Source organism: Lygodium microphyllum, chromosome 26 (genome assembly GCF_053477565.2).
Source record: "Lygodium microphyllum isolate KBCC chromosome 26, Lygodium_microphyllum_v1.1.10, whole genome shotgun sequence".
Taxonomy (NCBI): domain Eukaryota; kingdom Viridiplantae; phylum Streptophyta; class Polypodiopsida; order Schizaeales; family Lygodiaceae; genus Lygodium; species Lygodium microphyllum.
Genome location: NC_141160.1, coordinates 55,081,039 through 55,153,127, shown reverse-complemented (window position 1 = coordinate 55,153,127; position 72,089 = coordinate 55,081,039). Strand labels below are relative to the sequence as shown.

The 72,089-nt window shown below is 40.0% G+C and overlaps 1 protein-coding gene across 1 annotated transcript; it reads right to left on the bottom strand.

Moving 5' to 3' along the window:
* Nucleotides 1-26,293: 26,293 nt before the first annotated feature.
* PPAN (PETER PAN-like protein) lies at nt 26,294-65,149 on the bottom strand. Its single transcript, XM_087668326.1, has 9 exons — nt 64,942-65,149; nt 64,701-64,859; nt 29,175-29,405; nt 29,011-29,103; nt 28,717-28,904; nt 28,115-28,308; nt 27,460-27,568; nt 27,228-27,376; nt 26,294-27,117 (listed from the first exon to the last, which is right to left on the bottom strand). Exons 1-9 carry the CDS (start codon nt 64,957-64,959, stop codon nt 26,786-26,788), a joined length of 1,473 nt encoding a protein of 490 aa, XP_087524452.1. The 5' UTR covers nt 64,960-65,149; the 3' UTR covers nt 26,294-26,785.
* Between the last annotated feature and the right edge of the window lie 6,940 nt (nt 65,150-72,089).

Sequence of the window (72,089 nt, the reverse complement as noted above, 5' to 3'; positions counted from 1 at the left end):
GTATATCGATGCTTCTAAGTTTGCCATGGGGGCAGTGTTGTGCCAGCCTGGCGAACACAATTTAGACTATCCAGTGAGCTTTGCTAGCAGACAGCTCACTGAGACAGAAATGAATTACTCGACGACAGAAAGAGAGGGATTAGCCATGGTATTCGCAGTGAAGAAATTTCGGCATTACCTTTTGGCCATGCCCTTCACCTTCTTTGTGGACCATCAAGCCTTGCTCTATCTAGTAAACAAACCTTGTGCTACAGGACGCATAGCTCGATGGCTCCTTCTGCTTTTAGAGTTTGACTTCTCCGTAGTGTTATGGAAGGGAAAACAACATTACATGGCTGATCACATGTCGCGGATTTCCATCGGAGAAGCCACTGGACAAGGTGTTATTGATGAACTGCCCGACGCCCATCTGTTTAACCTTTCCAGCAAGAGAGATCTATTTAAGGTTGATCTAATGCCGTATTGGGCAGATGATATAGTCCAAGTGCTTGAGCACGGGTTGCCTGATCAACCAATAGAAAAAACCCGACTTAGGCGATTAATCCTTAAGATCCAACCATATCAGCTAATTGCATGCCAACTCTATAGGCTGGGGCAAGACGGATTGTTGCGCAGATGCGTGTGCGAATATGAGATGCACGATGTGCTCTCAGAAGCGCATCGCGGCATTGCCGAAGGGCACTTTAGCGGAGATAGGATAGCACGAAAAGTGTTGCATTCTCAACTATGGTAGCCCAAGCTTTTTCGCGACGCAACACGATTCGTCAAGCACTGTGACGAGTGCCAGCGGGACGAAGGTCCCAATTCGCAAAGATCAAATGGAATTAACCCCAGTTATTGCTCGACAACCCTTCAAAAAATGAGGAATTGATTTCATTGGACCCATCAATCCTGCGGCACAGTATTCGTAGGCCAAGTACAACATTGTGGCCATAGATTACCTCACTAAATGGATAGAAGCGCGAGTGACACGAAAAAATGATGCTAGAACGACAACTAAGTTCTTATGGGAGCAAGTGATTTTACGATTCGGCTGCCCCATCGAATTGGTTAATGACCAAGGCACGCACTTCATCAATGAAGTGATCGCGCATCTGCTGTCCACCTTTCTCATCATCCATCGCAAATCCTGGCCATACTACCCTTAGGCAAACATCCAGGCCGAATCAACGAATAAGATTCTTGTCAATGTCCTAACCAAGGTTGTCTCTGCTTCATGCAGTGACTGGGACAACAAGTTGATGGCAGCTCTGTGGGCTTATCGAACCGCTTATAAACGGCTATCGGTCAAACACCCTTTAGACTGATATATGGAATAGAAGCGATTCTACCATTAGAGTTCTTCGTTCCTAGCCTGAGAATAGCGCTTCAAGAGCAATGGGAAGGGAAGGAGGCATGGATGCAATGCCTAGTTGAGCTCGAACGCCTCTCGGAGACTCATCTTCTCACCACCCATGCACTAATCTGTGAGAAAACGCGATGCAAGAGCTGGTTTGACCAGCACGTCAAGCAGCGCGAGTTTGAGCAGGGTGACCTAGTGCTCCTCTACTCAGTTAAGGGGCATAAGCAAAAAATGAAATTTAGAGGTCTTAGACTCTTCAAAGTTCGTGTGATTAGCCAAACGGGCAATGTCTAACTTGAGACCCTAAACGGTGAAGGGATAGGCTTCTTCAATGGCAGTTGCGTCAAGAAATACTACCCCCCTACGCATCCTTTGCATGAGCCACCGATGTTAGAACTGCCTGTCAAAGTATGAGTAGCCACAATCACTGAAACCGACGACAAGGATGAGGAGGCCGTAGAACCCCCATACCTCCGTATCACGGTCATGGAAAAACAAACATGTGCTTTCAACGCCTTGATCGACGAGGGAACACACTTTAATGTCTTAACCCACGATCATTGGGCTCAACTTGGCAAACCACAACTTCAACCCACCACTGCCAAATTAAGCCCATATGGGGCCCATTCCTACGCACTACTCGACAAGTGCAAGGAAACTGTTTCTATCGAGTTTGAGACTGTTCCAATGATTTTTTACATGTTGCCAAATGCTAAAAATGCAGGCACAGAGTCACTGCTGGGGCGCACCTTCAAAAAGTAAAACCACCGCAATGTTGACTACACATCACAGCGCATCCACCTCGCAATAGGCAACGCTCGCATTGTTACAACTTTCAGCAACAAGGGCTACGCAACCTTATCATGGGCCACCAAGCCACCGATAGAAACACCTGTAGGCAAGTCTAAGGAGGGGGGTAGTGCGCGGCTGCCACTCCCTAAGCTTCATAAACCACAACCCATAGCAGCCAAAGCTAAGGCCCCACAGCCTCACCTTCAATGGATGCCCTAAACAACTGCAACAACTGCCTAGGAGTCGACGCTCCTACCCTCATAAGACCAAAAACTCTAAACCTAGGAGGCCCAAACGCAGTTACATGAATAGACGTGTAATCAGTCAAAGATGGGTCCCCAAGGCCCTCTTGCGCGCACAAGGCTACTATGAGGGCAATGCTTGGCTATGGATACCTAAGGCCCACATGGCCAAAGGCACCACTCGTACACCAGCCTCAAGCTTGATCATTTCAAAAACCGTAGAACCTCAAAACAACAAGCCGCAAAGCTTCCCCGACCCGCAACCATCAAGTTCATCCACTTGCGAACCCATGTGAGTCGCCCAAGCCTGTTGACCCAAGCAACAATCGCCATCTCAAGAATCATCACCCACCGGAGACAATTTGACTTTCCACATCCATCCTGAAAGCAACAGGCCGTCACTCGAGGCCGTTGCTAATACGGCCTCCGTCCCAGTGACCCAATCACAAGCTCAAGAACACTCATCACCGCAACTTTCCATTGCCAATGGCTCAAGACCTACCAAACCCCAACCACCCGCAAGCCTTAGGCCCTCTTACGAGAGAAAATCCTTTCTCTCACTAGCAGCTGATTTAGCTAAGGAAACAGGGGATGATGTGGTGGATTGCATTAAGCGACTGGACGCCACTTTTGTGTCACTAGATCTAAGCTACAATCGCCTCGACTTAGGCCTATTGGATGAATCATTCGCAGCCGAAGTTCAAATGATGCCTTGTTCTTGGTAAATGTTTGAATTCACATTTGCAAAAGCTGCTACCTCTGCTGCTAAGTTGCTCAGTAGTGAGATCTCAAAAGAGCAAGCAATCAAACAATGCCTCATCACGTCGTATGATCAGTGAATCATTTCTGCCATCACTGGCCAAGAAGTGGCAGAGCTGTCAAAGCTTGCTAAGACAAAATCCCAGTTCTTAAGGCATTAGTATGCTCTTAGGCTGCAATGGGAAGTTCAAGGATGCCAAATAATGACCAATGCTGAGCAACGACGTGCTATCATAACAGCAGAGTACGATCCCACATACATTGCGCCAACCTCATATCGAGTGTTAACCACGCTGCGGGGCTGTCCTATAGAAGAACACATCAAGGGACACCCCTACCTCGATAGCTTTTTGACCGAGGAGGACCGAGGAGGAGTTACACATTGATAGCCGAGTCAAGTCGAGCGACTTCCTAACTGATGTCCTTCATACATCACCCAAGTGGGGATTAAACCCTATGACCTAGACCGCAAAGCCCATTTGGAATACAACCCCAATTTCTATACTTGGCTCCTTCACAAGTAGCCCCTACACCTCCATGCCGAAAGCCCTTTACCTTCTAACCCTCAATCCTAGGAAGGATTCTTCTCAAACTGGAAGGGGAGGGGGTAAGGTGAATTAGATCAGAATCAGTAAATCAAATCAAAGTCAGTGAAGCACGTAGACATACATTGTGAAAAACGGATGGGTTAGGAAAAGGGCATGAAAATTTGAATTAAAGGGCAAAAAGTCAAAGTCTGAAAAAGGGAATCTGCATTAGACCTTAATGAATTCATTCAAAAGCAAAGAGTTTTTTCTTTTTCAACAATTATTATGTCGCAAGCACTAATGAAAATTACAGTTTATGACAGGAAAAAAAAATGTCACAGCAGGACTAAGCCCACCGACTCCCCGTCACGGAGGAGGAGAGAACCCGGTACATCATCAACCTAGAGAGCCGTGCCTACAATCAATTGAAATTCCAAACTATTCACAATTCGGAAGAATTAGTGGCCAAGGAAGAGGCGGCCAGGAGCGTTGTGGAAAGCTGCAACCTCAAGAAGTACCTAGAAAGTTTCTCACAAGAACCTGACCACACGAGCTGTGTGGAATTTCTCAGGTCCTACAACCCCGACAGCTAATGCGGCACTGTCACAGTGGGAAGAGGACACAATGCTAAGCAAGTATTGGTTCGTCTAACCCCAGCCTTCGTGGAGAAGGCACTGGGACTAGAACCAAAGGTGGAAAAGAAGCAGAAGAGGGACGTATACGCCATGCTGGGGATGAGAAAGGAGGATGCGCTGACAAACGACAGCATCAGTATCCAGGACATCCCCAATGTAGAGACCAGGCTATAGGCAAAACTTATACATGCGCTCTTTTCCAGCCAACGCTACAATGTGTTGATGCACCGAATCAGCGTACCAAAACTGGAAAATGCAATGGCCCATACCCTGCACGAAGTGGACTGGAATGACTACGTGTGCAAGACTATTGACCAGTAGCTCGAGTGCTAGCCTTAGGAAGCATGCCAGCAGGAGAAGAATCCCTGATGTCAAAGGCCGTAGAAAGAAAGAGGGCCTCCTCCAAAGCCTCGTTCATCACATATAGGGGCATCTTAACGGCGCTTATCCAAGAGACTCTGAAGGAAGCAGAAGAGGGGAGGGGAAAACACTTGATAGATCACCTCCTCATCAACACCAGGAGAGATCGAGTGATAGAACGGAGACTAAGGAAGAAGGGGAAGAACAGAAGAGCAAAAAGTAGGTCCAGGAGACTAAGAAAAAAGCAGCGCAAAAGAAAAAGAAACAGGATGAAGGCCGTAGGAAGGAGAAGGAAGACTTGGAGAAAGTGAAAAGGCAATCCCTCAAGGAGGCCGAGGAGAGAGAAATGAAGAGGAAGCAGGAAGAAGAAGAAACAACAGAGCAAGTCAAGCAGGCTAAAAAGGCGTCAAAGCAAGAGGCTGAAAGGAGAAGAAGAGAAGAGCAGGAGGAAAAAGAAAAACTAGAGGAAGAATGCAAAAAGGCCGAAGAGGAAAGGAAAAGAAGAGCCGTGAAGGAGGAAGAGGAGTTAAGAAGAAAGGAGGAGGAGGACCTCGCCGAGGCTACACGCCGGTCCATCGAGCAGCAGTGCAGGGCAGATGACCCAGAAGCCTGGAATCAGCCAAGGGAAAAAAGGCCTAGCTCCAGCATGTAGGCACTAGAACCCGCACCCCCCGCAGTTCCAGAAGGAAAAGGCAAAGCACCCCTCCATCCTATCCCCACCCTTATGGCACCCCCCACTGAACCCATTACGCTCACCCCTAGCATCTCCACTAGCTTGGAAGTGTCCAACTTGGTGGCCTGGATGCAATACTTCATCAGTAAGGAAATGGCCCAAGGGAAGAGCACGGAAACCATGACCACGGGACCAAAAAGGCTAGCTACAGATGCAGAATCGAGGCAGGACCAAAAGTGTCCACGCATGGAGCCCACACAACAATGACGCCACCAGCTAGTTACGATGAATACATCGCTGAGCTGCTCTCCCAACTGGAGAGAGCGAAGGAGGAAAAAAGAATGGCGGGTGGCTGAGTTGGTGACAGAAAAAGAGTCAGTGGTGGCTTTCCAATTGGAGAAAACCCGCATCATCGCCATGCAGTAATGCCAAATATTCCAACTCAGGCAACAGTTGAAAGCCAAAGAGGACAGGGAAGAAAGCTACAAGTAGGTTGGAGGACGAGAATCAAGAACTTGTGCAGATGCAGCCAGAATACAAGCTCCTCCTGATGCAATATAAGAAACTGGAGTCAAAGACCACCACCATTGAGCAGATAATGGAGGAGGTGAGCGCCAAAGAAGAGGAGAGAAGACAAGAGAGGGAGAAACAATGAAAGGATATCGAGTCCATGACCGATCAGCTATGCCTCGAGAAGAAAGAGCAAGACAACATGAGCAAAGAGATCAGGGCCCAGGAGCAGAAGCTCATAACCCTAGCTCAAAAGCAGGGGGAGAGCATGGAAGAAATGAGCAAAAGGACTGAGGAATGGGCTACGCAGAACGAGACATAGGTGAAGGCACTAGCGCGGCACCTCGCCTTGGTGGAAAAAGAAAAAATCTTGGCAGAAAGCAAAGCGGACGCCGCCCACATAGCCTTCACTGCCCAGCAATAGGCCTTCCTCAATACACTACTAGACACAACTCAACCAGAGGGAAAGGAGCCGTTGGAGGTGGTGAAGAAGAAATTAAGCATCTCACGCAGAGCCTGCATGCAAGGCTACAGATGCCACCCCAACCTACGGAGGTTATGCTGGGCTTAGAAGAGCAGCGAAAGTATTTACTACTAGTCGGCCTAACCCCCCAGGAGGTAGATGCCCTAGACTTTGAAGAAAGAGCACCACAAGATAACCGGCAGGGGGAGGAAGTCGAACTCAAAGTCGACATGAATAGATTCAGAGAAGATGTAATCCCGCAGCCCCCTCACCGCACGATCAGGATCAGCAACAACTCGACCCGGCCATGGACAGACAAGCCACCCTCAAGGAGCAACAAAAAAAGCTGGTGGAAGAAGCTAGAAAAGGGCTGCAAGCCAAGCCAGTCGTGTGGCCATCTGCATCCCTCCCATCATGCCCCGAAGACCTCCCAATGCAATTCCATGCAGAACTAGTGGCCTGGGAACGGCAGGAAATCAAAAAGAACCCTTTCTCTTTCAGCTTCCTTATGCCTGACACCGTCCTACCGATCAAAGTGATGGAGGAGGTGATCGCGACTGGCAGCCGACTAGGCCAAAGATGGGTGGCTGGATGACAGGGCAAGGACCCCCACTTTGTGGGGCATGGAGGAGGCCAAATTTTGGCAAGACAAAGTATACGAAGTGCCACACACAGTAAGGGGCTATGACTGCCAACTCCTTTGGAGAAGGCAAATATGCAATACCAACATGCTTGCCTGGATGGCATTTTGTAACACCCTCCCCTACGAGTGAAACGACCCCACATTCATGGCGTATCCTCGTAGGGTAGGCGTGGATTTTGTCACCACCCTCCATGGGAGGCATGACTTCCCCGTCATCTACAATTCCAATGCCACCTCCTTTGAGGATGCTCTACTTTTTGATCTAGGAAGCCTACCCGCCTCCATGATGCGCTTCCTTGCTGAGTTCTCCTCCTGTCCAGATTTCGCTTTCATAACCACCTGTAATTACCTTAGGCTCCTTAAGCTCCTACTTAAGCAAGATTTGGCACCGCAAGAAAACGACTTGCCTCCCCTCTTTTTTGATCCTAATGCTATTGATAGTTGCGTTATGACCCGCTTAATGATGAGAGCTAGCCTACTACCTTCCTTTTGCCTAGCTCTCCTAGAGGATATGAGCGACAACCAATTCACTAGGTGCAATCACCCCTTCCTATCCACCACCTCTCTCCACGTCTGCATGAACCGGAAAGGGTACATGCAAAGCCACCAATTTTTACACAAATCCATCTGCCCTCCCTCCCCCCTCATTCCGAGGATGAGAATTAGACTTGGTTGTCATACTCCTGATGTAATACTATCCCTAAATGTATCCAAAAAAAAAAGAAAAAAAATAAATAAAAGAAAAGAAACGAAGCAAAGAAACGCACAATCACTGCACCTAGGGGTCCTTAAGTTAGGCGTGTCTAGTGGCTTCGATCGGCCGTCTCCGCTCCTAACCCCCTAGCCCTTTTTGATCCCCCACGTCACGATTAGGGCACATCAAGGGCAGGACACACCTAGGGAGGTAACACTCACCTATGGTTAGACCTGTCATCCTAAGCCACTGGCACCACACCCCCTTGGCACAAATGGGGTCCTCAAGTGTGGGACATCACCCGGGCTCGCCTGCGACCCACCTCCCCATTCCACTAGCATGAGCTTACTGCACCAACACGCTGAGGACAGTACTCCCCTTAGGTAGAGCACTGCACCTTCCTCTTCAGGTACACCAAAAGCACCCAACCACCAACTTCGGAGGCCCTCGTCCACCCATGCAATCTAGTGAGCTGCTCTGACAAACATCATTCTTGAGCTTCCACAAGCACCTGAGTCTACATGTGTCCCTCACCCTTACACCAATGCTGAAGTGCCAAGGGACTGGCACCCGTCTAGGAGGGGGTAATGTTAACCCCAAGTCGAGATGGCGGAAAAATGGAGGAAAAAGCAAAAGGAAGATGGGAAAAGAGCAAAGACACGCAAGCGGCCTCTAAAGATGAACCGGGGCAAAAAGTGCAACCTTAAAAGAAAAGGCGCCTCAAAAAACTCGAAAAATTCTTGTAAAAGAGCGCTAGGCTCCCTCTTGTGCCAATTGTAAAATATTAGATGGGTGTAAGCTAGAGTCACAAGGCTAGAAGAGGGAAACGGAAAAAGGACCTTGCCACAATGGCCGATCATGTAAAAAAGGGATGGGTGCCCATGGGATTTTAGGGTTTGTATATATAAAGTTCAAAAAGTGAATAAGAGATCATTCTTTGGTGTGTGGCAAAAGGAGTCTTCTTCCTCTTCTCTCCTTCTCACCTTCTTGCTTGTGTGTGCTCTTGAGAGAGGGAGTGTGAGAGTGTGAGGGAGTGAGTGTGTATGAGAGTGAGAGATCAAGAGGGTGAAGCTCTTCACCATCTCCTCTTCTCTTCTTCTCTTCCCTTCTCTCTTCTTGTGCGCACGGCTATGGAGGATGGAGCTTGGAGGTAGAGGAGGCTTGAGGATGCTTGAGCTAGCATCTAGGATCATGGAGCTATCGGCACTAAGGTAAGCTCACTACACTCGTAGGATCGACGGTGCATCGGCTAGGTGAGAGATAGCCATTAGAGCTCGCTTGGAACACTTGAAATAATAAGTGGTCCGTGGGTCTTGGCGGTTGAGCGAAAGCTCCCACAATCATCAACATTGTCCAAAGGTAATTTAACCTTAATGTCAATTGTCTTATATTGTCACTGTACTCTGGCTTCTTTGCTACAACCTGCAAATTTCAGCTCTTGCTACAAATACCCTGGAAAATACAAATTTGGTTGTGTATAAATAGCACCCAACTCTTTTTGCTAAAATATTTCAGCAAAAAATACTTTTTGCTGATAATTCTCAACACCCAAATTTTCTTGTTGCATAAGATCAACAATCTCACAATTCATCGCGAGAAAATTGACCTATAAGACATATGATATCTCTTGATTTTCAATTTTCAGCAATGTTGAAATATCCTCAATAATATCCAAGCACAATAGCCCATCATCACTAATCTTCTCATTAGAATTATTCTCCTCAATCTTCTTCAAGTCAGTGTCGGGAAGCAGCTTAAATCCAGGTTATTGTTCTGGCTTCGGGTCTTTTATTTTCGAGGCTTTTTGATCCTCTTGTACTTTCAGTTTCTGAACTTCAACCATACACTGCTCTAGTTCTAAATAAGAAGGCTGGGAATCTGGATCATCATCATGTAATTGTCGGGATTTCATGGACCATGCTGCAAAAGGAAAAGCGTATTTGGCATGCAAGTATCTATACTATGTGTACCTTCGAGTGTTTGGGATGGATGAAAATGCCAACATGTTTATACACCAACCTACACTATACTGAAGAAAACTTGCACATTGTATTTAGAAGCAGAAGAGCTTTTCTAACACCACCTATACAATGACCGGCAATGCAATGCCAACACTACCTCTTAGCACAACCACATTTTATTTTGCCGAGAAAGTCATCGTTATACAATCTAGTTCGATGGCAAGCCTTTAGTGACCTTGTCTATATTAATTTGACAAGAAAAAGCACCTTTTCTAGAGTTAACACAATATAAATGTACATTTGGATTGCTTATATGAATTGTCTTGTATCATATTTGTTGGGGAGAGGGGGGAAGGGAGAGAGGGAGGGAGGGAGGGGAGGGGAGGGAGCTATCAATCCATTGAAATTCAAGTTCTATAAACTCTGAGTGGTTGCCCAAGCATTCACATATATATATATATATATATATATATATATATATATATATATATATATATATATATATATATATATATATATATATATATATATATATATATATATATATATATATAAGATTTAAGAGAAGTTTTTGTTACAACACATGCCATAATCTTATGTGAGGCATTATTATACAATGTGGATTGATCACATGCATGAGAGAGAGTGTGTGAGTGACTAATATATATATATATATATATATATATATATATATATATATAGGTGAGATGGAGAGAGAGAGAGATAATCTACAGTGAGAGGGAGAAATTTCATGTACAATCCTAAATTGAGAGAGAGTAAAGAGATAGAGTAATTTGAGAGAGAGAGAGAGAGAGATGTGTGGAATGGGGTGTTCCATTCTTTCAGAGTGATCACATGAATGAATCTATGTTACATGCTAGAGAGAGAGAAATTGTTGAACGAGATGGAGTGCTATTTGATTGATTGTGCTAGAGAGAGAAAAAGAGAATATACACCTAGAGGGAGAAACACAGAGAGAGAGAGAGAGAGAGGTACATAGAGTGAAGGTAGTGGTGGCAATCGTGGGGGTGGTGGGGATAATGGTGGTGGTGGTGGTGGTGGCAACAAAGATGGTGGTACTGGTGGAGGAGGTAGTCGTGGTGGTGGTGGCAATAGTGGCAATAACGGTGGCGGTGGTAGTGGTGGTGGTGGAGGTCAAAAAAATAAAGGGGTGGAATTAGTGGACAATGTGGAACAAGAAATGGAGGTTTCCTAGAAAAGCTCGTTCAAAAAGCTCGCTTCTCATTGATGAGGGGGTGCTAGAAATATATGTGCTACTCTACAAAGTGTATTGTAGTTTCTCTCATGAGGGTCCTCATTTATGTTATTTATGTATCTTTACATTTTCTTGTTACCAACTAAGTGCATGATCTTGTGATATTATAAGTAGACACTATTTTCTCAAGAGAAGAGCAAGCTAAGAGCTGCTAACCACTAGGGAAAATAGTGGAGCAACTCTGAGAAAACCCAAAAGAGTGATTTGACCTATTGTGGAAGCTCCTTAAAGGGTATTTTTCCATGAAAAAAAGGAAAACTAATAGCCAAAGCTTAAAATACTCAAGATTGGCTAGGTGGCTTTGTGTGGCTTGATTCATCACTTGGATTGCCCATTTTATTGATTGATTTGGGCTTCAAATAGGATATATTTGTTATTAGGTAATATCCTAAATTGGACTATCAATTCTCAAAAGAAATTTAAATTTTGAAAAATTTGTGGGATTACAAGAAATCAACTACGTACCTTTATAGCTAATTATTTTTTGGTACACCTTTGATGTCAAAGGAAGTGGGCTAAAGAACATATGCCTTGAGAAATTAGTCCATTTACCAAAGGACTTTGATCTTTATGACATTTTTCATTGAAATATCTTGGTATTCAAAAACTCAATTAAGCTTGATCATAAGCGAGATGGGCAAAGTGTCCTTAAACTCTAACCTGATTTGGGATAATTAGAGTAAGTACAACAAACTTACATATGTGAGAAAATAAAAACATCTAACCTTACCACCAGTGAGTGCCTTGCCTTTTTGTAAGTTTAATATGTTTCTTTGGAGGTTAGTTATGTTGAAGTTTTCCCTATAGGTAGACTTAGTATATTGATCCTTATTTTAGGACATGGCCCTTATGAGAAAGAGGATCCTTCAACTCTATTTTCAATGCACATGCATTAGTAACATGCGAAAGAAGAATGCACAAATGGCACACTATAATTGGCCTCTAATTTCCATAAGTATGGAGCTAGGTCACATGGTGCTCAATCTTAAATTATTGATCAATATAGGTACCTTTATAGGGCTTGGTGCACCAATAGGTAGTGTTTAGAGGAGTAAGGAGAATCATTTTGCAAATGTTTGTAAAAATGATGAGAATAAAAGATGTATTATTGAGTAATTGCTTAATTTAAGTCTAAATTGTTTTGTGACCAATTCCTACAAACTTATTTGTAATTTTCCGCAAAGTATATATTCTTGAATGGCTATTTGGAATTCCCTAGAATGAAAGGTGTGGAATTTAATTCCTCCCTAGTTGTGTGGCCTATAATTCCCTATCATACTATGTGGGAAACATGATTCCCTAGTTATATGACCTACAAACTCCTAGTTTAAGATGTTGGGAATACAATTGTCAAGTTATATACATGGAATTGACACATGTATACATAGAATTCCCTACCATGTGATGCAAGATATGTAATTCCCTAGTTATACATAGGGAATCCATATATACATACTTGGGAAAAACTAGAGAATTTCCTACATTTCAAGAGTTTTCCTATGTAGGAACTCTTCAAAATCTCCTTGTGGTGATCTAGTATGCCTAGGTAATCGAGTGGATAATGTGTTCTTTTAATCAAATGCTATAAGCCATAATGACATGGGATGGACATTTTCTAGCTTCCCATCCCAATGTTCTCAAACTGTCCCAATCCCATCCGTTTGTTAGAGCCCTCTCTAATGGTAACAAAGGATGGAAATTCTAGTCCACATCCCCATTTCTGTTCCCATTCCCAAAACCCATCCCATGTCACTATGTTGTGAGCATTATGTAGTAGAGTGTGATGGTATTAAAGTCCTCAAGTATTGTATACTCATGTGCGAATATGCTACCTAGAGTGATTGAATGCCTAATGAGGCCTAAATTGTTGAGTTTGGCTATTGTGATTAAGAAAACTAAGTTCTCGATGTGGTCAGAGGGTGCCTTCATGATCAAGGGTAAGAGTGTGGAGATGATCAAGTGAGTTGAAATAAAGTGCATGATTGTGCAAATACATGACTATGTGATTGAGTATGTAAATGTGGAAGAGTATACTTGAATGTTTGCCTCTAATTAAACATGTGGCAAATTTGCTCCAAGTAGTTAGGAGGTGTTATGAGTAATTGAGTGCTCCAAGCTGGCTAAATAATCATGTGGCCAATCTACATAGAGTTGATTGAACTAATGTGCTTAAGTAGTTTGGTGAAAAAGGAAATGTGTGGCCTACATGATGAAGAGGGGAAAGGCAATGTGGTTTAGGGGTACTAACCAATGTAGTGAATGCTCATGCATAGCCATGGTTGATGCAAATATATGCTCATACAATATTGAAAGCTTTAGACATGCTTGAGGGGGAGACTTATGCATATACTTATGATATAGGGGGAGATGCAGTGTTGTTCACCTCAGCCTATAGCCAAGTGAGAGAAATGCTACCCCAAGCAATGGGAAACAACATGCCACTTGTCAATAAGCTAGTCACCCATGCACAAGTAAATGATGAACTTCTTCAACTACTCTTACTAATGCTCAATCCCCTAAGATAATCTCTAGAGTATGTGGTGTATTTTAGTGGTTCACTACTACTAACACTTTGATCAGTACTTTGCTACTCGACCATAGAACAACGACCATAGACCATGGGCAATAATCAAATAAATGGCATTGCAATGGCAAATCAAACCAAAGTAATTACAAAAGCATACGACTAGCAAAGAATGTATATGAGGATGACTCAATCACACCCAAAATGATTAGTCCTAGCATAAGCCTCAACCTAGCCTATATATTTTATTTTTATTATAAAAAATAAAATTAGTTAAGTAAAAATTGAATTAATGTAAATAGAGCAAGAGAAAATAGAGATAATAATGTACTCTAAATAGACAACTATAATTCCTTCTTAGCAAAAGCATATAAATAGCTTCATGTGATAATAGTCTCCACCAAAATAATAATAAATTCACATTGCACTCTAGTGATAAATATTAAAATCATTACATCTCCATACTTTGTATAGATATCTACTCACCAAAATCACAAAACAAATTAATTGCCTACTACCATCTGCCTAGCACAATATGATCATTCTCATACATATAAAATGTAATGTCGCCTTCCGCTCTCATGGCCAATCCCCCCCCCCCCCCACATCATAAAGAAGGAAGGAAGGAGATACTACCTTTTCCTCCCCTTGCTGCCGCTTGAGAGAGAGAGAGAGAGAGAGAGAGAGAGAGAGAGAGAGAGAGAGAGAGAGAGAGAGAGAGAGAGAGAGAGAGAGAGGGTGATAGAGAGAGAGAGAGTGTGTGTGTGTGTGTGTGTGTGACATAGAGAAAGAGGGAGAGAGAGGGTGAGAGAGAGTGAGAGTGAGAGAGAGAGAGAGAGAGAGAGAGAGAACCCTCCAAGAAGGTTCTCCTTCTCTTCCCCTCCTTAGAGGGTGACCACACACGATTACCCTTATCCTCGTCTCCACGAGCTCATCCCCCTTCCATTGCGATAGAAGGAAGTCAACTGGCACGCCATCTCTCTGATGAGAGAAAGAGAGAGAGAGATTTATAAGCTAAAAGTATGGCCCCAAAATGGAGGATGACATGCACCAATGGAAATCCCGCGTCCAACAATGGAGCCACCGGTCCGGGCATTATCGTTAATAAAAATGCAACGTTGGGTATGGTTAAGTCATTTCCAAATACCCATGTGCTAATTGCCATCTCTGCTATTCATTGAGACATAGGCATGCACATGAATTCATTTTAACAAGTAGCTTGAATTTATTTTTAGATAGTTAATGAACTCATAGGGGATCATAGGTTAATTCTTTCCGCAACCATAGATGACCTTGAATAGATTTATGAATATGGCACATTGAGGTTTGCACAAATCCTTCTATCCAAATACAATCATTGCATCTCGGTGCTACGTGACAAAATCATAAGTAGTAAGAAAATCATATAAGGTTACCTTGAGGGTTATGCACATAGATACATGCATGGGAAAGATTAAATGAAACATACATCAATGGTACATAAAAGGATCTTGCATTAAAAGTTTTGCATCTGTTCTATAAAGGTTTTGCATTGAATAAATGTTAAAGATTTTACCTTGTGCTACCAAACCATGAGTTGATTACAACTCGCACAATAATTTGGGGATTAGTTTACATTGGAAGATAGTCTTGCACTGTTACAAATTTTTCTTGCATTCATTGAAAGGAAGATAAATTCAAGTTAAAATTCTACATGGTATTGCTCTTGATCCCAAGGGGGAGAGTGAATACGCAGATGGAAAGTTTATCACAACTATTCTTGCAATGTTTGGAAAAGAATACCATTGCTTTTGTTGGTTGATCAACAATGTCCTAAATGCTTTTGCATTAAACTAATTGTTGGATTGTTGTTTGGATGGTTATCCCAAGTGCTTGTGTTTGATGGTAAATGCATGGCAGGGGTCTGTGATGACAAGTTGCCATGGGAATAAAGGAATGTTTCTTGAAAGATGATATTAGGTTGATTGCCTTGATTGTGCTTGATTCATAACTAGATTAATTAAGGAAATGATATTTTGCGTGGGTGGATAATCTCCAAGGTCACACCGCATTTCAATCCGAGAAGGGCATTGCTCCATTCACGGGCCGAAGGTCGAGTGGTGAAAAGGCCAACCATGGAAAATGTGTCTCACTCCTAGGTTGCTTGGGTCAGATGAAGCTCTGGACACCCCTTTTCTAGTTTGGAACAGAGTTGAAGACTGTTGTGAGCCCAATATCTATGGTGTTGGAAGATCCTATTCTAGATAAAGGATAGAAATTATAGTGCCATGTGATTTGGATTGGGTACTTTTGTTGGGAAAAAGGGATATATAATTTCTCTTGTATGAGCACGAGACAAACATTGACTTGAAGATAAGTTAAGAAACTTGTTTGACAAAAGGACTGCCTGCTCTGTTTTTGTGTTAGTGCTGTAAATTACGTGAACGAATCCCATTCCCTAAGAGGCCAAAATTAAGAAAGCTGGATTTTAATGTCACACATAAATGTGATAGGACCTAATTAGAAAGCTAAAGCTACCAAGGGAAGTAGGAGGGGAGAACCCGCGACAGATCTGTCCTACGATAGGGTGGTCCCAGAGAAATGGGTGGCTTCTCACAAGGTTTTACCAACATCCAACCTTTAGAAACTATTATGTTAGAATCTGATTCGTGTTGTTTTAGGGGGGGGAATGGGACTATGCTCTACGGGCAGAGAGGTTGAGCAGCTCATCCCTCTTGTTTCCCATTCTCCTTGAACCAAGTGCAATATGGCTTAGCTTTGGCTTGGGTATTTTGGGTAAAGTAGGATTTCCACCAAGACCCAACGCTAGAATGCTGTGAGGAGACCTTGACCACTGGGAACCTAGATTTCAAGTCAATCCTAGTGGGTTTGGTTGCGAATGTTCCATTGCGAGGCAAACTCAGGAAACCCTAGGCACAAACGTTCGGCCGTGAACGCTCCCTTGCGAGGTGGACTCGGGAAACCCTAGGTGACAAACCGCGAAACATTCGATGGGAGTGCTCAGTAGCGACACTTATATTAGTTTCTTGATGGACCATTAAAACATGCTTGGATAGACGATACGCGGGTACGTTACAGTTGGTATCAAAGCCAAACTTTGTAATGATATGTGATTCATTAATGTATGGTTTGTAGACATATCCTAAACAAAATAACCGAAGTGGTATGGCTTGACTGTCATGCATCTTCTACACCCACGAATGCTAAAATTCAAGAGAAGAGATCCCTTCTTAAGAAAATTAAGGCACCCGAGTCTAGGGCAAAAGGGATAGACATCAGAGTCGAGGCGGAGATATGGATTGAGTCGATGGATGACTATTTCTCTGCTACCAAAACTGCCTCTACCAATCAGGCAATGATAGCCAAACTTAAGTTAGTTGGCCTCAGTTATGGTGGAAGCAATGGTGCAAAGATCAAGGTATTTCCAAAGCCGTTGCCACTTGGGTTCAATTGAAAGATGTTGTACACATGGATGATACCTTCCGCCAACCTATTCGACTTTGAAGATGAATGAACTCTTCAACATCAAGCAGTTGGAATTAACTTTGGAAGCTTACTACTCAAAGTTTGTAACCCTACTAGAATATGCGCCACCTATGGATATCGCACAATAAGTATCCAAGTTTTTCCATGACTTGATCACTCCTCTGAACCACCGTCTTGAAGCAATGCATCCAATAGACTTGCAAGATGCATTACTTCGAGCGAATCCAATCATCCAAGAACTTAAATCAGCTAATTGTAGCAAAGATGATTCCCAAAATCAGGACAAGAGATGCCACATGTGTGGAGAGATAGGACACATCTATAGGAGATGTCCCTACTGTCAACGCTTCCATTGCAATGAGCTAGGACACCTCCAAGCAGACTGCCCTGACCTAAGTCCAAAAGATATTGAACCTCCAAGAAAACGAAGCTACACAAGTGCAGTCTTTGGATAAATAGAGGAATCAGATGAAGATGAAGACTTAGAACCCAGTATACCTATTCAGGATGACTTGAAACCCTAGAATTTTTATCGACATGTAATACAACTTGTATTGGAATAAAATTTACTCTTGTAACTACAGTTAACTCGAGTAATATGAGTTGCATCAATTTTGAGCCTAGAACTTGCAAGTGACTAGAGATAGCAAGGAATGATAAATATAGCTTGCAATGGATTTCTCTTAAGTTTTTTTCTTCTCAACTAATATAGATTGGGTCTTACTAGAATATCGAACCTTGGGAATATTCTTTGGTATTACAAGTAAAGCCGATTGAGAGCTGATTTTTGACTCCGAGAAGTGCTTAAAATTAGCCAACAAATTTGAATTTCAAGGAAAAAATAGACTTCATTGAAGGCGGCATAGGCAAACGAGTCGATTTTAAGTAGCAAGTAGCCAACTGGTTCTAAAAGTGCTTTAAAGGCCCACCGAGGGATGGTTAGGAAATTCTCATAATTTCTCGGGATGTCAAATGAGACTTCTCAAAGTGCCAAGCAATGCACAACCTCGAGATGAACGTGGACGATTTTTCCGACCTTGAATCGGAAGCTGGATGTGACAATGGAGTGCCCAGAGGCCAGGACCAAAGAGGTTTAATGTAAAAGGGACTTGCAAAATAGAGAGATCAATCAAGGGTTAACGAAACAATATTGGGGATTCACAAACAATGCAAGAAACTTCAAAATATTCAAGACATGAAGCTACAAAGCGGTGGTATTAAGAAAAGAATACATGTAGTGAAGTAAGTAAGCTCTTTGTTACTTTTTTCTCTATCTCATAAAGTATTTGTAAAATAATTTATGATAATTGAATATTTTTTATTGTGAATACAAGGATATCCTACAATCCAATGAAGAAACAAATTCAAGCATGGAGGCATCAATTGAACACTTTAAAATGTTTCTAAAGTAAGGAAGTTGTCAAAGAAATCTTGAAAGACCCAAAGTATCAAAATATTCCAAAACAAGAGATTGAGATTTTCTTGAGAAGGAGTCAACTTAGCTCAAGTGATATGCAATCTTTGTTGGATGAGGCAGGTATATCTAGCAGGGGATACACATCTATTTACAAATCTCTTTATAGGAAGATGAAGGAATCTAAGCTACAAGGATCAATATTGCCAAACCCAACATCACTCAAAAGAATGTGAAAACAAGTGAATAATCAAGTTTTACAACTCCTTTTCATATCAAAGATATGTATCATTGGGCACCAGGGGAGGCGATGGTTTACAACAAATACAGCAATATATTTACAACTTGGAGCCCCTCAGTCATGCTATGTTCAATTATTTGAGGTGACTCCATATGAATGTGATGTCTCTTGAAATTTGTACTCAAGCTTGATGAGTGTCAGATTGTAAAGGATAAAAGGCTAGAACAAGTCACCATCACCCTAATGAATAGGGCACTCAATCCAACAATGTCAAAGCACAATCCCAAATGGTTTAATGTCCAGTCTGAGAACAATACATTCTCTTTGGGGTCCTTTGAGGTGAGCAATTTTTTTTTAATTGGAAGTTTATTTATGCTAATACTATTGTTGTGTCACATGCTTATAATATGTGTGTATTCTAGGTTATGTCCAAGGATTTTGAAACCTTGCATTGGATTTTCCATAAGAGAAATATACCCCAAATCATTAGTGAGCAAAGGAACGAGAGAATCTTGAACGTGGAAGGATTTGGAAGATTCAAAGTAGAGTAGCATCTAGGAGGTGGTTTGAAGACCCTAAAGTGTATGTACAATGTCTCAAAAGGAGCCAATTTGAAGAGCCTGTGAATATATTGCATGCATGGTGCAAAGGAACTTGACAAAAGGAATTGGAAAATGGCACCTCAAAGATCCAAGTTTGGAAGCAATTTTAGATATTCCCTTGTCTCAAGTCCATATGTGCACAATGCATGGTCTGTGCAGGATCATTGAGAAATTACTTTTCTTGTATATATGTTTTGCTTGGACAATGCAACCTAGGTCTACGCAGGTCAAGGGAATTGCAGCACTTGAGAAGACATTATCAGACATTGGCTTACATGGTGAAAATGTGAAGATTAAAAGGGACAAGAAAAGGTCAAAGGATGATTGAGACATGCTAAAGAAACTCTCCATTGTTGGGGGTGTGAAAGCATGAAGATTTTTATCTCCACCACCCTTCGATAATCCTAGTCAAGTATAACATTCCATTCAAAGAATTCAATTCAATAGGTGGAAGAGCATCCATAATGCAATTGTGGACCATGCTGACAGTGGTGAAGCACGATCACGCAAGGCCAATGTTTGGAAGTCTTTAGATACAATCTTTAAGTTTTGTGACATGCGGCATGGAACTCAAATGACTACTAGGCCTTTGAAACAACATTGGATGAATTTAAAAAGTCAATGGTTAGTGCATGGATAGATCAACACATTACCCACTACATGGTAGTTATCTTCATAATATCTTATAAAGTATAATTGCTTAATCGTAGGTGCATGAAGCACTAATCTGGCATCCTTTCTTATGATTTGATAGCACATTATATATAACCACATTCCTTGGTTTGCCAAGGAATATGGCAATTTATCAATGTGGTCAACTCAAGGTATGGAGAAAACCCATTATCAAGTGTGTACCAACTATTTTAGCCATACAAGACATGGTGGAGGAGTAAACAAAGCCAATTGTTTAGAAGAATGACACCAATGGACATACAGAAAGCTTGTCCATAGAGCTAATAGAAAAGAAGCACTGAGAACTTCTGAAACCAACAAAGCAATCCAACATTTGGAGAGACAAAGAAGAAAAGAATTATGGGAGAATTATGATGCATTAATCAAGCATACTATGTGGCAACAAACTAGACAAAGACAAGGAAAAACTTGGATACCCATAACCAATGGTTTCTCGTAAATACTTGAGGTGTTTGTAGAAATTTTGACACAGAGGAACACTTCTCAATTATCTATTTTTGGAAGAAATGTTTTACATAACAAATACACAACTCACTTTTTCCTGAAAACCACTATTCTTGAGTATACAATAATGAAGCTCACTCCTCTATTGTTGGCCTCTGTGAAGATGGCCCAGCTTCTTCTTGTAATTGTTGCTCTAGTTCATTTGAAGATTGTTGATCAATTTTTGGAATTGATCTACTTCTAAGCAAGCGCCTTTTTCCATATTCTGAAGCATATTGGAATCCTTGATCCCACTCATCAGCCCTGATGCGTATGCTAAGTGGTATTTGGCACGTAGTTTTTGGAAACCAAGGCCTTGACCAAAAATTCTCATAGCTTCCTATTTCTCCAAAAATATTATATTGTTTATGTTCCATCTAATAGGATACCCTCCAAGATATCTTGATAGGGTCTTCAATGAAAAAAGAGGGAACTCAGCATTGTCCCTTAAGAACTTGTGGTGGAACGCAATAAACTTTGGAAAGGTAAGGTCTTTGATGTAATGGCCCAAGCAAAGCAGAGTCCTCTCCTAAACCTCCCTTCCATTTGCAACCTTCACGGCCAATGAAACCATCTTTGTATACAACAAGCTGAAAAATAGCAAACATACCTACTGAATCTTAAGAAAATTTTTATGGAAATCAACATAGTATCCAAATGAACATAGTTTGTGAAATAAACCTTCTAATTCTCATCTGAAACAAGCAACTCCTCACTCCATGTTTGAATGGATGATTGACCGATTTGCAAGGACTTAGGAGTCAAGTCCTTGTTTGATCTGCCCAAGTGAGAAACTTTTTTTTTTTTTTGTTGCCTTGAACTCTTACTCTGAAGGAATGGATGACTCATATTGGAGTGCATTCTTGTATATCCTTGAGATTTTTTACCCCCCCCCCCCCCCACGTTGTGGGGGTCGTTAGCAGTTTGGGGCGGGGTGGACCCCACAACGCGAGGGGGGTGGGGTCCAAAATCTTGACCACCCCCTTGCATTGTGCAAGTCCTTGGCTGTTGGGGCATGGCGAACCAACACAACACGAGGGGGGGTTTCAAAATCTGACCACACAACAAAAGGGGGAACCTTACAGCTCCTAATTTTGGGACCCCCTCCCTCGTGTTGTGTGGATTTGGTCTCTTTTATCCCATTTCTCTGGTTTTTGTCATTTCCTCATTGGGAGTTCTAGTACTATGTTTGTACTCTTTCGTAGACATGGCTAGAATAAAGCAGACCGTAAGGGTAGTATCGTCCAGAGATCCACACATTGTGCAGCAAGGAGCATCCTTTGGGCAAAATGTGCAAGATGATGCATCGGCCCCTTGCCCAGGCTTGCAACAGGGATCCGGTTTTTGGGAAGAGGATGACCCCCTTTTGCAAACCAAAGCTTGTAGTAAGCAATAACAGTAGCATGCCTCAGTCCTTAAAGAGCTAAGGAAGATCATGAACTTCCATGAGCCTACAATTGCAAATATGCTATTTACCAAGATCGTTAAAGGTATATACGAAACAAACAACCTGGACTTCCACTAACATGCCTCAACGTTGGATTGCTTGCATGAATATGTTGAGGACTTTATGGCAAAAAATTTTCAAGACTCTTACATTTTGGCAACTCATGTCCATAAGGTGATAGTGATGCATAGGGACTTCACATCCCTCAGGTTACTCGGGTTCTGGTCCCACAAGGCATTACGAACAAGAAGATGAAGGGAATTTAGATATCCCCCCCTCAAAAAGAGCAAGGTGAAACTGACTAATATCACACCCTTGCATTCCCACAACATGAGGCTAAATGCCTAGAAGGTTTCCCATGAAGAAAGGGAGGCTCATGAGGTGGAGGCCAAGGAGCCAAAGGCTGAAAGAGACACCGCACAAAAAAGAGAGAGACATATTAGCATGCATGAAGACAATCATGAGGCGCTTTAGATGCTACGTTCATTTTTTGATGTTGTGATGCCTCTAAGAAGGCCACACTAGCAGCAGCAACAACTTAGTGCCATTTTTTGATGTTGTGATGTCTCTAATAAGGCCACACTAGCAGCAACAGCTTAGTGCCATTTGCTTTGGCAAGGAGGATATTCGAGTCCTCTTAGACCTTCAAAAGAAGGTCAACAATCATGTAATGACCATAGTCTTAAGGTATTGTGAAACTCTGAAAATTTTGCATGTTTTCCGTGTATGCATATGGCCTAAATCTTACTATTTTTTTGCTTTTGCTAGTTTAATTCTTGTAAACCTTCCCTCTCTGATGTTCAAGAGAAGGTTTTCGTCTTCTCCTATCGATAGTTTTGACCCAAGAGAGAACATTGTATCTGGAGGTGTGATTGTGGTACCAAGATTGCAATTTGAATCTCGTATAACATCTAGTTATGGCATACCATGAAAGTTGAGGCCTTCTTTGATATGTTTCTTTTAAGTTATGGCATACCATGAAAGGTAAGGCCTTCTTTGGTATGTTTCTTTTCAGTGATCTCAAATATTATTTTTATTGCCAAACTTTATTATCCTCCTTGCCTTGTAGATCTCATTGGAGTCTGATTGTTTATGATATTCCCACACGGAGATGTTTTCTAGCCAACTCAACTGAAGGATACCATGACAATGTGAAGCAGCAAGTTCCATGAAAGGGAGAGGGAGAGGGAGAGGAGGGGGAGGGGGAGGGGGATGGGGGATGGGGGAGAAAGAAAAGCACTAACTATGTTTTCATTTACCAAAACAATTCTTTGGAAAAGCTAGTAAAGGACTTCGAGGCTATGGTTCAAGACCATGAAATATTAGACAACACAAGAATTATTCTTTACACAGTGCCGGAGTAGGGTGACGGCCATAACTGCAAATGGGGAGTTTGCTACAATGCAAAACTGCTCCTGGAACATCTACTTGGGTAACAAATGGGTGATGTAAGTTTACTTTTTGTTAATTTAACCCTGCATAGCCTTAAGAATTTTATACTTCATCTCTTTTTTACAATTTTATACAAGGTGAAAACTTAGTAACTTATACTGATGATGACCTTTTGTTTAGAGCAGAGATTATTGAAAATGTGATCAATTGTACTTAGTCTCTTTTTTACAATTTTATATAGGGTGAGAACTTAGCAACTTATACAGATGATGACCTCCTTTTGTTTAGAGTAGAGATTATTGAAAATCTGATCAATTGTGCTTCTCATCAAAATCTCTCAATACCACCTGTGTACAACCCTACAACTCCACACCCAGAACCCCAAGTCAGAATGCCATATTCCCATCCCAATGCCATTGACTTAGATGATCTACACTCGATTGACAACACCAACTATTTGGACACTTCTGATATAGAGGATGCAAAGATTGTAAATATGCCAAAATTATAGTATTCAAATCAAAAATTGCTCTCTTGTACATTATCTAGAGCTTTTGTAATCAAATTGTCATCATTGAAAATGGAATTCAAATATTTTTTGTATCACTTTTCGTAGTCCTTACAATTTTGCATCTATATTTCCATTTGTACTATTGGATGGGTTGAGGCAAGAGGAAAACTTTTGTAGTGCGAATATTCTTACATAACATATTTCTCTCTTTTCTCTGGGACACCTACACATAAGGTTCACTGTGATTCACATTATTTCCAAATAGGAAAAACATATCTTAGACAATGCACCACACTATTGGATTACATATTCTTTTTACCTTTTAACCATTGCACTTGAACGAATAAGCAGCATGGATATTTAGGTCGGCATTCATTAGGTCCATTCGTACTTGACGTAAAAAGATGTTTGCCCTTACGCTAAGCATCATTAAGAGCTCATACTCCAACCAAACCTCCAACATCATCAGAGGATTATCAACATCATCTTGTAAGTCTTGAACAATTGCCACAATCTTTCCATTCACATAATGCCATATCATGTAATATAAAGTCAGAATAAAATTTTGTGATTGAATAATGTATTTGAAAACAATAGATTTATGTTCCACTTTGGACATAATCTCACATAGTTCTTTTATATCCCAACTTTGACCTAAGAAGTCCATACATTTCTCTAATTTGCATATGAACATTGATGTTGTTTTCCGAACTTCATCATTTAAAAAATCCACAAAAACATGTAATGGCATAAAGATTGTGATCTCCACATGTCTGCAAGCTACATTAGTTATAGATCTCTTTGAATATCTAAATAAATATTTAATCTATAAGATTCACATGTTTCTACTTTCAGGATTGGCCACTGCACTATCCAAAGCTGGGAGAGGATGAGGATTGAGAGATCCAAATCCTGTTATGCTTAATGGTGCATTGTAAAATTGGTCATTTGAAAAAAACCCATCCTTAGTCAATGACCTATTAGAGGTCGCTTTGTACAACTGCTTGCCAATAGAGCCATGAATACCATTAAAGATCTCAAGTATGCTTTCGATAGATTGCCAGTCTTCAAGGTTTAATGGATATATATCTACAACCCTAAATAGACTTTAGTAAATTCTTGAAACATAAAAACTCGGTTTTGAACCTATTGAAATTTTTTAAAACTTATAGTTCAGTTTATGGTGTGGCACGTCAATAGGCTAGTTTTGCAAACGCAGTTCTAAGTGCATATATGCATGTTGTATAAGCACCTCCTTGATTTTTTTCCCTGATCCTTAGATCTTGAAATCCTTGAGTCACCCCTTGTAGGTGTCAATGAATTCATTTCCACGTCGTCTTCTCTTCCTTGTTTACAACATAACCTAACTATCAATAGAGATGGTAGTAGGAATCCACCTATTGTTGTCAAGATCAAAATTGTTGTAGATTGTGATTGCTCTGATAGAAGAGGGACGCTGAGGACGTGAGGCATTGACATAGAATATGAAGCAAAAGAAAACATTGAGTTAAAAGAGAGAATAGAATAGAAAATATTGTGCAAAAATGAAGGGATAACACATACTTTGCTGAAATATTTGAGTTTTGTGGAAAAAAGGAAGGGATACTACACTGGAGGGAAAAAATTTAGGTGTATTATTCAAGAATTTCAAGAAAATTACTGGGATACTACAAGGTTGTGCAAGACTGACAAGAAATGTCTCTATCTATTGTCTTTAATTGTGCCAATATCTCTTGTTTCTTGTGTCTCCATAGATTTATGCTCCAAAAATACCTAAAAATGCTTTTTTTTTAAATCTATAGCAACAAGATAAAACACTTTAACATTGGAAAAAAAACCCTATTTTACCATAACGGTAGCTCTCCTCCTATTGGTTGAGAGGCTTTCTCTCTTTAAAACTAAAAGGCCCAAACTTGAGTCCAAATCTCCCTTAATGGTCACTTTTGTCACCTCCATGTAAACTTATCTATAAGCCTATGTGCTTTCTACCTAAACCCTTACAAAAATCAAAAGCTTGTTCACATGTCTTTGGACCCTAACTTTCTAGGCCCCTCACCACATGGCCTCTTAGTTCTTTTTTGAATCCCACACCCAAAAAACACATCCTTCATGGCTTCATGGCCATGTCATGGTATTTAAATAAATTCTATACAAAATATCTCGATTATGGTTCTTGAATAATTACTCTTATGGGCATAGTAACTGCACCTTTATGCTATCCAAACCCACTTTGTGATTATATAATTGTCTTCGAGCTTGAATTATCAAACCTCAAACCCTTAGGTCACCTAACTTAAATATAATCCTTGAGTTACAACTATCATGGTGCTAACTAAAACCTCTACTAACTGATAGGAAAAGCACTATCATATTGTCCTAAAATGCAAAAGCTACTACTTGCAAAGTCCTTCCCATATCTAGCTTGCCATAGGAGATAGTACCTATCCTTTCAATTCTTATCATGGCTAGTCCATGTTTCGTTGTCCCATCCTTAGACCCACATAGACCTTGGGAAAAATCTTTCATAACTAATGGACCCGATTAGTTGGGTGACTTTCTACATTATTGTTTAAGATTAGGTCTAATCAATCATGACCACATATTCAATAAGCTAGAACCCATACCAACATTATATGCAATCTGACTATGCTATAATAGAGGAGTTGATAAATCACTCCCCATTGTTTTAGATGCTACTTGAACTAAGTGCAATGTTGATAACTCTTTTCTAAAAGGTTATCAAGTGGTCCCTTTAAGATGGGTCAACCTTGCAATGAGCATCAACTTTCAGATGACCTTAGACTTCAAGGATCTTCAAGTGATCTTTTGGGTTAAACATGAACCAAGTCTAAAGCACAAACAATATGCATGCACATTGACATGCTTTACTCCAATAAGCTTGTGAAAAACTTCTTGCATTGTTCCAACTTATAATTTGTGCTCGTGTATTTGTGACTGCTTAGATCCACTTAGGTAAGCTTCAAAGTAGGCTCTTGGCACCGTTAACCCACTTCCTTGTCCAGCTTCAAATCACCTCAAACTCATAAAATAAATCATCACTTCATAACACACAGCACCGCATTCAAGAAAACTTCTTGCAACTTGTGATGTTGAATCACTTCTTGGTCATTCTTTTCTTCTTTCGCTGTACAAAGGGACCCTTTTCTTGTTTGCGTTTCCTCTCGGACCAGATTCTATCAGCAACACTCTGCCCAGACTTCCCTGAGGAATCGACCCTCCTGGGAACCTTGCCACCTCTATCAGTCTGCCTTTTACCCTGGTTTGACCCTGCCCTTTTGTGCTTTGGACTCCTCCCCTCATCAGCCTGCCCCTTAAATTTTCGTAACCCAAATTTTTTCCCCATGACATGAGCCTTAAATGCATTATTTTTTCTTCCTTGAGAATAACCCAATTTTTTAGCTTTGTTACGAGTCCCACTAAGAAATTCTGCGCACAGAAATCAAAGACAAACACAGTAAGAAACTTTCACAGCAGAGAGGACATAACAGAATCATTCCTACATATCATCTTCAGTTGAGCAAAACTAGTTTTATCACCTGCATCAGGTTCTTCTCCCACTTCCTGTCTGTACCACTCCATATCGTCTACATCATCATCTAAGTCGGTTTGTTCTCCAGCAGCATCTCTCCCTTCATTATGCTGGTTAGCCTTCCTGGATTGCACCCTTTGGGCTTCCTTCAACAGCCTGCAGCATATTACCAAGTCAATCAGGATTTAACCTCCACTGCATATGCTCATTTTAGAATGAAAATCCAGTATCGCACTCACTCCTTTCTCCGAACATTTGCTTCTTGTTCCGCACGTCGCTGCTTTCGCAAAGCCTCTCTCTTTTCTTTGCTGTCTTTGAGAGCAGCAATTTCCTCGGCTGTCTTTGTCACTGTAATTACGAGATTCATGCATAATCATCGTAACTGCTAGAAAAGAAAGCAGATTATTCATGTAACTCAAAACAAAACACAAATATATTCGGTCTTTGACAGCATTAGAATATTAATTGTTCCAGTGATGAGCTTGACAGTTCACTGCAACTGCCAACAGAAATGCTGACAAACAGAACAGTATGACTGAAAAGCCAACTAAGACTGCTGACAAATGTAAAGTCATTGGCACTGGCGCATTCTAGCACTCAGAATTAGTACCAGTAACAAAGAAACCCAACACTATCAATATCACCTCCCCCGTCTATTTCAGCCAAGACTGATTAACATAACATCAGCAAACTTTCTTGATGCATATGTCTTCGCTAGACAGTAGAATTCTGTGTACAACTAACTGGCATTTCAAGTTTATCTCATGTACCCAGAGTTCATGACAAGGAAGATAAGTATCCGTTCTCTTCACCCCCAATCATGAAGCTTTCAACAAATTTCAGTAAAGACAGATAAATGAGGACAGACGTAGAAAGCTTTGAGAGAGAATCTACCAAATTCATGAAAAATAATGGCACCCGAACAAAGGCCTTCTTCAACCTTGACAAGCTGCAGGGTTAGCCTCGGTCCTATTTCTTGAAGCTTTACTGCACTTTTTTGAGAGGAACGATTCAAGCGTCCAATATCCCTTGTGAGATGTACAGTGGCTGCCTCATCTTCTGCCTCACTTTCAGAACCATAACCTGCCCTAAACAATTGCAATACACAAATAAATCCTCTCACTTTGCAAAGACTCTGCAACTTAGTCAGCAGCAGCAAGAAAACTGCATTGTAAAGCTTAAAACTCAACCCACATGCACAAACTTATTTACATACAGAAGCTATTGTCTCTCTGTTCATGAGTCTGCTGGTGCAAGGAAATAAATATGTGCAAGCATGTGCACATGCATATATCAGTAGTTGAATAGGGATGATACAGAGGAAAGTATTACAGTTGTCTACTACAAAATGCATCAAAACATGTGAAAGAAAACTTGTTGGTAGAGGCCACTTGAATAGTCAGCTACAAACCCCAAACGTAATTGGAAGGGCATAGGGGAAAGCTTCATATAGACAACTCAAGTCTCATAGAGAAAATAAAGATTTGAGTAAATACTTTGTGACGAATTCACTGACATCACCAAGGCCTCTCAAATCAGGTATCTTTCTGTGTTGAACCAACTTCCTCAAGGGACGTGAAACTCCTACAGGTTGCAATGTAATTGAGTAGTGACGAAACTCAATGAGTTTTGTATCCTTATTGTAACTCAGTAATACTACTCTTTGACATGTGGATAGCTTGACCTAACACCATAAAAAAGAAAAACAAAACCCATCAGCCTGTATGAGCAGATAATAGAAATGGCTAGGTTCATGCTCCAAAGACGCATGACACAAATCTGCAAGCTACCGTGTTGACATTTATGGCAGGAAAAATGTTTTGAAACATGGTTGTTATCAGCTTAAGGTGTTCTCCTTCTGCTCCAAAGCCAGCAAGAACAATCTGGAAAACATACAACTATGAGAAGCTGCAGGAATAAATACGAGTTATGACCATCATCATAAGAAGCTCACCAGAGGAGGGTCTTTGAACAGTGCAGCTGGAGCTCGCGGTCGCAGTTGAACTCGTGCAATGTCAGCATCCAGTGAATAAGAAAGGATTTTAAATGTCAGAGTGGGTCCTCGTGGACAGCGAGCGACCCTCAGATAGGAAGCTGTCTCTGTATGAGATAAAATGAGGAAATGTGTTACCCCCAAAGGGCCCGCAACATGTAGAAAATCCTTCATTGAATTCTTTTTATTCTCCTGTCATGTGAAAAATCAAGCATCATTATGAGAATTGTAAGTGCATCAAAGTATAATATCTCAAGGAGGATAGAAAGAAATAAATAGCAGAGTTTAATAATGATGCAAACATACATCGCTCTCTCCATGAAAACCAAACTGTGAATAAAAACAACGGTTGTGGCATACAAAACAAGCAGTGTCAAAACATGGTAACGTGTGAAATGTAAACTGTTGAATGCAGGTGACATATATCGGCCTTAGAATAACGAGGTACATACAAACCAAGTCATTCAAATGGCCAGCTTGGTACCTGCCGCATGGGGGGGGGGGGGGAGGGGGGGTTTTGAAACCAGCCTTCCTTTCATGGATGGGTGGTAATTCCCTGATTACAACTTAGTAACAGCAACAACATTTATTACAAAACTGAGAAATACAAATTAACTCACAATCTTGGACAATGGATGCCCTGTTGGCCCCAAAATTGGCACCTCTTTTGGTATTTCTTTAACATAACTGAAGAAGAAGTTGATGTATAATGGGATTTTCCCAATCCCTTTCAGTATTCCGACTCCCCTTGCTGTCCAAAATGGCCAACAAGTCTTCAATCTGATTTACCCCTTGATTCAAGTAGTCAATTGGCCTTCACCCGCTTTGATGGAGATGGAAAATGCCCCAAATTCAATGATTTGCTACTCTCTCCACTTAGAATTTGACTAAAAACAACTTCAACCCTACTGAATCCAAGTCTTAGAGCTTCTAATTTCTAGCATGCTTCCGAAGGCTGCTGATAAACTCTAATTTCTACTGTGGATTAGGATATACAGCAGAAAAATCTAAAATTTCTCAGCCTCTTGTGATCTTAGTGTTGTAGTCTTTGGAGCAAGGCTAAGAGATGAGAGAGTGCTGAGGAGAAAGAAAATTCAAACTTCCTTCGCAAAGAACTGAAGAAAATCGATCATTTACTATTACTGCCCTCTCTCAACAGCCTGTAGATGTTGTCGCTTGCTGTTGGGAACCTTCTCCCTACTACCGCTTGCAATAAATACTGCCGCCAATAGCCCAAATGCTATCACCTGCAGTATGGGGGTTCCCAGGAGCTGTCGCCTACAATCAACCTACAATTTCTTGCTGAAAAATGGAGGAAAAACAGTCCCGATCAGCTCCAACAGCTCCCCACGATTCACAACAGCAGAATGATCACGTTTTTCCTCTTCTTCAGCCCCCCACCAGCCTTCATGGGCAAGTTTGCCAAATGGCAACCTTCCCAAAAGGTTTTCCCAACATTATCCATAGTTAAATATTTATTTTTATCTTTAAATACTAAAAACTAATCTAATAATTATTTCGGTGCCCAAAAAAAAATCTAACTCGCCAATAATTAAATTGACTAGACAAGTTCCATTCTCAAGTGTCTCTGCGCCATTTTTGACCATTAGATTAGCGTTAGGTACCATTAAATGCTACTTCTCTAGTGTCACCAAAACTGACACTTAATGCCAAATGAATGACCTAGGCCAATAACTAACACCAAATACCACCAAGTACCTATGCAACATAACTTATAGCAACTTTTGTCTTTGACATTCCATGATTTCCTCGGGTCCCAGTTTTGTAAATTTTCTCTAGCTCCAATTACACCTCACATGTGCAACATTTACTTAACCATGTGATTAAAAATTAATCCACATGTTAAGTGAGGTTTCAAAAATACATGCCCTCATGACATCTTTGCAATCGTCCTCGATTGCACTGCAAAATGCATCAAAAGCGAAATAGTGAACTAGAATTTCCAAGTCATCGTACTTAACACAACATTGCACAGTGCTATTCAACCATTCCATATGCCTAACACATGCTAACAATTACCAGCCAACATAACATAACATAACATAACATAAGACTCACAAAGAATCTCAAAAACATTGCCACATTACTATGTGACATGTCTATTTTTCATGAGCTCCAACTCATTTGGCAAAACCAACCATAGCATAGCATAAACCATGGCTAAAACATCAATGTCATCATAACATATGATGTTGTCCACAAAACCAACTAAATACCATTGCATATTAATGATCATACACTGAAAACCAGCATTCGTTAATCAATCCCCAATGATTATTAATCAATGCAAATGTATGATTTTAGAGCTACAGTGAAAACCATACCTATCTATATACCAAAGATAGTGACTAGTACACTCAATAGTGACCTCCTAGCAAACATATTATCAGCCACAGTATCTTGAATGTATGCTAAATACATCCGAGATCCATTACATCTAGAGTTGTCCCTCACTAAGGAGCAGAGATGCTAGCTCCCTCATAAGCATCAGGTAATACTCTAGACCCCCGCTCCACTGAACCTAATTGAGCCCAACGAACTAATTTCGGCTCTAACTAGAAAGCATCAATGTAAAGCTGCAACAACTAAGGATGGTCTACCAAGGCATCCTCCTCCATCCATTTGGCATACATTGGTAAACAATTGTGAAACTTCACCGAGTACCTGCTTGAAACCTTACCCCTACAAGATCTTCCGCTCTTTATGTGCCAAAATCTACTCTAGTATCACTATGTTATCGAGCTCTTCAACCTCAAGCTGAATTTCAACAAATACGTCCTCTAGCACATCACCATAAAAATACCTAAGCAAGCTTACATGAAACGCATTGCGTATCCGCCAATGCGGAGGCAATTTCAACCTATAGTATGCATCCATGATTCTCTCCAACACTTGAAATGGTCCATAGTATCTCATAGACAGCTTTGGATACAATTACTCTTTGGCCTTCATCTTTTTCAGCCATACCTTTTCAAAACGCAGCAATACATAATCGCCCTCTACAAAGTACAAAGCATCCCTATGACAATCCACTGTCCTCTTTTGCTTATCCTGAGATTTTTAAAGCACATACTTAATCTTCTGATAAGTTGCATCCATGCTTTCCACATAGTGATCAGCCTCAAAGATCTTTTCTTTTGTGTACAAAATAAGGGGTACTTTCTTACCACCCTCTACCAGTTCAAAAGAAGCCTTACACTGGCACTATGCATCCTATTATTATATGCAAACTCAACCAATGGCAAATATCGTTCCCACAATGCTTTATGTTTTGATACATAGCACTTCAAAAGATCTAACACTAAGGAATCAACCTCCTTAGACCGACCATTAGTTTGTGAATGTAACGATCAAGAGAATTTCAACATTGTGTCCATGTTCTCAAACAATCCCCTCCAAAACAAACTTGTTATCCGTGGGTCACGATCACTAATAATCGACTCTCGCATACCGTGATATTTAAATACATGTTGCATAAAAAGACATGCCATATGATCAACCTTGATCTGTTTTCGCACGAGAATGAAGTGGGCTTGTGTCATGAGGACATGTATTTTTGAAACCTCACTTGACATGTAAATTAATTTTTAATCACATGGTTAAGTAAATGTTGCACATGTGAGGTGTAACTAGGGTTAGAATAAATTTACGAGCCCGAGACCCAAGGAAATCACGGGATGTCAAAGGCAAAGTTGTTATAAGTTATGCCGCACAAATACTTTGTGGTATCTAGTGCCACTTGTTAGCCTAGGTCATTCATTTGGTCATAAGTGTCAGTTGGTGACACACTAGAGAAGTGGCGTTTAATGGTACCTAATGCCCATCTCATGGTCAAAGATAACGTAGAGACACTCGGGAATGAAAGATGCCTAGCTAATTTAATAATTAGCCAATGAGATTATTTTTCAAGGCACCAAAATAATTATTAGATTAATTTTCAATATTTAAAGATTGAAAAATAATATTTAATTATAGCTAATGCTGAAAAACCCATTTGGGAAGGCTACCACTTGTCAAAAATGCCCTTGCACGACTGAAAAACGTCTTTAGAGACTGGAGAGAGGCAATTTTTAACGTATTCAACCTACAAGAGAGAGAGAGAGAGAGTAGATGTTGTTGGTCTGATTTACAACCATTGGAGGACTTTCTAAGGCAACCAGGGGTAAGAGAAGGTGATAGCATCTACAGGCTATTGAGACAAGGAAGCAACAATAAATGACTGGTTTTCTTCAATTCTTTGTATCTACAAGCTGTTGTGGCACGGCAGCAACTGCATTTGACTGATTTTTAATCATTCTTAGCGACAGAACTCTGGATTTTCTCCCTCTACAGCTTTCTCTATCATCTCCCAGCCATTTCACAGCCTTGCTCTGAAGATCTTAATATTTGAATCCTTGGAGGTTGAGAAATTGCAAATTTCTCTGCTGCAAAACCCTAATTTACAGCAAAAATTAGGATTTAGCAACAACCTCGAAAAGCCTGCCGAAAATTGAAAGTCCAAGACTTAGATTTAACAGGGCTGAATGTGAATTTCAATTAAATTTAGGTGGAAAACTAGCCAGCCATTGAATTTGGGGCATTTTCATTGTCTATGAAGTGGGTGAAGACCAATTAAGTGCCCGAATAAAGGGGTAAACTTGCTGGTTACTTTGGACAACAAGGGGATTTTGAATTGCGAAGGGGATCAAGAGAATCCCATTGTAAATCAACTTTTTGTTCAATAAAGCTTTAAAAATACCAAAAGAAGCGCTAATTTTGAAGCCAATTGAGTGTGCATTGTCCAAGATCAATCAGTAAATTTGTATTTTCAAATTTGCATTAATTGTTTGTTGCTGTAATTAAGTTGTAATCAAGGATTTACCACCCATCCACAGAAGGAAGGCTGGTTACATGGTTCCATTGCCGGGATACCATCAAATCCTTTGAATGGGTGGTCTCCTGGTACTTGATTGCAATGTAGAACAGCTTGTTAAGACATGTGTCATGAGGACATGAATTTTTGAAACCTCACTTAACATGTGGATTAATTTCAATCACATGGTTAAGTAAATGTTGCACATGTGAGGTGTAACTGGGATTAAAGTAAATTTACGAGCCCGAGACCCGAGGAAATCATAGGATGTCAAAGGCAAATACTATAAGTTATGCTGCACAAGTACTTAGTGGTATCTGGTGCCAGTAGTTGGTCTAAGTCATTCATTTGGCCATAAGTGTCAATTGGTGACACTAGAGAAGTGATGTTTAATGGTACCTAACGCCAATTTGATGGTCAAAGATAATGCAAGCACACTCAAGAATGGAAGTTACCTAGCCAATTTAATTATTGGCCAGTCACATTAATTTTCTAGACACTGAAATAATTATTAGATTAATTTTCAATATTTAAAGACTAAAAATTAATATTTAATTATGGATAAGGCTGAAAAAACCATTTGGGAAGGCTGTCACTCGTCAAAAATGCCCATGTAAGACTGAAAAACGTCTTTAGAGACTGAAGAGAGGAATTTTTAGTATATTCAACATGCAAGAGAGAGAGAGGGGAGGCTCCTGGTTTGATTTGCAACCATTGGAGGACCTTCTGAGGCAGCCAAGGACAAGCTTTTGTGGTAGGGCAACAGCTGCATTTGACTAATTTTCTCTCTCGATGGCTTTCTCTCTCATCTCCCAGCCATTTCACAACCTTGCTCCAAAGATCTCAGCATTTGGACCCTTGGAGACTGAGAAATTTCAAATTTCTCTACTGTAGCAAAAATTAGGGTTTAGCACCAACCTCGAGAAGCGTGCTAGAAACTGGAAGCTCCAAGACTTAGATTTTTTGGAACTGAAGGTGAATTTCAGCTAAATTCAGGTGGAGGACTAGCCAACCATTGAATTTGGGACATTTCCGTCTATGAAGTGCATGAAGGCCAATTAAGTGTCCAAATCAAGGGGCAAAATAGATTGAAGACTTACTAGTCACTTTGAACATCAAGGGGAGTTGAAATACTGAAAGGAATTGGGAGAATCCCATTGTAAATCAACTTCTTCTTCAATAAAGTGTAGTGAGGTAGAGGCACGAAGATCGAGACACACTATCACTACGCTCAAGGAGAAACAGAGAGTACGTGAGAGCAGAGTAGAGAGTGAGCCCGCTTTCAGGTACAATGACGAGTGTGTACCTTTAGGTTTTTTAGATAGATATATATGTGTAAGTACAAGTGCTAAGGGTGTGTTCACACTTGAGCACATTTAAAAGGCACAAGGCCTTTATTCCCAACAACCTTCCACCTAAAGGCAATGTGCCTTGAGAGGAGAAAAGAATCAGCTAAGTCTAGGTATGTACAAAGCTGAAATACATATATCTATCCAACTCCCATCATCTCTCGGCAATGAGCAAACCGCTCTGTTAAAAGACCCTTCGTGAAAAGGTCTACAGGATTATCATCTGTATGCACTTTGACAAGCTCAATGCTCTTACTGTCAAGTACATCTCTAATGAAGTGGTACTTCACCTGTATGTGCTTTGTCTTTGTATGAAAGACAGGATTTCATACTAGCATGATAGCACTCTGACTATCACAATGGAGAACTGGTAACTCTAAGATGCCAAGCTCTCCCACCAAACGTAAAAGCCATAAAGCCTTCTTGCATGCCTCGGTGGCAGCCATATACTCTGCCTCTGTAGTAGACAATGCAACACTCTTTTGTAGCCTGGAGATCCAAGAGACTGCTCCTCCTGTGAAAACACATACCCAGAAGTAGACTTCTTGCAGTCCGCATAACCAGCATAGTATGCCTCCGTAAAGCCAACAACAGATGCCTTTTGCTTTCCAGAGAAAATGCACAACTCCTTTGTGCCTTTGAGGTATCTCATAATACTTTTCACTGCATCCCAATGCTTCTTACCAAGGGTTGCCACATATCTACTAACCACTCCGACTGCAAAGGCAATGTCAGGACGTGTAGCAACCATAGCATACATCAAACTGCCAACAACTGAAACATATGGTCAACCCCAATTGTTTCCCCCACCCTCCATATTGAAACGCTGCAAAACTTTGGAGATATACTCTTGCTGAGATAGATAGAGTAAGCCTTTCGATCTATCTCTGAGTATTCGCATGCCAAGAATGTGATTTGCATCACCAAGATCCTTCGTGTCAAAGCTGCCATGAAGACTTTGCTTCAATGAATCCGAGGCATGAGTATCCCTACCAGCAATCAACATGTCATCAACTTACAAAACCAAGATAATCAGGCTGCCATTTGCTGTCTTCTTGGTATACAAGCAGTGATCCACTTGACTTCTATGAAAGCCTTGGGATAGCATGAATGTATCTAACTTCTGATACCGTTCTCTTGGTACTTGTTTCAGCCCATACAAACTCCTTTTGAGTTTATATACCATTTTTTCCTTCCCTTATTCAACAAACCCTTTAGGCTGCTGCATATATATGTCTTCATGCAGATCACCATGTAAAAACGCAGCCTTTACATCCACCTGTATAAGCTCCATATCCTCAACTGCAACTAAGCCCAAAATTGTACTTTGGTGAGGAACCAGAAGTAACCTTCATCTTGTAAATCCATTTGCATGGAAGGGTTTTCTGCCCTTTAGGCAACTGTACTAAGTCCCAAGTGCCATTTTTTCCAAGAGATTCCATCTCTGACAGCATGGCTTTATACCATTTCTTACTGTCTTGTCTGTCCATTGTTTCCTTGAAGCAAGATAGTTCACCACAGTTTATCAGCATGACATATTCAGCCACATTAATTGCACCAAGAACAAACCTGTCAGGTTGTCTAGTAGCCCTAGGCGATCTTCTAAACCAATGGTCATTGTTTGCTGGCTATTCTTGCAAATTTCCATTTTCAGCATGCTGTCCTGGCATTTCAGCCTGTAAATCAGCATTAACAGCTTGTTGTCCTGGCTGTTCTTGCACATGTAATGGCTCATTTTTATGGGCAATAGCTGGCTGATCATTTCTTGCATTTACAGGTTCATTTACAACAGGTATTTGCTGCTGTACAGCGGGCATATTTTGCTATCCCAAAGGTATTTCTTCTTGGAATACAACTCTACAGACCTCCTCAATCTTTTCGGGTTGTTTGTGCATGCGATCTGCCCGGAAGATAACGTCATTTCTGCGTACTACTTTCCGTTTCTTGGGATCCCACAATCTATACCTCATTTCACCCTCGTCACCATATCCTAGGAAGATGCATTTACAGGACTTTGGCTCAAGTTTGTTGCATTTTTCTTTACAAATGTGCACAAAAGCCTCGCAGCCAAACACTTTCAAATGAGCATATGAAGGTGGCTTGCTCGACCACACTTCTTGGGGAACTCCCCTCTCCCCCCCAAAGACCTATTTGGTGACGGATTAATTAAGTGAACAGCTGTCATAATAGCCTCTGACCAAAAACCATGGGGTAATGCAGAATAAGACAGCATCGTACGGACCCTATCCTGTATGGTCTGATTCGTACGCTCTGTACCTCCATTTTGGGGCAGATTATGAGGGGCAATGAGCTCTCTCTTTATCCCTTTGCTGTCACAAAATGCCTGAAAGGCCTTAGACACATATTCCCCACCATTGTCAGAGCGAAGATACTTAAGTGTCTTATCTGTCTGATTTTCAGCCAATGCCAAGAATTTTTTAAACTTATCAAGCACTTCATCCTTGCTACGAATAGGATAAACCAATACTTTCCGTGTAGCATTATCAACAAAAGGTGACAAAATATTTCTTTCTCCCTAAAGATAATCCTGGAATTTGATATACATCCAAATGTACTAACTCTAGAGGAGAAGATTTCAAAGAAAGAGACTTTTTGTGAGACGTCTGTGCATGTTTGCCATAAATGCAATGATCACAATGCTCAAAATCAGCATAACGAAGACAAGTTTCATTCCTATTTGACTCATGTGTCCCAACCGGCTATGCCACAAAGAAACGCTTGGCTACTCGGTCACGGCAACAACATGGTCACACACACTAGATACATAAAGTGGATACAAAGTATTACTCTTGCAACCTCTGGCAATAACCCTAAATCCCTTATAGATATTCCATTTTCCATCACCAAAGGTGATATGAAAACCATCATCATATAGCTGCCCTATGCTAATCAAGCTCTTCTTGAGCTGAGATACATGCCGTACATGCTGAAGTGTAAAGACAAAGCCATGCTGAAACTATAACTACACACTGCCAATACTTGCAATCTCACATGCATAGTTGTCCCCAAGATGGACAACACCATGTCGACCCCCTGTATAGGCAGAAAACCACTCATGATGAGGGGTGACATGAAAGGAAACACCTCAATCAAGAATCCAAGTATGCATGCCATCATCTGTATCTACAAGTAAAGCATGTGCACCAAAGTGTGAAGAGACAAAGAGTGTGTCACTCCCACTGTCACTGTGATGAGTGACTACATTCACCTCTTCAATTTTTTCACTGCTCTTCTTAGGCTGACTGTCCTTCTTCTCTTCCTTGCTATCATCTGTCTTCTTACCTTTTCCTTTCTTTTTCTTCCATTTGCAACATCTTTGCCATGTGATTTACTACGTCCCTTGCCATCATATTTGCCATTTTATTGTGATCTACCCCTAGTATGCAAAGCACTGGAAGACTTACTGGATGTATTGTTCTGCTGATTCATCTCTTCCATAAGTAGAGCACTCTCTACATCAGCATACAAAAGGATCACATTAGAATTGCTCATAGCAATCCTGAATGTATCCCAACTCTCTGGTAAAGTGCAAAACAAAAAAGTAGCCTTAAATTCCTCATCAATCATGAACTTCAAGGCAACCAACTGGCTGAAAACGTAAGTAAACTCACTCAAGTGAATAGACATTGCTGTACCCTCTTTCATGCGCAAATCCATAAGCTTTTTCAGCCAATACACTTTGCTTGCAGCACTCTTTTGTGCATATAGTTCTTCCAGTCTAGTCCATATAGCATATGCAGAATCCAAACCTTCAATGTTGAAGCGCAAGCATCAGAAATCGATAGCTCTATGGTTGAGCGTGCACTCAAAGAGATTTTGAAGAAATAGAATATCTCCCCCTCCCTTTTTTTTTTGAAAGATGTGACAGGGTCTGACAGGATCCGTTGACCCCGTTCGACTGTCCCCCCCACGCGCAACCTGTCCCGCCATGCAACGCGCCTCCGGTCCTGTGCAGCACGCCCCTCAGCTGCTACCGACCACACGCCGGCTGCTGCCCAATGACCATGCTAGTGCTTGGTCATTGGCACCTGGTCACATTGGTCACGTCTACATAGTGGTTGCCCCGTCCTGTCCTTGGCACGTCCAATTGGTCCCATCCGTCGAGCACCAACAGTCGTTGCCTACAGGAAGTGTATCATGTCACACGCCACCCAGTCCTACGTCTGACAGTCAACCCATCCGTCGACAATCAGTCTGTTGCCCACCAAGAGCTCACCTTTGAGTTGTCTCATCACCACACTGGTCTTCTGCGTCAACCTGACAATCATCTACAGCACCTTATGCTCTGATACCAATTTGTAGTGAGGGAGAGGCATGGAGATCGAGACAGGCTGTCACTACGCTCAGGGAGAAACAAAGAGAGTGCATGAGAGCAGAGTAAAGAGTGAGTCCGTTTTCAGGTACAATGACGAGTGTGTACCTTTAGGTTTTTTAGATAGATATATATGTGTAAGTACAAGTACTAAGGGTGTGTTCACATCGGAGCACATTTAAAAGGTACGAGGCCTTTATTCCCAACATAAAGCTAAAGAAATATTGAAAGAGGCACCAATTTTGGGGCCAAACGGATGTGCATTGTCCAAAATCAGTGGGTAAATTTGTATTTTCAGATTTGCATTTATTGTTTGCTGTTGTAATTAAGTTGTAATCAATGATTTACCACCTATCCACATCATTCCATTGCTAGGATACCATCAAATCCTTTGAATCGGTGGGCCCGTGGTACTTGATTGCAACTTGGGACTATTGCATTATTGCTGAAATTGTTCTCAGCAGTGAATTACAACAAGCATGTCTTCACATGGTGATACGGGATCAAGTGGAGAGGATGCATCACTTCTTAGTCAATCACGTGGTGAAGGGGGAAATGTAATGACTGATGTTGGGCATGGTTCTCAGCATGGACAGCATGCTGAAAATGTGGGAAATGACCCAAATGTTGGCACTTCAATGCATAAAAAGGTTGATGATCAGCAAGGGGCTGAAGAATTTGATGATAGCTTCAAGGATTGAATGCGTACAACAACAAATCTTTTTGCTGAATTGGCAAAGGATCCCCAATTCACTCGATTCTTGAATGCCCCAAAGAAGGACAGCAAAGGCAAAGAGAAGAAGACACCTTCTACAGCTTCAGGACAACCGCAAGAACCGAAGGAAATGTCTAAGCCTTCTTTAGAAAATCCCAAAATGCCTAATGAGCACAAACAGTTGGTATCCGTGGGGCAACAAGTGCAAATGCATGGCCAACTTGGTAGTGCCAATCCATGGGAACATGGGCAGCAAGGCAATTATGCACATGCAAGCATGGGACAGCAAGGATACTTTGGTGGTCGTACAATTTTTCATGCTATGGTTGGATAGGCACTTCATACGGGAATGTATGGCACAAATCCCTATGGTATGCAACAGCCAATGCATGGTTCACAACACCCAATGTATCCGGGTAACGCAAGTGGAATGCCGAATCCCATGTATGGCAGCATAAGCATGATGCTTGGGGCACAAAGCGGGCCATATGGATATGTATCGGCACCCCCAAGGACCATTGGAGCACAAGGATTTGGTGCTGATCATGTAGGTGCTTCAGATAGTGCTGGTTTTTATGCAAATACAGCCAATGCACCCTTTTTGCAACAGCTCATTTATGATAACTTGTCTCCCATAGGTCGGTCGAAGGACTGATGAAGGTGGCCAAAGCATGAAGTTTGAGCCTTTCAGTGGTGCACAAGATATGCTGAAAGCACTTGTTTTTATTCAGCAATTCGATGTAGCCTATTCTGGAGGCAACTTCACAGAGGCATTTAAAATATGCAAGGCAACCACATTTTTGAAGGGAAATGCATTGCAATGGTGGACTACACTTCTTATTCAAGGGAAGTCACCTACCACTTGGGTCTAGTTCAAGCAAATGTTTGCTTCAAATTGGTTGACAAGTACCTTTGAAGTAAATTATGATAGCTTGGAATTAGTTAAATTCCAAAGATTGCAAGAACTTGGATCAGTACAATAAGAAGTTTTGGGGATGCATTGTTGCCAGCTACTTCTTATCACACAGTACCCCTCCATGAGCAGGTGGAGAAGTATATTTGTGGTTTGCCAAAGGGCATTCAAGATTTTTGCATTAAGTCCACTGTTTCCAGCATGTCTCAGCTTAAAGAAAGTGCTACTACAGCCGACACATTGCTGCGTGGAAAGGATGCAAGATTCCACAATGATGAAGCCAAGTCATATGTCAAAGAGGCAAAGGCTGAGAAAAAGGGTAAATCTGAAAATAAAGTTGAAAATTAGGGCAGATCTGAAACTGGGGCTAGAAAGAGGAACAGATCGCAGAGAAAGAGCGGGAAAAGTGATGCACGACATAGGGAGCTGATAGCTGCAAATAAATGCTATATTTGTGAACAAGAAGGGCATATAGCACGTAGCTGTCCTAATAAACAGCAAGCTGAAAAGGATGATAATAAGGGAAAGGAAGGCAAAACCACTATTGGTTTAGTGCTTGATATAGTGGCAGATCAGCCTAATCAAGATAGTACTAAACTTTGTAGGACATGAGGCAAAATCAGAGATCAAAATACATTGATTTTTCTTGATCTAGGGGCACAGTAAAATTTCATCTCTTGATATGGCAGCCCGTTTAGGCATCAGAGAGGATGAGATGGGGCCCATGGTTGAGATTGGTATGGCATGCAAGGGACATGCAGAGTTGGTCACTCCTATCATTGGAAAGCTTCGTTTACAAATTCAAAGTTATGTGGACAATGAAGAGTTCTTTATTGCTCCATTGGAAGGATGTGATGTCTTGCTTGGTATGCCTTGGTGTAATCGTGTGCATGCAGTGATTGATACTCATGATAAGATTGTGACCCTCTTCCACGAAGGCAAAGTTCATACTTTGGATGTAAAATTGAAAGGAGAATCTGTCCCTGTTATTTCTACTTCTACTATTTCCAAAGTAATGAAAAATCATATTTCAGCTTACTAAGAGAGCAGCTGATCGTCATAGGTATGCTTTGCACTTTGCAAAGGGAGATTATGTATTGCTGCGATATGAAAAGACATGGCTGAGAAAGATGAAGGACAAAGAGCGATTGTACCCGAAGCTGTCTATGAGATACCATGGGCCATTTCAAGTGTTGGAGAGGATCAGCAATATGTGGTATATCGGCTGAAATTACCTCCAGCATACACACAATGCCTTTCATGTCAATTTGTTGAGGCCTTTTCATGGAGATGTGCCAGAGGATGTATCTGCTGAAATTCAGCTGGAGGTTCAAAAGCTCGGTGAAATACTGGTACCAAAGCAGATTTTGGCACACAAAGAGAGGAAGATCAAGGGTAAGGTTTCTAGAAAGTACTTGGTGAAGTTTCACAATTATTCACCAATGGATGCCAAATGGATGGAGGAGGATGACATGACAGACCATCCTCAGTTGTTGTAGCTTTACCTTGATACTTTCCAATTAGAGCCGACTTTAGTTCGGGCTCCATCAGGTTCAGCAGAACAGAGGTCCACAGTATTACTTGATGCTTGTGAGGAAGCTAGCACCTCCGCTCCTTAGTAATGGTAGTGGATCTTGAATGTATTCAGCATACATTCAAGGTACTGTAGCTGAACAGTATGTTTGCTAGGAGATCACTATTCACTGTACTAGTCACTATGTTTGGTATGCAAATCGGTATTGTTTTCACTACAGCTCTGAAACTGTACATTTGCATCCATTATTCTCGATGTGTAATCAGTTATACTTGGTATGGCATCGGTTATGCTTGGTGTAGCATCGATTAATGATCATCAAGGGCTGATTATCAAATGTTGGTTTTCAGCGTATGGTCATTAATATTCAATGGTATTCAGCTCAGTTTTTTTATCAACTTAAGAACCATTTATGACCACCTTTTGGATCAATTTTGCATCAGTTTTTGCATTGATTGCTGGTCAGTTTTTGCAATGAGTTTGTGATCAGTTTGGGGTCACATTTGCAGCAGTTTGTGATCAGTTCTCAGATCAGCAAGTGATCAGTTTATGATCAGATTATGCTCAGTTTTCAATGGTTTACATCTAGTTCCATGGACAACAACATATACTATGATGCCATTGATGTTTTAGCCATGGTTTATGCTTGGTTTTCGCTATACTATGGTTTGGTTTTGCCATATGAGTTGAGCTCATGAGAAATGGACATGTCACGTGATAATCTCGCAATGTTTTTGAGATTCTTTGTGAGTCTTATGCTATGTAATGTTGGCTGGTAATTTTCAGCATATGTTGGGCATATGGAATGGTTGAACAACAGTGAGCAATGTTGTGTTGACTATGATGCCCTATGGAAATTCCAGTGTAGTACTTTGCTTTTGATGCATTTGGCAGTGCAATCGAGGACGATTGCAAGGATTTCAAAGGGGAGGGTTGTCATGAGGACATGTATTTTTGAAACCTCACTTAACATGTGGATTAATTTCAATCACATGGTTAAGTAAATGTTGCATATATGAGGTGTAACTAGGGTTAGAGTAAATTTACGAGCCCGAGACCCGAGAAAATCATGGGATGTTAAAGGCAAAAGTTGCTACAAGTTATGCCGCACAAATACTCGGTGATATCTGGTGCCAGTAGTTGACCTAGGTCATTCATTTGGCCATAAGTGTCAAAAGGTGACACTAGAGAAGTGGCGTTTAATGGTACCTAACACCAATTTGATGGTCAAAGATGATACAAACAACCTCGGGAATGGAAGTTACCTAGCCAATTTAATTATTGGCCAGTCAGATTAATTTTTTGGGCACCAAAATAATTATTAGATTAATTTTCAGTATTTAAAGACTGAAAATTAATATCTAATTATGGATAAGGCTGGAAAAACCATTTGAGAAGGCTGCCACTTGTAAAAAATAACCATGCAAGCCTGAAAAACGTCTTTAGAGACTGAAGAGAGGCATTTTTAGTGTATTCAGCCTACAAGAGAGAGGAAGGGGAGGCTGCTGGTCTAATTTGCAGCCATTGGAGGACCTTCTAAGGCAGCCAAAGGCAAGAGAAGACCAATCAAGGCTTAGTACCTGATATGGTGGAAGATCAATTAGCTAATGATGCTAGAGAATTGTGCAGAGCTTGGGGAAAGATCAAAGATTCCACAGAGCTTATTTTCTTTGATCCTGGAGCTCGTGCAAACTTTATCTCACCGACATTGGCAGCTAAGCTCGGTATATATATGTCCCGAGGAAATGGAACCAATTGGACAGGCTGATTTGGCATGCCCAAGACATACTGAAACTGTCACCCCCATTCTTGGCAAACTCCGTATGCACATTCGGAGCTATGTGGACACAGAGGAGTTTCATATTATGCCTTTAGAGGGCTGTGATGTTCTATTGGGTATTCCATGGTGCCACAGAAAGCATGATATATTGGATACTTACAACAGAATGATTACTCTCGTGCATAGGGGCAAGACTCATGTGTTAGATGAGAAGCTTAAAGGAGAGTTTGTCCCAGTTGTTTCCGCTTTTGTTAATGAAGTTGACTATACTAGATGAAAGTAGAAGGGCTTTCTTGGATAAATTTAGTGACTGTTTCTCAAATTCGTTACCAGGAAAGTTACCCCCTCAGAGACCTAAAGATCATACCATAGATCTCATTCCAAGGACTAGCCCGTCCAATAGGCCACCGTACAGGGTCAGAGCAACGCAACAGAAAGAGATTATGAAACAAGTTAATGAGCTTTTAGAGAAGGGACTAATTCAGCCCAATAGTTCTCCATTTTATTCACTTGTGTTGCTAGTTCAGAAAAAGGACGGCTCTTGGCGAATGTCTATTGACTACAAAGCCTTGAATAAGAACATGATCAAGAATAGGTTTCCGATTCCGAGGATAGATAACATTCTTGATCAATTACAGGGAGCAAGAATGTTTAGAAGGATAGATTTGAAAAGTAGGTACCATCAAATCAAAATCATGCCAAAGGATATACATAAGTCTACTTTTAGAACGACATTTGGTCTCTATAATTTTTAGTCATGCCATTTGGATTGACCAATGCTCCTGCCACGTTTAACAAGATGATGGATAGAATTTTTTCCCCTTATTGAAGTTTCATTGGCACATTCTTTGATGATATGATTATCTTTTCAAAGAATGAAGAGGAGCATAGAAAGCACTTAGTTACATTCTTTAATGAGCTTAAGCGTAACAAATTGCTCAATAATGGCAAAAAGAGTGAATGCTTTTCGGAAGAGATTCCTTGGGCACATAGTTTCTAAAGATGGTGTGAAGATGGATCTTGCAAAGATAGAAGCAATTGTCTCTTGGCCAGACTTGAAAACCGTTCATGATGTCCGTAGTTTCCTTGGCCTATACTCTTACTACAGAAGATTTGTAAGACACTTTGCAAAGATTGCTTCTCCTTTACATGCGCTTGAAAAGAAGGATGTCAAATGCCAATGGACTGACAAAGAGAAATCAGCATTTAGATGTTTGAAGGGAAAACTGACTACAAATCCAATACTTATTTTTCCATATTTGTCTAAGCCATTTGTAGTACGGTGTGATACATGTGGAAACAGCATTAGTACTGTATTAGTGCAAAATAGCCAAGCTGTGGCATACGAGAGTAAAGTACTCTTTGTCGTTAAAAAAACTTACCATATGAGAAAGAGTTATTGGTTGTGATCCATGCACTTTCTAGTTGGAAGTACTATTTGCTTGGTGCTGATTTTGTAGTGCAAACGGATCATCAAACACTTAGATACTTTCTCACACAGGCTAAATTGTCAGAGAAACACATGTGTTGGGCAAATTTCCTATTTATGTTTCATTTTAGATAGTGCATGTGGAAGGCAAAAAGAATGTAGTTGCAAATGCTTTATCTCACAAACCATAGGTGTCAATTGTTTCAATTTCTTATCACCATGAATTGGATGATATGAAAGAGCAATATGCTGATGATGAAGATTTCTCTGAAATCTATGAACAATTGATCAATAGCCAACATCATGATCATTATGTGTTCAAAGAAGGCTTTATCATGATGCATGGAAAACTATGCGTTACAAAACAGCTAAGGCCAAAAGTTTTATTAGAAAGTCATGCTCCACCGTATGCAGGACATCATGTTATACATGCTACAATCAAAGCGATAGAAACTTTCTTCTATTGGCCAGCCTTGAGATCTAATGTTGATGCATATGTCAGATCTTGCCTTGTATGCCAAAAGGTCAAATTTGATAGACAGAAGGCACCAAGGTTATTGCAACCACTGCCTATTCCAAAAGGGCCATGGGAAAGTATTGCCATGGATTTCATTTTTAATCTTCCAAGAACTTCTTCAGGAAATGATGGAATCTGAACTATCATTTGCAGATTCAACAAACATGCAAATTTCATTCCTGTAGGAAAAAAGGTTAAGTCAAAACACATGGTAAAGATATTTATGCATAATATCTTCAAGTACCATGGAATGCCACAGTCAATTATCTGTGATAGAGACCCAAGAATGACTAGCTTGTTTTGGAAAGCATCGTTTGAAAACATGGGCACTACGCTGAAATTTTCATGTTCTTTCCATCCATAAACTGATGGACAACTTGAAGAAGCAAATTCGACTGTTTTAGATTTACTGAAGTATTATGTTTCAGACCATAAGACTTCTTGGGAACACTACTTGCCATTTGGTTGAGTATGCATACAATAATACAGTGCACTCATCTACTGGCAAAGCATCTTTTGAGATTGTGGAAGATGGAAAGAAACTACCTCCCATTTTGCAGACAAAAGATAACATTTTATAAGCAGATCGTTATGTAAAAGATTGGAAAGAAGCATATAAAAAGGTCAAGTATACCTTAGAAAAGTCACAAGGTAAACAGAAAAGAGTTGTTGATGGTCATCGTCAGGAACTCTTGTTCAAAAAGGACGATTGGGTCTTATTGTGTTTTGAAAAGGCACGTTTGAGAAAACAGAAGGGCAAGGAACGTTTGTTTCCAAAGTTGAGTATTCGTTACTATGGCCTTTTTCAAGTCTCAAAGAAGATCAATGACGTGGCATATAGATTGAAATTGCCAGAGAATTGAAAAATTCATAATGCATTCCATGTGAGCCTATTGAGGCCTTTTATTGGTGAAGTGCCAAAAGATATGGTTCAAGAGGAACAACCTGAAGTAGAGATATTAGATGAGATTCTAGTTCCTGAGCAAATCCTGGCACATAAGGATAGGAAAGTGAAAGGTAGAGTTACAAGAAGATTTTTCATGAAGTTCAAGAGCTATTCACCAATGGATGCCAAATGGATGGAAGAGACTGAATTGGCAAATTTGCCTCAGTTATTGCAACTTTACCGATAAGCTTTTTTACTGCTAGAGTAACTTAGAATGCTTTTTGAAGCAATGTGCATTCTCTATTGTACAGTTAAATATTGCATCTCATTAAATAATACACAATGTATGGTTTACACTTAGCATTAACATGTGTATCACTGAATGAAATCTCAGTGCTTTGAAGTTGTATTTGTTACAATTCAATTGAATGATTATACATGTTGTGACACTAATAGTTCGGGGATACGTACTATCGCCCTGTGTTGCATCCGAAAACATGTATATTAGAAAGGCTCCTAGTAACCATAGTTGGATACAAGATGTGATCCTCCACCTATGTGAGATTTGAACTTGCAATGGCACAAATGGTAGTGGGAAAACTCCTACCATCACCCCGTGTCATCTATTAGCAAGTGATGCATGCGATGGCACTAATAACATGGAGAACCTTGTTATCATCCTGTATCATCCGTTAGCATGTGTGGCATGCAATCGACATCGCTTGCTTCTTTTAAGAGGGGATATGTCACCAAGTGGTGATACTTTTTGAAGTTGCTTTTCTTATTTACATATATGAATATTTTATTTTTCTTTTCTTTAGTTGTTGCTTTTCACCCCCAAAATTCTCTTGGATTAAGCCAAGATCTTTGCATGGCCAAAAGAGGCAGCCATTGGAACAAATTGAACTAGTGGTTTGTCTAAGTCTTGGGAGACCAAATTGAATGGACATTGAAGAACAAAATGCCAATGGTTTGGGAGTGTGTACTTAGCCACTAGAGATGGTGCAGGACAATGAGCCTAGCCAAGACAAGATGCACGTGTGATAAAAGTTGCTCAGAACAACTTGAGGAATACAGGGGTCACCATCCCTAAAATTTAGGGAGTTACTATTTTTGGATCCCAGAATCTATTTGCGTCATTGTCTTTGTCACGAGGACGTGAAAATTTGATGCTTTGCTTATGTTTAATTGACATTTGATTAAAGGATTAATCAAATGTGCAATTAAAAGATGCACATGTATTGCATATGTGAGGTGCAAGCTACTTTTTCACAGTTGAAGGCCGAAGGACCCTGTGAAAAAGATGGGTGTCAAAGGCAAAAGTTGTAACAAGTTACACTTGTTAGATTCTAGGTGAATTTTGGTGTCAGTTTGCCCCTAGGACCATTAATTAGCCATTAAGTATCAATGGCGAAACTAGGGACTAGGCATTAATTAATGGATTAATGCTTGTCCAAGGGTCGATTAATGCATGGGACCACTTTGGGTTGCAAATGGCCTAGCCAACTAATTTTTGGATGGGCAAGGTCAATTTTTTGGGCATGGATTAAGAGCTTAATTAATTTTCAAAATTAATTAATTCTGAAAATTAATTAAATTGCTGAAATTTGCTGAAAATGGATTAAGAAAGCTGCCACTTGGCAAAACTTTCCCATGCAAGTGGGGGAAAGGCTAAATAGGGCTAAAGGGAGAGGAAAATCTCGTTTTTTCATTTTGGAGCTGTTGGAAAGAGATGTTGGATTGTTGCTACCAGCTTTTGGGGCCATTTCCCAGCCATTGGAGACCATTTTGGTGATGAAGATTGCATATTCTTGACCTTGGGAAGCTGGCAATTCCTGCTGATGCACTTTCCCCTGAAGATCACAGTCTCTGATGCTCCTATTGTTGTTTGTGCATCCGTTTGGGGTTGGTACAGCAGGGCAGTAGCTGATTTTGATCAGCTCTTTGGGACAAATCTCAGAATTTTCTCTCTCTACAGCATTCTCTCATCTCCTTCAGCCTATGCTCAGCCATTCTCAGCAATTCTTAGCCATTCGAAGGAGATCTCAGTCATTTTTAGTGGCCTAATCTGTAATTTCTGCAATAAACCCTAATTTACAGCAAAAATTAGGGTTTAGCAGCCACCTTGGGATCCATGCCAGAGATTGAAGGCTCAAGGGACTGAAATCAGCAGCTGATAATTGAAGATTATCAAGGGATTTCAAGAGCCAGCCCATCCCAAATTGATTTGGGGCAGCATTTGGCCAGCGAAGGGTCAAATTGGAGAAGAAGTCCTGGGTGAAACAAGGGGCAAACGACCCAAAAGGCCTGCTAAACATTTATGACAGCAAGAGCAATTGGTTAGCAGGAGGAGATTGAAGAATCTCAAGTTGTACTCCTTCCAATTGAATGAAAACTAAAAAAACACCGCAAGGGGCGCCAATTTTGGGGCCAACAAGGTGTCTACTGTCCAAGAATGTTATGGTAAAGTGTGTATTTGATTTTATGTGCATTTATTTATTGCTGTAATCAACTCTTAAATCAAGTTATCACCACCCATTTCAAGAAGAAAGGCTGGTTTCAGTCTTCGTTTTTGCACGAGGATTAATTCTCTAGTCTGTGCTGAGGTCAAATTTCACACTGATCATGGAGAATTTTAGACCGGAAGGTTTAAACGGGAAAATTGTTACATGTATGCCATGTGTCACAATTTGGGCACAAATTCCCGAAAAAGAAAGTGTCATGAGGACGTGTATTTTTTAAAACCTCACTTAGCATGTCAATTAATTCTTAATCACATGATTAAGTAAATATTGCACGTGTGAGGTGCAACTAGGGTTAAAGTAACTTTATGAGCCCGAGACCCGAAGAAATCACGAGATGTTAAAGACAAAAGTTGCTATAAGTTATGCCGCACAAGTACTTGGTGGTATGCGGTACCAGTTGTTGGTCTAGGTCATCCATTTGGCCATAAGTATCAATTGGTGACACTAGAGAAGTAGCATTTAATGGTACCTAACGCCAATCTGATGGTCAAAGATGACGTAGAAACACTCGGGAATGGAAGTTGCCTAGCCAATTTAATTATTGGCCAGTCAGATTATTTTTCAAGCATCAAAATAATTATTAGATTAATTTTCAATATTTAGAGGCTGAAAATTAATATTTAATTACAAGAAATGCTGGAAAAACCATTTGGAAAAGCTGCCACTTATCAAAAATGCCCATGCAAGACTGAAAAACGTCTTTAGAAGCTGGAGAGAAGCATTTTTGCAAATTCAGCCTACAAGAGAGAGGAAGGGAGGCTGTTGGTCTGATTTGCAGCCATTGAAGGACCTTCTAAGGCAGCCAGGGGCAAAAGAAGACCAATCAATAGCAAGAGACGGCATCTACAAGCTGTTGACGCAAGGCAGCAGCAGTAAATGATTGAGTTTCTTCAAATCTTTGCATCTACATGTTGTTGTGGCAAGGCAGCAACTGCACTTGACTGATTTTCAGTCATTCTTCGCAACAAAACTCTGAATTTTCTCTCTCTACAGCTTTCCCTCTCATCTCCCATCCATTTCACAGCTTTGCTCCGAAGATCTCAGCATTTGGACCCTTGGAGGTTGAGAAATTGCAAATTTCTCTGCTGTGAACCCTAATTTACAGTAGAAATTAGGGTTTAGCAACAATCTTGGGAAACGTGCCAAAAATTGAAAGCTCCAAGACTTGGATTCAACAAGCCTGAACGTGAATTTCAACTGAATTCAGGTGGAGGACTAGCCAGCCATTGAATTTGGGGCATTTTCATCGTCTATGAAGTAGGTGAAGGCCAATTGAGTCCCCAAATCAAGGGGCAAAATAGATTGAAGACTTGTCGGTCACTTTGGACAGCAAGGGGAGTTGAAATACCAAAAGGGATTGGGAGAATCCCATTGTAAATCAACTTTTTCTTGAATAAAGCTACAAAAATACCGAAAGGGGCGCCAAATTTGGGGCCAATCGTATGTGCATTGTCCAAGATCAGTAGGTAAATTTGTATTTTCAGATTTGCATTTATTGTCTACTGCTGTAATTGAGTTGTAATCACGGATTTACCACCCTATCCGAGGAGAAAGGTTGGTTTCAAAGAGAGAGAGAGAGAGAGAGAGAGAGAGAGAGAGAGAGCGCATTTTTTTAAAAAACGTAATAGGCAAGAGGGGCAGATCAGAGCGTGAAGTTTTTAGGGACTGAGGGCAAATTGCTGCAAGTACATCAACTATGGGGAGTACTTCTTCATCTCTGACTCATGTATGGAGGTAAAGCTTGCTCCCTCTGGTCAACTCTCTCTCTATTCTTAGAGGAAATGCTCTGCATGATGGGCTGATTTAATTGAATGTACAGTTCTGTGTTTTCTTTGCTCTTCTGCTGAGGCAAGAGCCTCACTGTCTAGGTTTAGGAGCAGCCGATTGCTTCTCCAATGCAAGAACTGAAGAAAGTGATGACTACACCACACAAGAACAGGGTTTTCAGCTCTGATTTAGTGCTGTTTGTGGGACTGTTTTACTGCTAGAATGATGTCAATGTCAAAATGTTTGTAGTCCAACTGGTATGGAACAGATCCAGAATGGAATAAGGCTGAGAAGAAGTCAAGAAACTAGTGAAACACAGTAAATACAGAGTTCTGCAGATTGCAATTCTACACTTGAATTATTGAGTTTTGGTCACCAAAAGTGTTTTCCTACTTGGGAAGTTGTTCTGGATATGTTGTACCGTCCTTAAGCAGCTAAAACTTACTCTGAAAAGATGAAAGCCAGTTGTTCTCAGACTTTGTACTTTGAAACATTTCATTTTTGTTGTAACTTTTCATCTTTTAATTGATAAAGAAATACTGAAAGGGACGCCAGACTTCGGGGCCAATCTGGTGTTGAGAGGGAGTGAGGTCCCTGTTTGTGTATGTGAAAAGACCATGTATTAATTGAAGGGACTACCGCTTTACATGAGTCATAGACCGGTTTCAGCTTTAGCCTAGATGAGATGAATCATTGCCCTTGAATTGTCTAATCCCATCATGATGCAATACGAAAAGTACAACCCATAGGCAGTCGATGAACTCACCATTGCTCTCCTCCCTCCCTGCTTCCCTTCCAGTGCATCTCCATCTCCCCCTCCTTGGCACAAAGAACCCCATCATGCTACAACCCCTGCCTTTCAAGCTTCACCCCCCTGCTACTAGTTGCATGCCCCTAACTGTGTGCACTCTAAAACTCCCCTCCTCAAATAGGGTAGTAAATGACATGTTGAAGCACTAATTAAATGCACAATTTACCTTAATAGTCTTGGGTAGTAGACACCCTGTTGGCCCCAAAACCAACGTCCCCTACCTACTAAGGCCCCCAAATAACTGTCCTTCAGAGTAAATTGTCGTTCTCTCATCAAAAATGGACCAACAGCTCCCTCCCTCCCTCCCTCCCTCCCTCCCTCCCTCCCTCTCTCTCTCTCTCTCTCTCTCTCTCTCTCTCTCTCTCTCTCCAAGCTCTATAAACTGACTGAATGGCTAAGACCCAAGCCTCCAAAACGTTTTCTCAGAACCCTATCCAAAATTAAATATACCTATCCATACTTGCATTGGCTAGGCCATTTGCAACTTGGAGTGGTCCCCTACCTCTGTTGACCCTTAGACCCCGGTATTAATTAATTGACACTTGTCTATAGTGTTACTACTAACACTTATTGGCCAAACAACTATCCTAGGGTCAAAACTAACACCAATTGACCACCAAAACTCAATTGGAATAACTTGTCACAACTTGTACCTTTGACAATCAATCCATCCTCAAGGTCCTTGGCCTGTTACAACGAAATAATTGCCATACGCATCACATGTGCTAAACAACTTTGCACATTTGATTAATATGTTGATCAAATGTTATTAGTGAGATAAGAGCATCTCAAAATTTCACATCCCCGTGACAAGCCTTCTCCTTGAAATCCATGCATTCGTCCTCAATTGTACTGCATTGTGCCAAAGGGAAAGCATATTGCACTGGGATTTCCATAAGGCATCGCAGTCACAACATTGGCCACTCTTGTCGAACCATGCCACATGCCCCAGACCTATTCAAAATTTCCAACCAGCATAAAAATTATATAAATCTGAAAAACAATCCAAAATTCTTGCTAGAAAGCCATTGGATACATCCATAACTCATGTTTCTCAACCATTCTAACTTCACAACCATAGTAAAGCATATTCTCAATATAAACCATGGCTGAAATTATCAATGGCATTTACTAACATATTGCAATTCATGGAAATAGTCATAAACCATTGAAAATTGAACACAATTTGATCATTTGCTGATCTAAGAACTGTTCACAAACTATTGCAAATGTGATGCCAAACTGATCACAAACTCATTGCAAAGATTAATCAACAATTGATGCAAAATTAATCCCAAAGTGACCATAAACAGTTCTCAAACTAATCAAAAATTGAATTGAAACTTATCAAAATTTAATCTCAAAACTAAAGCAAAAGTTAATGCCAAACTGATCATGAACTCATCCCAAACTGATGCAAGAGTATAGTCTCATAACCGTTGTAACAACCATACTCATCTGCATGTATCCCATAGTGACTAGTACACTGCGTAGTAACCCCATGGCTGATATACTGTTAGCACAAAACCTTGGGTGCATGCAGAATACATCCAAGATCCACAACCCATTTGAATGGCACTGAAATGCGAAACGCCTGAAACATCTGAAACGTTTCAGTGAAACGCGAAACGCCGAGAGTGAAACGGCTAATTGAAACCACATTTGTAAATTGGAAAAAAATCACTTTTTCTTACTTTTTTGAGTTTTTAGACACTCTACATGTAGGATAGACATCATTTGTTGGCATGAAAGTAAATGCCTTGTATAAATATATAAGTTGCAAATAATAATTCATAAAGAAAACTATCTCATATATATTATTCAACCATTTCACTTGGAACTTGCCCAAAGGTGAAACGTTTCCGAGGTAAAACATTTCAAGGTTACCTTGGATCCACTACATAAGAGAGTTGTCCACAACTGGAGGAGTGGAAGTACTACCTCCCCCTTAAGCATCAGGTAGCACTCCAAACCCCTACTCTGCTAAATCTAATTTAGCCCAAACTGAAGTCCGCTCTAACTGAAAGGTATCTAGATAAAGCTACAACAATTGAGGATGGTCTATCAAGTCATCCTCTTTCATTCACTTTGCATCTGTTGGTGAAACAATGTTAAAGCTTCACCAAGAAGCATATGGAAACTTTACCTCTAACTTTACTTGCCTCAAACCTCCACTAGGTTATAGATCTTCTTCTCCTTAAGCATTACAATGCTTTATACTTTCACATTGCTACAATTCCAACTTAACTAACATGCAACATTACATCCAATTAACTAGCCCCTCGTGTGATACTAGGAGCACCAGATGCATTACGAAACATTCTTGTTTGCATACTTTGAACCATTGCAATATGATTGTGCATGGAAATTTACATACTACAAGCCGTGCTAAGATACATTTACCCATACATTACATGCATTACTAGTTGCATTTTTTCTCATGACCAATACTATATGGAGCATTTACATGACCAGCATTAATACCATGAGTCGCAAACACAGTGGGTTGCATAAGCATTGCTAAACTTGCCATTTTGTGCCCCAACATTGCTATGTATGGGGTTATGCATATTGGGCCTTGCACACTGCGCATTGGTTGCTGCATATCATAAGGAGTTGTGCCATACTCGAATACATTGGGCCTTGCACACTACGCATTGGTTGTTGCATATCATAAGGAGTTGTGCCATACATCACCGTATGAGGTCCCTAACCCACCATAGCATGGAAACTAGTGCCACCACCACTGCCCCATAATTGCATGCATGCCTTGCTATCCAAAAAGCATTGGATTGGCACTTCCAAGTTAGCCTTGCATATGCATCGATTGCCCCGCTGATCTCTTCATAAAGCCTTTTCCCAAGGCTTCCATGCTTCATCACATGAGATTATTAGGTCTTCAAACACTAACAAGATTTGAGAAAGGGTGTTAACCTGCCTATTTTAGGGTTTGTTAATCTATCATCTCTTGGTTGTAAGCTCCTGTCAGAGTCTGACAAAGACAATAGAACTTTGACAATTTAGTGTACATTTCCATACATTTTTTCTACTTGCACACATAGTACGCTTTTCTTGGGTATGCATTTTTGCATTTCCCAACTTGTCCCCAATATTATCCCAACACCCTAGCATTTTTGCCACATCAACAACCTGTCTACGCAACATTTATTGCTGCCCAATTGCATTTATTGTAGTCATCCAAGCTACAATCGACACGTTTATGGCAAGTCAACCACTTATGGCTATCACTAGCTATTTATAGTTGACTCGAGCTCGAGCTTGAGCTCAAGCTTGGGCACGAGCTCGAGCTTAGGCTCGGGCTCGGGCTCGGACAACAACTCATATATCTTTTGCAAGTTGTGGAGCACACTTTGTCTTCGGCATACTTCTCTATCTCCAATGATACTCCCATCATTCTCAGCCTGATCTAGGCTACATACAAGGACTGATCAATCCACAACGTTGTATTTAGCATTCATCTTCATTCAGTACAAATTTCTTTCTTTCTTTTCATGCTCTCTCTCTTTCTTTCTCTCTACGTTTGTGGTTCTTTTCCATTGTGCACTCTCACACAAGCTTATCTTGTATCTCCTCCATCTTGTTGATCTGATCCTCATCATACGAAAAATTCTATGACAAAGGATATTGTAGCTTCAACTCAAGGCTCATCCGATGTTGAGATATCCAAACCAAGATAATCACGAAACGATTCACTTCCGAAACATTTCACCCTTGAAATGTTGCATTTCACCCCGAAACATTTCACCTCTAAGCAAAGTCCCAAGCGAAACGCAAAGTGAAATGGTCGGACAATATATATGATATATTTTTCTTTCTAAATAATGAGATGCAACTTATACATTTATATCATGCAAACCCTTTCATGTCAATAAATGGTGTCTATCATATATGCAGAGTGTTTAAAAACTCTCAAAAAGCACCAAAAAACAATTATTTTTCATTTAAAAATCTTGTTTTAGTTAGTGATTTGACTTTGAGTGTTTCGTGTTCTAGTAAAACGGTTCAGTCATTTCACATTTTACTGCCAACAAACGCATTTCAAGGTTACTATGGTCCAAACCTTAATATAAGGATGTTAATTGGATCCAAACCTTTGCAATAGTATGAAAACATCTTATACACATAAGTATAAAATCTGTACAACTCAAAAAGAGAAATGAGTAAACAATGGCATTGAGTCAATCCCATAGAGTTACCAAATCCTAGGCCTCTCTCACTTGGAATCCACAATAGGTCGGTGATGAGGGACAATGATATAACTCCCAAACGTCAAAAATATCAAGGATACACTCAATCTTCCACAACCAAATAGAATTATTTGTCCCATCCACCTTTCTTTGAGTGTCGGATTGTATTCCTCTAGATTTCTTCTTCATCTTCTCAGTCGCCTTTCATTTGTGTCAGTCGTTTAAGGTCACCACACGAAGTTGTAAATCGTGGTCATGTGACGTCACGAAAGTGTGACGCACAGCAGGGAGACGAAAGGCGTGAGGCGAAGCGTGAGGCGACTGCTGTAAGCCGTGACGAAAAGCGTCAGATGGTACTTTCAACTGCTGTAAGCCGTGACGAAAAGCGTCAGATGGTACTTCAGGTCCTACACGTCACACGGCTGTTTTCAAGGAGCAGTTTTACAGCAGGATCGTCTCCACCCGACTGAAGCCAGGAGTTAAATCGCTACCAACTGACTGAAGTCAGTCAGACCCGCTTTATACATAGAAGATATACCGGTGGTTCACGTGATTGTTCCGTTTCTGCCAAAGAACTTCATTTCCAGCGTGACTAGTTTACTGGTTTAGTCCAGGAAGACAAAAATTGTTCCTTACTCTTCGGGTTTATTTATTAACAAAACCAGCAAGAGTTGCCCTGCCATTATAACCAGGGAAGTACTTTACCTTGCATGCAAATTTTTTATCTTTGCTTTCCAATTCCAGTGTATTAATGGCAGAAAAAAAGAAAGAGGGAATAATAGAAAGTTCTAGTTCCGGGGACCACCCTATGGTAGATCCCCATGAAACGGAGATGCAAGAAGGACAGTGGGAAGAATTCTTTGCTACACGAGAACAATTTGATGATTTTACTGCTCGTGTGCAGGCTCAGGGGGTTCAAATGGAATTTTTAACTCAAACACTCACTGAAATAAAATCTCAATTAACTTTATTGTTAGAAAGGGATAAAAATAAGATAGAAACCTTGGATATCCCATCTTCATCGAAAGATTTAGATGTGACTATGCGAGATCCTAAGGAACCCCACCACAAGTTGAGGGATAATCCAGTTCTAAAATATATGAAATCCCCTCAGTTTCACGGGGAGGAAAAAGATAGAAATAAAGATACAATCTTTAATTTTCTCCAAAAATGGAAAGATTTACATAAACTTAAAAATACTCCACCACATCTCCAAGCACTGGAGGCTAGTTTAACTTTGGGGCCCAAAGCGTATAAATGGTGGCAAACTTTAAAGGAGGCAAATAAAATACCTGAAACTTGGGCTCAATTTGAATCCGTCTTTTTGAAAGAATTCCTTCCTAAAAATGAAATGGAAAGAAATTGGGAAGATTGGGATTATGTCAAACAAAAGGGAAGACCCCTGCTCACATATTTGGAGAAATATCGTGAGATAATCCTCAAATTGGAAGGAATAGATGAATTTCAAAAGACAAGAGGATTCATTAGGGGACTAGATAAAGCCTGTAAAAAGGAAGTAAAAAGGAGTTCACCTAAGACACTGAAAGAGGCAATTAAATTTGCATTAATCAATGAAGATAGTATGCGTCCAAGTACACTCACTAGTCTCACTGATACGGAGCCCAAGTCTAAGGAATTGGAAACCTCAAAATTTGTGGGCAAATTTAAAAGGAAAATGCTATTTTTTAAGGGCAAAAAACAACCTTTTGAAAAGAAACAATATGTAAGGCCAAAGTTAAGTCCAGACGACTTTGATAAGGCCAAAAAAAAAAAAGTTGTGTTTCAATTGCCTATCCCCTAACCATGTTGCTTGGAATTGCCCTCAAAGGAAAAAGGGGAAAGACAAAGGAAAGGATAAGGACAAGGGCAAGGGAAAAGAAAAACAAATCCATGTAGTGCAGACCTTAGAATTAAAGGGGCATGAAAGGTATAAATCTTTAGAGGTCTTGCACATGGATGTACAACACAAGTGTTGTATGTCAACTTCTATGTGGCAGCCTACCTTTGGTCCATATGATTTAGTTAGAGTGCATGGATTGATAGCTGGAAAGAGGGTTAGAGTCATGATTGAGGACTCTGCTACACATAATTTTATAAATTATGCACTTGTCAAAAAATTGCAACTTCCCCAACAAAAGAGTGGGCATCAATATGTTGTTCGTATGATGCAAGGTCAAGATAATAAAATATGGGATACAATGGTATCCAATTTGGAAATTGAGATTCAAGGATATAAAGATAAACTTGATTTCCAAATTATGAACATGGAAAGAGCTGATATTGCTCTAGGGAGGGAGTGGCTATGGGGATTGGAACCATCCTTAAAACGTAGTTACCATCATAATACACTGGAATTTGAAAGGGATGATAAGACTTTTGTCATTCAAGGTGAACATAAAGTATCTGATAATCCTTTGCTGTGTTCCACTGAGGTTCAGAAGCTGATAAAGAAGGAAGTTTGTGAGGTATACATGTTATGGTCTCTTCCTGTACAAACCACTTTTACTTTCTGTAATATAAAGCAACAATTTTTTTATGTTTGTGAATGAATGTAAATAATGAATTAAGTAGTCTGTTAGATGAATTTAAAGATGTGTTTCCTTCTGATTTACCAAGCGGCCTTCCACCAGATAGGGGTGATATAAATCACCCAATTGACACAAATAAGGATACTCACCCTATTTCTAAACCACCTTATAAGTTAAGTGAAACACAGCATCAAGAAGTTGAAAGACAAATTAAGGATTACCTTGATAAAGGGTTTATTCAACCCAGTAATTCACCTTGGGCTTCGCCAATTTTATTAGTAAAGAAAAAAGATGGTTCTATGCGACTTTGTGTTGATTATAGAGCACTTAATAAAATAACGGTGAAGAATAAATTTCCTATGCCCAGAATGGAAGATCTTTTTGATCAATTACAAGGGGCAAAATTCTTCACAAAGATAGATTTAAGATCAGGCTATCACCAAGTAAGAATTAAGGCACAGGATGTTCCTAAGACAGCATTTCGTACTAGATACGGGCATTATGATTTTTTGCTGATGCCTTTTGGCCTCACTAATGCACCAGCTACCTTTATGAAGCTGATGAATAGTGTCTTACGGCCCTATCCAGGACATTTTGTAGTAGTCTTCTTGGATGATATCTTGATCTTTAGTAAATCAAGAGAAGAACATTTGAAACATTTACAATTAGTATTCCAACTATTAAGAACACATTCCCTTTATGCGAAGAAAACTAAATGTGAATTCTTTGCACAAGAGGTCAAATATTTAGGGCATATTATCTCGAAAGAGGGAATCAAGATGGATCCAGAAAAAGTTAGGGCAATTATTGAATGGCCATCTCCAAGGAACTTGGAAGAGCTGCAGATCTTTCTAGGTTTATATGGATTTTATCGTAGATTCATTCGAGATTATGCCAAAATAGCTGTTCTGATGACAGACCAACTTAAAGGGAAATGAAAGAGCTTTAATTGGGGAATAGACCAAAATGAAAGTTTTCAAAAACTTAAAGTAGCTATTGCTACAGCTCCAATATTATTAATAGTGGATCCTAATAAACCATTTGTGCTTGAAGCTGATGCCAGTGATAAGGCAATAGGCGCGGTCTTATTACAAGAAGGTCGACCAGTTGCTTTTGAAAGCAAGAAATTAGACCGTGCAAAACAGAATTATTCTGTTTATGAGAGGGAGCTATATGCAATAGTACATGCAATGAAGAAATGGAGGCACTATCTGTACGGTGCCAAACTTTTGATTTTATCGGATCATGAAAGCATTAAGTGGCTTAATGATCAACCGGATTTACACAGGCGTAAAGCCAGATGGGCCGAACTCCTCCAAGAGTTCGACTATGAGATAAGATATAGAAAAGGAAAGTTTAATACAGTAGCTGATGCACTCAGCAGAATGCCCATCATAAATGAATTGAGTTTTACTCAGTTCACTTCCAACTTGCTTGAATCTTTAAAAGGGAAATGCCAGGTTGATCCGGCATATTCCAACATATGGAAAGCAATAAAAAATGGGGATCCAAATGAAAGTGCTTCTACTGAGGAAGGAATATCTGAGGATGTTCAACAAGGAAATGGAGCATTAGGGGTTGCTCAAACCGGATTCAAGTGGAAGAATTTTACCATTGATAATGGTTATTTACTCTACAAGGGTAGGGTATGTGTCCCGAAAGATACAAAAATAAGGCGCCAGATACTCTTTGAGTGTCATGATACCCCTAGCGCGGGACATCCAAGAGTTAATAAGACTTATAGTCTTATTAAAAGGCAGTTCTATTGGCCTGGAATGAATAAGAACGTCCTTGACTATGTGGTCAAATGTAATAAATGCCAGGTTAATAAAGCTGAAAGATTGAAAATGGGAGGACTTCTCCATCCACTAGAGATTCCTTCGGGAAAATGTGAATATCTCCATGGATTTTATTGTTGCTTTACCCAGAACACAGAGGGGGCACGACTCTGTGTGGGAGATTGTGGATAGGTTAACCAAAATGGCTAGGTTCATTCCAACTTCAACTGATGTTAAAACACCAGAATTGGCTAGATTGTTCGTAGAGAACATATACCGATTGTATGGCCTTCCGGCAAATATAGTTTCTGATCGGGATAGAAAATTTGATAGTCAATTTTGGCGTGCGGTATTTAGGAAGTTGGATACTAAACTTAGCATGGGTATGGCGGATCACCCGCAAACTAATGGGCCAACTGAAAGGGTTAACCAAATCCTTGAAGATATGCTTAGGGCATATGTAAATAAAAGGCAAACTAATTGGGAAGAGTATCTACTGATAGCAGAGTTTGCATATAATAGTGTCAAGCACTCTTCCATTGGATATAGTCCATTTATGTTAATGTATGGGTTTCAACCCAGAGCTCCTGCATAAGGAAAAGGTTCAGGCAGCTAAGGATTTTTTGGAGGATATGAATAGTATGTTAAAATTTGCTCAAGAAAATATAAAAAAAGCTCAAAATCGAGCTAGAGCATATGCAGATCCTCACCGAAGAGACATTTCCTTTAAAGAAGGAGAATTGGTCTATCTTAAGGTGCCTGAACAAACTAAAACCATGAAAACGGGACAATATCCAAAGCTTTCACCTAGGTATTGTGGTCCTTTCACAATACTTAAAAAGGTGGGAGAACTGGCTTACAAGCTCCAACTACCTGCTGGTAGTAAAATACATCCAGTTTTTCATGTAAGTAAGTTAAGGAAGAAGCTGGGTGATTTGGATAATTTAATTTTAAATGATAATATTGAGGAGCTATTAAATGACCAATCTAATCCACATGAACCAGAAAGAATATTAAATGTTCGTAATAGACGAACAAGAAATACTATTTATCAAGAATGTTTGGTTAAGTGGAAAGATTGTTCAGAAGAAAGCTCAACATGGGAGCGAGTAAGTACCTTGAAGAAAAGGTTTCCCAGTTTACAGTTAGACCTTATCGTTTTCGAGGACGAAACCGATTCTTAAGGGGAAGGAAATGTTATATTTATAAGGTAAATTACGGAAAACAAGCACGAGGCATGACAGTCCGGGGCATTGGGCGCCCGAACGGGGTTTAGGGGAGCCTAGAATTAAAGAGAGTCCAAGAATAGTAGGACTCACCAAGAATTGACGGCTGGCAATCGGATCACGATGGGAGTTGCCAGCAATTAACTAGGCAAGGCTGGGAGGAGAATCGGATCTCGTGCCCTTTGAGTGTCGGACTGTATTCCTCTAGATTTCTTCTTCATCTTCTCAGTCGCCTTTCAGTGATGGCTAGAACAAAACTTTGCAAGACAAAACTTAACCACACTATACAATATGTAATCTCTTTGCTACAGCAATACAATGAGATATAATGTTTTATTTGTGAACCAAAATAACCTAGAATGCGCATTAGACAATACGCATATACTTCGCTTTGCTTTTCCTCTCAAAACCCTATGAAAAAGACTTTATTATAGTAATAAATCTCTTCCATTTTGACACCTACAACAATAGGTATCTCTTCATGCAAATTTTTTCCAAACTTAATACTCCTAAGAAAGCCTTTCTAAGCAAAAGGCACTCAAAAAGTCGTAGATTTACTTCAACTCTCTATAGTACAACAGTAGATCACTTCTATGCTTGCCTAGACCTTCACACATCAATCTACACATCTTCTATAGAAGTTCATTGCTGCCTTGCTTTCCATGCTAAAAACATAGGCTTTTACCTTCTATGCCTTCTCTTTTTATTTTTTCTTGTTTTCGTTTTTATATAAACCCTAATCTTAGTTGCATATTGATTTCGCACTAGTTTTGTCATATACACTCTGAATATGATCATCCAAGTATTCATATCGAATGGAACAAACTGTGTCTACAAGGCACGTGGCAAAATTGCAAAAATCTTTAACAAAAAAAAAACACTTTTCATAAAATGCATCACTTTTTGAAATTTTTAAACTTAGATAACTTATGCAACTTAAGATAAGTCCTTCCATATATCTAGATCCACCCAAACTTCCCATTAAGTTATTAGAACTAAATGGGTATTCAAACTATTTTGAATATCAATTCTCAACCTAGAAAAACTTGCTCGCATCCTGATTAAATCTTACATATGCATATATCTAAAATGCTTGTATATATATCTTTTTCTTACTTTACTTTCACTAAACATATTGTCATACGACATTCACCCACTCTAAACCTACAAATCCTCCAACATGTCTCATCTACAAGCTCAATTGTGAGTTCAAAGCCTTTATTTTCCACTCCAAGTTCATTATTTTCTACAAATTCTTTTCCTTCCTCTTCAACAATGTCAACTTGTGTCATGTCTTTTTCTTCTTCCTCAAGCTCTTCCACTTCATAATCTTATGCTTCTTTTTTTTTAGTACTTCAATCCTCTTTCCTACTATGGGTATCCTCAAGGCCAATTCCCTAAGCAAACCGAGAGGCAAATTGGTTTGAAGACTTATTGGTCAATTTTGATAGTAAGAGACACTTAATTAGTAAAGAAGATCGGAAAAACTCAATTATACTCCATCCATTTGCAATAAAAGCTAAAGAAATACTGCACGGAGCACCAGCTTTCAAACCAACAGATTGTCCATTGCCCAAGATTAAAGTTATAAAGTGTACATTTTAATTTATTTGGATAAATTACTTACTCTAGTTACTATTAAAATCATATTAGCACCATTCTATCATTGGAGAAAGATTGGTTTCACCAAGAGCTAGGAGTACTAGAATTAGAGTTTATTTTTAATTAAATCATCAAGCTCATTTCTTATTATAATGACATTGCCTCCTCTTGAAACATTGGAAGTAATCTCGGTTGTATGTTAAGATTTAGCAAGGCATACAAAATGGCCAATGCATATCTTGCAACAACCAAGCATATTGTAGTTACTGCATGTATTATCAATGTACAATTATTCATACATTTTTCGAAGTAACCATGCATGCTACAATTACTCCATGTACTACCAATGTGGGTGTACATTCACACCCGCAGGCGAGTTGCTAGCATCTAGAAACAAAAGTTAGAGAGCTTAAGGGTAGACATCATATGAAAACACTCAATCTTAAGCTATCCAAAGATTCCACTTGGAAAAAAGGCATTCACTATCTGTTGAAAAGTCTTTTGTTGCTAGTTATCAAAATGGAACTTTACTCGTCTTTTCTTGGTCAGGCAAGAGAAGCTCCACCAATAAATGTATGGAAAAGAAAAGCCAGGCCTCCACTGCTCGTATTGAAAGGTATAATACTTTACAAAATTTGCATTCAAAGGTGTAAAATTTTATCAATATTTCTGCATACAGCATAAGCTACTTTTTTTGTTCTGTTCATGGGTACCTTGAGATGGAGGGCTGTGTAGGGCTGCATGACCTTCCGAAGGTCCATCTCCAGTTTGCGGAGAAGGGGAGGGATCTTGCCCCGGCTGAAGACGAAGCTTCGGGGCACCTTCTCGGGCTCTCCCTCTGACTGCAAAGGGTTTTGCGTGCGCTTCTTTTTCTGCGATTGGGGGACCAAAAAACCATGGTGACTTCAAGTTCGCCTACAACAGAGCAATCACAGTCGGGCAGTACGAACGTACCCTTCGCGTTTGGCCCATTTCAGTGCTGGAACCCTCAGGACGAACGAGGCTGAGTGCGCGCGCGCGCGCGGGGGAGAGCGAGAGAGAGAGAAAATCAGTTCACAGCCTCAGAAAACGCAAAAACGCGGTAAAGAGTGTTTCCTCGGAAGGCTTCCCCTCCCCTCGTCGAAAGCCCGGTAACAGGCAGAGGTGGACGGCCAGCTTCGCAAAAAAGAAAAGAAGTTGCCCAACATTATATCCGCACCCGTAGCATATAAGAAGGACAACACCATTCATATTAAAAGATGAGGGTAATACCATTCACAATGCACAACTGCCAAGAGTTTGCACCTCTGCCATTCATAACCGGAGATCTGTAGAGCTAGTGGGCCACCTAGTAGATCATCGCATATTTCTTGTTGACAGATTGGCCATGCCCTATGTGTAATGAAATTTGTTGGTGGTTTTCAAGGTGGGCAAGGACTCTCACCTAGTGTGTACCCAGCCTCAAGGACCTACCAAGCAAGGGATGAGTAGAGACTAAGTAAAAATACTTAATAGAGACTTAGTGCTGCTAGAGAAATTGTCTAAAATAACACATGCTGTACAACGTAAAGTTAATATCCATGATTTAGGATCTTGTTAGGTAGTTTGGATATACAATACATGTCAAGCTTATCAATATCATGAATCTCTAACATTGCATGTTAATTAGTAGGAACATGGTACGCTTCAAAACTAACAAATGACGTATAGGATAAGGTTGTCATCAATATCCATGATTTAGGGAAGGATACAAATAGCCTTGTGAATTGTAAAGATTATCTTTTCACTTTAGAGTCCACAATAGGTTGAGACTTCTAAGAGAGCGTCTTTGTATCCTTCATGTAAGAGCATTCCTAGTTTGCATGAGAAAAAGACGCAAAGAGATTCCATACCTTCAATCCAAGAGTAAATGTTGACAGGGGTGCCCTAGTTAAGATGTTAAAAAAAGTGGAAATGCAAGTGGTTGTCAAAAAAAGATAATGAAAATGGGATTACCTTTTTTTAAGTTCTTCTTAGAAAATCACAAGAGGCTATTGTGTAAAAGATAATGAAAATGGGATTACCTTTTTTGAAGTCCTTCTTAGAAAATCACAAGAGGCTATTGTGTAAATATGCGTAGAATGAGATAGTTAGTGGTCATGATGATGCATTCATGCTAATATAGCCTATTCATCTTCCTCCTCCTCTATAATAAATCATCATGATCATAATAATATGAAGGATTAATGTAGCAACAAAAAACTATTATTTGTTATTCAACTTTTGTATTTTTGTACAAGTACTCCATATTTAGACATTAGTAGTACACAAATCAAAATTCCATCTTGGAGAGCAAAGAATATTGTTGGTAACAATCATGATCACAAAGGAAATAGAAATGCAATGTGTCACTCGTTGGCATCACTACAATCATGGTCAATTATAGTGTACTATATTGACTTGTTGCATGCTCAACTATACAGTAGGGATGGTTTTGTGAAGTCTTGAGAGGTTTATTATATGTAAATGCTCTACATCACATGTGTTCAAGGCCTATTGAAACATACCCTTATCTATGAATTTTCTTTATATAAAACACATCCCTTTTCTATTCAATCTATGACTAATCCTTTTTTATGATACCCTCCTGTATTTGAAAATTGTGTGAAAAATAGTCTTTTAGAGTCTCTTCTTTTGAACCCACGTAATATGCTTGCATGTTTTTGAGTGACCCTTGACTGTGAACATAGGCACTTGAGGGGTTTATATATACCCTCTATATCACATGTGTTCAATGTCTTTTTTTTTCTAAAATAAAACACAATATTTTTGTATTCAAACTATAAATAACCCCTTTATATTGCACCATTTTGTATGTGAAAAATATGTAAAAATAGTATTTGAAAAAACCTTTATGTTGAATCTGCATGATACAACATATATTTATGAGTGACCCCCTCCTTCGAGTATATCCATAATATACACGAATACATGAATTCAAAACTTATATTTACAGGTCATGTTGTCCTTCATCTTTCTAAATATTAATGTCAAAATGGTGATTATATCCCCCAAGGAGAGGTAGAAGAGGTGAGTGAAGCATATCCTCATAATCTTGTGCTCAATTTGTGATGTCAGGAGGCATATTTCACAGTGGATTTCGTGCCACGGTGGATTTCGTGAGGTTTTATGGTGGATTCCGTAAACTTTGTTGATCGGGGCTCATACACAAAGTGGATTCTTTGTGCGAGAAGTTGATGGGGACGCCTATCCTTTTTGGGTGTTTCATTAATTTAGTGTATACATGGGTGATTCCATAGCGGGTGATTATGCAAAATACATATTAAATTAATAAACGTTTATGAGTTTAGAGTGTGCACTCGTGATAAATTAATGTTAGGATTGATTTCTAACCAGTTGATTTATTTATGTAGGTGAAGACTGCTAGGTATTCACTTTTGTCTGTTTAATTGTATTATTTTACTAACGATTGTGAATGCTTCAGTTGATGTGTAGAGATAGCAGCAGTGGCGGAGAAAAGCATTGGAGGATAGCGTGTATTCAAGTTATCACTTATATTTTGATGGGCGCATGCCTTAGGCATGGCGCCTATATTTTGTCGCGCCTATTTATTAAGGCGTTGGATATTTATTTATTATTTTGTATGCACATGGACGCACGATTATGATATTTGTATTTGGACATTGTATTGGGTATGCCTGACTCTTTGGGCGCCCGCCCATTAGCTTTATTTCTATTTTATGCTAAAGCAAACTCAAAAGCCAAAAGCGTACTATTTTGTAATTTGGGCTATTATTTGAGCTTGAATATGATTAATACATAAAATACATGCTTTGTGGAGCGCTCACACAAGGCATGGGGGAAGATTGCACCCAATTGGTCTCTTGTTCATATCGTGCATGCTTTCTACCTTGAGTTTTGTGCAAAAAGTAGAGTTCTTTTGTTCTTGGGAACCTTCCGACGTTCACTACGCGAGCATATAGCATCCGATCTGTGCATCAGTGGTATCAGAGCGAAGCTGAGATCGAGAGCTTCCAATCGCTACCCATCTTGCGCGAAGGCGGAGCTCCTGGAACGATCGAGCTCTACAGTCAGTCTCATCGCGAACGGTCGATACGGGTGGATTCCTAGCGGTCAAGAACCACTGTCTACAGCCTCTGATCGCGAAGGACCGGCCTGAGGAGGCAGAGGACCATGTCAACATCTCCTTCTATTAAATCGTCTTCTCAGAAGATCAGAGATAAGTTTCATATCTTACATAAAGCTTAAAAGCTTCAAAGCTAAACTTTTTAAAAGCTTAGCTCATCAATTTTCAAAATCGACGGTATCAGGAGGTCTCAGCGTGATTTTCGGCGCAATAAAAAACGGTCCCCCCCTTTAAAATTCGACGTTTCTTTCAAACTTAGCTATAAGCTAAGTCAATCAAGTCTTCAATCATACAAATCTTCAAGTTGATCAAGTTTCATAAGTTCTGCAACTCCGCAAGTCTGTCAAGTCATCAGAAGTAAAAACTCCCATACGGACTGTTCATGCGCAAAAGCACTGAACTGCAAAGTTGTTCCCTAAAAGAGTCTGTTCGCATACGCAGACTTGCTGAACCAGTTTCAGCACATGCAGAAGGTCATACGCAGATTTTACAAAGATTTCAAATCCCGCAACCGCAAAAGTCGAAGACCGTGAAAGCCAAACAAAAATCTATAAGCCTTGTACACCCGACTTTGAGCTACGCTCATCCCGCTAATTGGATTTTGAGAGTGTGAGGTCTTTTGAATTTTTACAGGATGATGAAACAAAATATGGATGATTTAATGGCTGAAGGCGATCTTCCTGAACCTATGATGGAATAAAAATTGGATTTAATTATAATGCAGTTGGACGAAGAACGAAGAGCCCGGCAAGCCTTGCAAGTTCAATTGGCCAATTTACAAAGATCAACTACCGACAAAGATGGACCACAACCCAAAGATCTTATCCGACGAACCATTGATGCGACTATCGAAGCTCAATCCATCCGCAAAGAAACAAAGATAAGTAAAAGAAATTTCAAATTCTATACTTTCAATGGCACTCGAGATGGAAAGACTGTTCTTGCATTCATCAGTCAGTTTGATGATTACTTTCATGAAGAGACATACGCTGAAAAAGATAAAATCAAGTGTGTCACTAATCATTTAGTGGATAGAGCATCTCTTTGGTGGACCGTGGTTCGTAAGAGCATAAATTGTCCCACTACCTGGGAGAGTTTCAAGAAGAAGTTTATGCAGAATTTCCTTCCTCCACAATTCCATGAAAAAGCCATAAAGCAATGGGACCTTCTTCAGCAAAGAGATCGTGAGCCTATTCCTCAGTACACCGAATGATTTTGGAATGCCTCACTCCAACTACGCATGCTTGAAGACGTACCTGAAGCGACTCAACGCAAGTATATGTCTCGATTACTTGGGCATTACTACGCTGAAGTCAATATGTTCAAGCCTGCAACTCTTAAAGATGCAATTTCTTTAGCTCATGACACTGAAGACAAGCTTCGAGGAAGAGACAAGCGTCCACAACAATTTCAAGCAAATGGTAACTATGGTTCTAAGCAATTCAATTCAAATTTTAGAAGATTCAATCAAAGTTGATTTCCTTCATCATCTTTCTGTAAGTCTTGGACAAAACCACCTGCATTGCCATCAAATACCAATCAAAGCCCTAAGTCATCTTCACAGCCAAATCCTAATATTCCTAGACTTCCTACCATTGCAAACAATGTATCCAAAGCCAAACCTATAGTGTGTTACAAATGCCATCAACCTGGACATCTAGTAGCCAATTGCCAATCGAAGAAGCCACCTGTCCATATCAACTATCTTGGAGCAATGGAAGATGAAGAACATGAGGAAATGCCTGACTTTACGGAAGATGAGGACGACATTACTACTCTTTCGGATACTTTACTAGGTATGCCAACTCCACATTCTTTGTTGACAATGAAATGTTTAGTGCATGGAAAAGAAAAGATTATTTTGCATGATGATGGTAGTACACATGATTTTATTTCATCAAAGTTAGTGAAAGAATTGAAATTACAAACTGTTCCCACGCATTATCGCATTAAAGCAGCATTCTTAGGCACAAGGTATAATGGAACACAAGAGGTGCATGATTTAGAAATTCAAATTGGTGAATACACTGAAAGAAGGAATTTTCTAGTTGTGCCATTACAGTCCAGTGATATTATCCTAGGTATGCCTTGGCGTCATCAGCATAATCCTAACATAGATTATTCCACACATTTAATTAAAATTCATTTTCAAGAAAAACACATTACATTGTATGGTATGCATGCATCTAATGCTTTCCCACTGCTTACTCATACTCAAGCTAAACGTGCATTACGCAAAAGTAGTAAATCTTATCTAATTTGGGTGAATGAACTTCAAGCTAAAGAAAAACATATGCACCCTAGGCATAAAGAATTCCTTGCACAATTTAAAGATTGTTTTGCTGAAGATTTACCACTTGGACTACCTCCTTCACGTCCTAAAGACCACAAAATAGATTTAATTCCTAGTACACAACCACCTTGTAAAGCACCATATATGCATAACCAGATAGAGCAGAAAGAAATTCAAAATCAAGTTGAGGAATTATTAAACAGATGATTAATTAGACCTAGTAGTTCTCCATTTGGCGCACCTGTTTTGTTGGTAAAGAAGAAGGATAATACTTATCGCATGTGCATTGATTATCGTGCCCTAAATAAGATTACTGTAAAGAATAGATATCCAATCCCTAGGGTAGATGATCTTATGGATAAACTACAGGGTTCTACAATATTTAGTAAAATAGATCTTAAATCTGGTTATCATCAGGTGAGATTAGATAAATCTGATATATTTAAGACTGCATTTAGAACACAATTTGGTCATTATGAATTTCTAGTGATGCCTTTTGGATTGACTAACGCACCTGCTACATTTAGTAGAATGATGAATCGCATATTTTTGAAATATCAGCATTGTATTATAGTATTCTTTGATGATATCTTGGTATTCAGTAAAAATGAGAAAGAGCATTATGAACATCTGTCTTTGGTTTTCAAGTTGTTGAAAGATAATCAATTGTATGCTAATCCGAAAAAGAGCGAGTTCTTTCAAACAAAAATTGAATATTTAGGTCATATTGTGTCATCAGAAGGTATTAAGGTTGACCCTAAGAAGATAGAAGCAATATTAAATTGGACTATGCCCAAAAATGTGCATGAATTACGTTCTTTTCTAGGTCTTGCTAGTATTTACAGGAAGTTTATGCGAAATTTTTCATTACTTGCTTTGCCTTTAACTAAACTTTTAAAGAAAGGTATTGTTTATCATTGGTCTGATAATCAACATAAATCTTTTGATTTATTGAAATACGCATTAACCCATGCTCCTGTATTACAATTACCTGATTTTAATAGACCATTCTTTTTAGTAGTTATTGATGCTAGCGGATTTGGAATAGGAGCCGTACTTATGCAAGATAATCATCCCATAGCCTATTCTAGTTGTAAACTGAAACCATTCGAACTTAAATATTCCACTTATGATAAAGAATTGTTAACTGTTGTACAAGCTTTAAGACAATGGAAACATTATTTAATGGGTTCTGAGTTTATGATTAAGACTGACTAACAAAGTATTAGACATCTCCTTAGTCAACCTCAAATATCTAACTGACATATCAAATGGGTAGCTTTTATTCAGAGTTTTCATCCTCTAATCCAATATCAACCAGGTAAAGAAAATGTAGTAGCCGATGCATTAAGTAGAAGACCGACCATTCATAATATCTTAGTTATATCATTTAATACTTTAACCTTTATGAAAGATACTTATCATCAAGACATTACTTTTCATACTGATTGGAATAAATTAGTTGGAAATAATTGGATTCCTATTGATTCACTGTCTTAAAATGATGGATTCGTGTTTTATGAAAAGAGATTATGTGTTACAGTCCCATTTAGATCCTTTGTTTTGAATGAGATTCATTGTCCTCCATATCAAGGTCATAGAGGTATTATATCTACTTTACGTACATTGACTGAAGATTTTTATTGGCCACATATGGACATTGATGTATCTAACTTTGTTTCT

Coding starts and splice junctions, on each gene's coding strand:
- PPAN (XM_087668326.1), bottom strand. Junction 29,406..64,700: donor ACACAGCCCTCCATCTCAAG/GTACCCATGAAC, acceptor TTCACATGACAG/GAGAATAAAAAGAATTCAAT. Junction 27,118..27,227: donor GGGAGAAGAACCTGATGCAG/GTGATAAAACTA, acceptor TTCTGTGCGCAG/AATTTCTTAGTGGGACTCGT.